At 41.4% G+C, this 55,187-nt stretch overlaps 5 protein-coding genes and 1 long non-coding RNA gene across 7 annotated transcripts; 4 read left to right on the top strand and 2 right to left on the bottom strand.

Annotated features, from left to right (window-relative positions):
* The first annotated feature begins 18,147 nt into the window (after positions 1-18,147).
* Positions 18,148-31,454, top strand: LOC115748184 (clathrin heavy chain 1). The gene is made up of 31 exons (XM_030684633.2): positions 18,148-18,519; positions 18,890-19,094; positions 19,961-20,049; positions 20,169-20,247; positions 20,387-20,514; positions 21,075-21,173; positions 21,268-21,376; positions 22,141-22,220; positions 22,305-22,532; positions 22,649-22,714; positions 23,761-23,877; positions 24,281-24,478; positions 24,637-24,753; positions 24,882-24,941; positions 25,081-25,167; positions 25,652-25,735; positions 25,822-25,956; positions 26,051-26,113; positions 26,201-26,305; positions 26,375-26,487; positions 26,621-26,873; positions 26,967-27,103; positions 27,186-27,464; positions 27,557-28,559; positions 28,804-29,289; positions 29,385-29,555; positions 29,634-29,819; positions 30,233-30,355; positions 30,604-30,714; positions 30,885-31,233; positions 31,281-31,454. The coding sequence occupies exons 1-30, from the start codon at positions 18,475-18,477 to the stop codon at positions 31,041-31,043; spliced, it is 5,115 nt and encodes a 1,704-aa protein (XP_030540493.1). The 5' UTR covers positions 18,148-18,474; the 3' UTR covers positions 31,044-31,233; positions 31,281-31,454.
* A 2,429-nt stretch (positions 31,455-33,883) lies between these two features.
* LOC115748187 lies at positions 33,884-36,319 on the top strand. Of its 2 annotated transcripts, none has more exons than XM_030684637.2 (2): positions 33,884-34,107; positions 35,490-36,319. In XM_030684637.2, exons 1-2 carry the CDS (start codon positions 34,066-34,068, stop codon positions 36,138-36,140), a joined length of 693 nt encoding a protein of 230 aa, XP_030540497.1. In that variant the 5' UTR covers positions 33,884-34,065; the 3' UTR covers positions 36,141-36,319. The 2 variants fall into 2 exon arrangements, with proteins under 2 accessions (XP_030540497.1, XP_030540498.1); XM_030684638.2 differs by having other exon boundaries at positions 33,886-34,107; positions 35,496-36,319.
* A 7,763-nt stretch (positions 36,320-44,082) lies between these two features.
* LOC115748185 (transcription factor bHLH51) lies at positions 44,083-46,020 on the top strand. The gene is made up of 2 exons (XM_030684634.2): positions 44,083-44,693; positions 45,248-46,020. The coding sequence occupies exons 1-2, from the start codon at positions 44,379-44,381 to the stop codon at positions 45,731-45,733; spliced, it is 801 nt and encodes a 266-aa protein (XP_030540494.1). The 5' UTR covers positions 44,083-44,378; the 3' UTR covers positions 45,734-46,020.
* Positions 46,021-47,762: 1,742 nt separating this feature from the next.
* LOC115748186 (transcription factor MYB44-like) lies at positions 47,763-49,035 on the top strand. Its single transcript, XM_030684635.2, has one exon. It carries the CDS (start codon positions 47,979-47,981, stop codon positions 48,771-48,773), a length of 795 nt encoding a protein of 264 aa, XP_030540495.1. The 5' UTR covers positions 47,763-47,978; the 3' UTR covers positions 48,774-49,035.
* A 1,481-nt stretch (positions 49,036-50,516) lies between these two features.
* LOC115748188 lies at positions 50,517-51,161 on the bottom strand. The gene is made up of 2 exons (XR_004016200.2): positions 50,859-51,161; positions 50,517-50,756 (listed from the first exon to the last, which is right to left on the bottom strand). It is a non-coding gene; the product is annotated as an uncharacterized LOC115748188 (long non-coding RNA).
* Positions 51,162-51,969: 808 nt separating this feature from the next.
* On the bottom strand, positions 51,970-52,742 carry LOC115748181 (RING-H2 finger protein ATL66). The gene has a single exon (XM_030684630.2). It carries the CDS (start codon positions 52,502-52,504, stop codon positions 52,043-52,045), a length of 462 nt encoding a protein of 153 aa, XP_030540490.1. The 5' UTR covers positions 52,505-52,742; the 3' UTR covers positions 51,970-52,042.
* Between the last annotated feature and the right edge of the window lie 2,445 nt (positions 52,743-55,187).

The following is a 55,187-nucleotide window of genomic DNA, read 5'->3' as shown; positions in this document are numbered from 1 at the left end:
TGTTCTCGATAAAAACATTTCCAATTTACCCACAAGAAAGAGATCGAGAGCAATGCTCTTTTTGTTCCTTTTGATTATAGTCGAGAAAAATCTGCAACGATATGTAGTTGCCGATTTCTCGATCACTTTGAACGTTGTCGAGAGTTCACGAGATATCAAACGACACGTATCGAAGCTCTTTTCGACGAAACAAAGGCATGTGCTAACTCCTGCATCTTCCCGTTCGATCATCCGCACCACGAACGCCCCCATCCGTCCATCGTCCGTGACCGTGTCTCACCACAACTTTGCAGCATCGATGATTGGAAATAGTTTCGGTACTCTTCTGAATTTTATCTTCTCAAAGATGGCCATGGCAATGGTTAACAAATGGAGGGGGCAAAATGGAGAAATCGGAGAGAATCGAGTATCTCAATCTCTTTGTCAAGGCGAAAAATGGCACAAGTAGTCCATGAATTTTGATCCGATGTGCAATGTTGTCCCTGTATTTTTAATTTGTTCAATGTGCTTCCCGAACTATTGATAAATGTTCAAGTTAGCTTCCGTCTTGTATGAACATAATCAATGTTACCCTTCTCTTAATTCTAGTTATCGAAATATGTTGATATGGCTTCCAATTCATCAAGTTTTAACGGTGGACCAAAAAAAAAATAAAAAAAGAAGTTACACGTGGTAACACCGTGATATTATTAATTTTTTCTTTTCTATTTGCTCAAGTAACATCCAATCTTTTCTTAGAAGATATATTCTATTACCTTCATAGTTTATTTATCTTATTATTAATCAAGGATTTCGTATATAGTTAGAGCGACCCTCACAAATTGTAGATAATAATTTGTTAAGAATCGATCGAATTGAAGCTATAGCATCGTCATATGCTTGAATCGAAATATCAGCAAGATCCTAGTCATATGAACAACTTACGCCATGAAATAATATTTAACTTGTCATTTGAGCATAAGGAAGGACTATATTTTCATGGGAACACAAAAAAAAAATTAAAAAATTCTGGGACAACATGACATGTCGAGTCTAACTTTTTTGTCATTTTTCCCTAAATTAAGTGATGGTAGGTGGGCCGAATGAAAATACGGAATACAACATGTTCCGACTGCTGTGGAGGCTTCCACGGATCTCAGTTTATTCCGACTCTCTCTTGAGTTTTTTCGCGAAAGATCACCAAATTCGAGTAGACCGCCCGGTGACGATGCTGTTTCCGTATTGCATTCCCATGTCATCACCAAGACCGACCGACTAAGAAGTCACGAGTTATCTGGCCGCCACTTATCGCCCACACGAAGACTGACTAGAAATTTCTCACGCGTTCCCCCGATCGTTTCCACTATAAAAGGAGAGCACCATTGTTATCCCTTGAAAGAGCAGCATTGTTGCTGTCGTTCTTCTTCTGTTTTCCTTTCGATTCCCGCCGGGTTCTGGTTTCGCGATCCGTTGAGCCGAGTTCTGTAAGTGGGTTTCCTCTGTAGTTGCTTCTTCTTCTTCTTCTTCTTCTTTCTCAAGAAGAAGAGCCCTTGAAAGTAAAGAGGGAAGGAAAAATGGGGGAGGACGTCAGATACCTCGAGCTGAACACCGGAGCGAAAATCCCTTCAGTGGGACTGGGGACATGGAAGGCTTATCCTGGGCTCGTGGGCAATGCCGTAGAGATCGCTGTCAAGGTTCTCTGTTTGAAGTCTTGTTTTGCTGTCATGTTTCTGTGTGTTTTCTAAGTCGTATTGCTTGGAAGAGTGCAACTAGATTGCAATATGGTTTCTTTTTGGGTGGCAATGCAGCATGGATGTATCCAGCATATTGATTGTGCGCAGGTTTATGGAAACGAAGCAGAGGTATTTCAAATTCTCTGAATCTCCATGTCTTTGTTTGACTTGGATCATCGCTCTCTTTCTTTTCATGAGCAGATTTCAGTTCTTCCCTGGTCATGTAAATTGCAGTGTTCTTTGCTCTCATTAAGCTTAAAGTGATAGTAGATTTTCTTCTCGTTTAGTTGGTTTTGTAGCTGGATTGATCTTCATTCCCTTTCTGTGCTGTTTGTTCTGCTGTTTCACAATTGTTTCTTCATGGTTCTTTGAACATGATATGGGGATGACTTTCTCAATCCAGATGTGACGTCCTGGAAATTCCACATCTATAGGGCAACTGAATTAGATTTAGGAAATGAATGTGAATTCTAGTTTGTTGCTCGAAATTGGGTCTCAAGGAATTAGATGTTGGAAATTGGATATTTCCCGAATCGCTGATCGAATTAGTTTAGGTTTCAATTGTTAGTCGTCGCGCCTTAAGATTTAAGTTCTCGTGCCTGAGCTTAATCTTGACCTAGCTAGACTTGAAAAAAAAAAAAGGTTAAAACACTCTTTGTCGGATAACCCAATGTCCAATTTACCTTCAGTTGCGAAATGACCGCGCCACCCCCCGCGCCAAACTTGAAATGACCAAAATGCCCATGGGATTTTATGAGAAACAAGATAAGGAAATCAGTGAAGTGGGGCCCACCCCATCTCTTAAGCCCCTTGGTCAAATTTTTCAGCCATTCTCTCTCTCTTCTTTTGCCCTTTTCTCTCTCCTTCCCCCCAACCGACTCTCTCTCTTTGTCGTTCTTTTCCCCCTTCTTCTTCTTCGTTCTTTTTTTATTTCTTCTTTTCCTGCGGTTAGTGCGACCCTCACCACCGAGCACCATCTCGATCACTACTACCACCTCACGCCATTACCATTGGCCTACCCTCACCACCGCGACGGCTTGAGGAAGCTAAAGCAGACGCCGAAGCTTCCTGCTCTATTTCTATTTGCTCGCCGTTGTTGCTTTTGTTCTGTCTACTGTTGCTGCTTCTATTCTGGTGGTTCCGACACCATCTTTACCGTCTATCCTCTTCCTTCGACGCCACTCCTCCACTAGCAGCTACGGCGAACCAGTCTGAGGAAGCCGAGAACCTGACGACCCATGTTCTGCCTCAGTTGTTCTGTTTGCTGTTGTCGCTTCTGTTTCGCCGCTGCTCTGACGTTTCCTCCGCCCAGCTCCGCCACTACTGACCACCTCTAGCCGCCTCGAGACTTCCCCAAGTCTCTTGCCACACGATGTCAACCAGTAGCCCGCCGGAAGAGCCGCCACAACCTCGAACAGCCCTACTCTGCCCTGAAGTGCCCTGTTTTTCCTCTGCCCAGTGCCCCCTGCTCCGCCTGTTTCGCGGCTGCTCTAGCCATTGCGAGCCACTGGCCACCTTCTTCGACTTCCCTCAAACCTCCACCAGCCGTCCCCATCGTCGTTTCAGCCGTTCGCTCTCGGAACAGTGGAGAACAGCCACCACAGCCCTTGCTCGCCCTGCCCTGTTTCCGCCCTGGTGCCCTATTTGTGGGCCAATTTCGTGGGCCGTGGTCTATTTTGGCCCGAGCCATGTCCTGGATTGTGAGCCCGTGTGTCCGAGCCCGTGTGCCAGTTGCCTGGGCATTGTGCCCAGTTCGTGGTCCAAGTAGGCTGAGATTTTGGGCCGAGTGGCCAAGTTTGTGGGCCAAGTTTCTAAGCCCAAATCCAAAGTTCGTGCCGAGAAATTCTTAAGGATCGTCATCGCACTCGCCTCGTCTAATTAATTGTGAGTCGACCTCTAATTCTTGGTTAGGTCGCTAATGACGTTCGGATTAGTTTATTTAGATTATTAGGTGTTTAGATAGTTCGATTAGGGCCGGTTTAGGTTAGAAACTTGGTTCGGGTTCAACGGTTATAATTGGTTAAGTTAGTCCGGTTAGCTAGGATTGTATGGCTAATTGGATTTAATTGATTGATTGTTATCGCTTGATTGCAAACAAGCAATAGTTAGAGACGAGTATACGTTCGGTTGACGAATCGTATTGGTTAATAATGAATTGATTTACTAATCAAGTCGAAATAAGCGAGATTGGATTGAATTCTCCTATTGATATGCTTGGCATTGCTTGAATTGATCGTTATATCGATTGTTTGATTGAATGGATTGATTATCTATCAATTGATTGAATGTTCGATTTGGAGGCTAATCGCCTCGCTATACGTGCAGAGTTGAGTGGATAATTACGTGCATTCGTATGACCACATTTTGCATCAATTGCACATATTGGCATGAAAAAGGTCTTGGGCCGAGTCACGAACATATCGTGTAAACATATGGCTAAAAATGAAATTATGAACTAATGGATTGCTAAGCGTGTTTGAATGGTCATATAACGGATCTTCCCCGACAATGTCATGCCGTGTCGATCGGAATTCACGACTTGTTAGATGCACGCCTTTTCGTGTCGTCAGATTGAGTGGATGCCTGTCGCAGCTTATGACGGACCGAAGCCCTTATGGCGATTCCTAGTAGTTCCGTGCCGTGTTGATCGGAATCACACGGATTATCGGATGCGATCGCCGGAAGTAAGCGACGATGCCCGATCCTACCAATAGAGCACCAATTGTATAGTGTGTTATGCACCAACTGTCTAGTGTGCAAGGCCAAACGGCCGTTAATAATTAAACTATATGCAATTGTGACTTGTTCATGGGCAAGTGTCCGTGCATCTTGACTATGAACTGCGGTATGAGACGGATTGTGTAGAACGACGAAGGCATATATTAGCACATGTTCGAGTTATCATTGCATTTTGTGTGGTAATTTGGTGGATGAGTTGCATGTGGTTGAGATATCCGCATTGAGGTATGCGACTACTTGATAAGACGTTTTGGACCAGTTGATGTGATGCCCGGCCCGTAAGTTAATTGATATGATTGTTACGTCATGTTTTGCATTATATTATATGTGGCTTTTGGCGGGTAAGCTCGCGTGGGGCTAAAAAATTTATACTATGATTTTGTTACTACTTGGTAGGGGTTCTAAGCGAATCAACGCCCTAGCCGGGCTTAGGCGTTGACTCATTGAGATTTATAGCTCACCCCGTCGTGGTTACCACTTTCGGGTTCTAACAAATGAAGCTAGTAGTTTTTTGAGAAGTCGATGAGAACAAGGATTACGTAGCTTTATTTGGAGTAGATACAAAATTATACAAAATTATTTTGAGAAGCTAGTAGTTTTTTTATGTGATGCCTGGCCCGTTAGTTGATTGATATGACTCTTACGTCATGTTTTGCATTATATGATATGTAGCTTTTGGTAGGTAAGCTCGCATGTGACTGAAAAATTTATACTATGATTTTGTTACTACTTGGTAGGGGTTACGAGCGAATCAACGCCCTAGCCGGGCTTAGGCGTTGACTCACCGAGATTTATATCTCACCCCGTCGTGGTTACCACTTTCGGGTTCTAACTAATGAAGCTAGTAGTTTTTTGAGAAGCCGATGAGAATAAGGGTGACGTAGCCTTATTTGGAGTAGATACAAAATTGATCCTACCCCGCCCTAAAGTATGGGGCCAATTAGCGTGTTATCTCGGTTGACCTACGACGTGACAGTAAATAAAATCATGTTTTTTAATTAATGTGTTTTCCTACTTGTTTATCCCTATCTTATATTATTGTCTAGGAGTATTATACATTTCCCCATGCATAGTTAATCTTAAGGGTTGGTAGCGTGCCTGGGATGCTATCGTTTTAACCCGAGGGACGAAAATGCGGGGATGCTGTGTGCTCGAGGATCGGGGCATGACACTGGATATTTGAAGTTTCTTTCGATGATTATTTACTAGGCATGCCGGGGCTTAAGAGCTCTCCGTTGGGATCACTAGGTATGCTGGGGCTTAAGAGTGACGTCCTAAAGCACCCGGTGCCGACCATGGTCACGGAAAAGTTGGAAAAGACGCCCGCGAAGGTTGCTCCGAGGTGGGGTCTTCGGATGGCTCATAGAGTGCCGCCGAAAAGCACTAACGAGAAACGAATCAAAGAGAAGTTCGACGTCTTCGACCGGTCTATCCCGGATGACTTGTTCGCTAAGTTTTCCGAGATTCCGCAGGTAAAATACTTTTATTAGCAGCTATTGGTCGTTGTGCCCTCGTCATTCGGTCTTCCCTCAACAAACTACCGATTACTCCGAGCTTTCTCTAGTGTGTAGCTCTCCGATTCTGGAATTCGTTAAGCTTTGCGTTTGCGATGGTTGTGCGGGTGAAACTAATCGGAGGAACCAATTTCGTCCACGAGACTAAGAGTCCATACAAGACTCCCGAGAACCTTTGGGATGGCGAGATCTAAGCATTGGCAAAACAGAGGAGGGACAAGTTGATCATAGTTGAAATTATTCAAATAAATTAGTGTCTGTATGCTTTTGAGTTTTGTATGGTTTATAACAATTGGTGTGATGATGGTGGTGGTGGAAGACGTGTGTTGATTTGCAATAAAATGCTTCTATTTCATTAAAAAACATCTTTCTAAATTGAAGCTTAGGAATCACTCCGTAAAAACGTACTAGTGAACAACCGATGCGGGGTTTTCATTATTTCCCGACGACTCCAAGAAGAACAAGTATATAAATCACTCCCTACCCTCACCATCTCTCGGGATGATGAGCTTCACTTATTTATCTTAATACGAATAACATAAAGTTGACAAAAGACACATTCCACCTGAACTTTTAGATCGTGATTAGTTTGGTAATTCGGCATGCTCTGTCAAGTTGTACCATTTGCGCCATAGCGCCGAGATGCGCCATGAGAAGCCAAACGTGGCCGAGAAGCTCTCCTCCTCTGCTCGGGCTCTCGCAGTGCTCATGGCCTTTGCTTTGAAGAGCCGAGCACATTAGCATCCTCGCCCAAACCTTGCCGATCATGATCCATTTCCGTCGTCTTGCTTAAACCTGGGACCCGAGATGGCACGCATGGAACAAGACCGATGTGCTTGTGTCTCCGCGCATCTTCTCCACGGGAAGGTTAGTTTGTACTTCAAGGAGAAGACGGTAGACCCTACACAGCTCTTGCGACTTTCTCGACTTGTGCTTCTTGTTGGAAACACCATCACGGACATGCGTCTCCCTCTTGTCCTCAAAGAACTTCTAAGCGTCGACCAAAGTGTCTTCGATTGGAGCTCCCCTATCGCCGTTGGCAACATGGAATGATGGAATATTAACAGATAGAGCATGTATTGAGAGACCAACTTACTCATCTTGAAGTTCGTCTTGTAGTTCGGGCTTTCGCCACGCATGATGCCGTGGTCTTCGCAAGATGTGAGCTCCGAGGCGATGTGCCGGATGAGGATGCTCTGGTCCAACTCCATCTCTTCCACACTCCATTTCGGATAATCGCAGTTCGACTCGTACAATACTTTGGTCACCTCCTTCTTAATACTCGTCATCCCTCCCCGTCCCGGATCGGCGACCTCTTCCTTCAACCGATTGAAGATCCACTCTTTGATGTTACGCTTGAACTCCTTGTAGCCGACGTAGAAGTTCTTCTCCACATTCTTTTCTAACTTGGCGAGCTTCAAGCACTTGTGGAAGATCCTATTTCCCATCCCAATAGACAATCTCAAGAGTCAAAACAGTGCCACGGAATTCCCCCATCTTTGGTTTGGACGACACGGGAGGAAGTCAATCATGGGCAAAATTATGGATCTCTTGGGTCTTTGAAGCCGCCGGTGGTCGACCCAATCGGATGAAACCGCTTCAAGAAGCGAGTAAACCTCTACAAGTATGGTTAAACTTACAAGCAAGAAGGTTATGTAGGTGTCAACTTTGGGGTAATCCTTCTTATCCCGTATGGAGAATAATACCAACACGGCGCCCGACACGCAGATATTGATGACCCAACGAACGATGCCTTAAGCCCGGTTCGAGAACGGCACGTTGGTGTAGAGCAGATCAAACACGAAGCCAAGCTCGATCTCCACGATCCTAAAAGCTTTGTATGAATCCATGTCCGGGTCCATGAACATCCGGTGGCCGGCCGCCAGGTTGCCGGACCCGAGGATTAGGCCCACGAAGAGAAGCTTGAATTTCTTGAACAACTTATAGGCTTTCACCAGAATCGTGGCTCTATCTTCCTTGTAGGCTTGACCGCTATTCACCGAGAGATCCCCTAGAGCCGAAATCTATGTGACCTTGTCGGTTTTGACCCGGTAACCCTCCTTTTTCTTCGGATCGTCTTGCTTCATTTTCCCGGGGTATATGGAACCTAAATTGGGAAGCGATTGCATCGAATCTCAAAGCCGACGATTGCTCGCCAAGTACATACACAATGCCCTTTCTGCATATTTGATGAACCCTACCAAGATCATACTTACCACCGATATCGACGGTGTAGACCCCGACAAGGCTATGATGTATATGTAACACACTACTCGTACTTGGATGAAAAGCCGCGCCAATTACCTCGGCCGGGGCACACGCCGTGATTGTGTCGGGCCCATCCAAGTGGAGGAGAAGAAAGGAAGCCCAGAACGCCGTAATCCGGCTCTCCGAATCAAATGTCCCCTTCGTTTCCTTGATGTTGGCCGGGCGATTTGATAGGACACCAAGCGTGAGGATGGCGACAGAATCGGCCAATTGGTATGTCGTCCGGACCACGAATTGGATCTAGTTTGTGGAGCTGATTTTCCTCCGATCGCCTCGAGTCGCAAGGGCCAACCGGAGGAACAAGGCGAGGAGGATGAGAAGCCACGGTTCCCACTGCTTCCACATTTCATGAAAGTTTTGGGGGAGCAACGTATATCCCATGGTTGAACTCGAATTGTTGGTGGTGGGAGACGCAACAATCGGGCGACGTCTCAAATAGCAATCTAACTTAGGATTATATATGGAGAAAAGGAAGCGAGGCAAAACACCATTAGCCTCAAAATTGCCCCAACATTATCCTCGGAATCGCCACTATTATATGAGCATTGGCTTGGGATAGGAATCAAATTTAAAATCACGTATTTAACCCGCATAATGTTACAACAAACAAAAAAGCGTTATGTTTCTCAAAACATCTATGACACAATACTCGGGACACCACTTTTGGATGCATTGTTGTCAAGCAATTCTCGGCATTTGTCCCGATGGCAAAGTAAAGAGACAAAATCGGGTTCCGACATTCATACTAGCATAAGTATAATTGGAATTCGGGCCAAAAGTTAAAGGTTTGGTTTCTCCATCACTACTTGAAATTTAAATCCAATGAACTTCACTCTAATCACTGTGATTTTCACACTCTAACCGGCACGCATCATCTACATCAAGTGATTCATATGGAATATCAAAATAACCTATTTAGCTTGCTATAACAAGTAAAGGCAAAAGAGGGTGATAAATGCTTTCTCCAAGTTGAAGCAATCCCGATGCTTCGATGCCAAGTTACTCCTTTCATTGGTGAAACTTTCTAGAAAACGTGATTCCTAAGTTGAAACTCTAAACATCATAGCCGCTTATACGCACACGATTTCAATCTTTGTGCAGTCCAAAGTCTCTAACACCTCGTGTAACGTTAGACGATATCCGAATTATGCGCAAGATTGTAATAGCTATTATTATCGGGTAACTCAACCATATGTGTGACGTCCCGAAAATTAGATCCTATATAAGAGACCGAATTCAATAAAATGATTATTATTGGATTTCGGTTGGTATAAAATTTCGGATCGCAAGGACGTAAGTGACAATTTTTTTGGACGATTCCCAATTTATCGTTCGGTTTAGATTAGGTTTAATTCTAGCACTCATTGCAAGACATGTTTTAGCAACCCCTTGTTCAATCGTTGTGGTTAAACAAGCATTTAGTGCTGGAGGCAACATTTTGGACGATCGACATTTAAGATTAGCTCCGGATTTGGTGGAGGCTCAAGCTTGTATCGATGATTGGACAAAAGCTCAATATCGACAACAAGATATGGATCGCAGCAATGAAGCTAAATTCTTCAATGATGGAGATACCATCATCACGGGTATTAGTACCGGAATGGGTAGCGACGATTGACGATAAGGTAAGTATGGAGTTATCAAAGGTAAAAGAACTACAAGGATTTTAATTCTTCTATCACTAAGAAGATATGTAGGCGCTTAATGATAATTTATTAAGTTCAAGCCCCTTTTCCCTCCCTTTTTTTCCCCTAAATTTGATTACAATTTACAATTTGAGTACAATTTGTATTTGATAATTTATTATTTCATAATTTCATAATATATTATTTTTTTAATTTCATAATTCATTATTCAAAAATTAAATTTAAAAATCGTAATCGGAACCGGAATCGGCGGTTTCATTTTCAATTTTGAATCGAAACCGGGCCTTGAACCAGCCCAAAACCGCCGGTTCAAAATCAGAACCGAAACCGCCCTTTAAGGTTCTGGTTCCAGTTCACCCATTGCCACAAATCGAAATCGCTGGTTCTAGCCCATGGCCATATCTAGCATCAATCGCCTCGGCCATAGCTCACCGTCTGCTAGGGCAAACACAATGATTATGTCGAGCCCGCCCAAGGGGAGGAGAAGTAATAGTGCCTGCAATGCTGTGATCCGACTCTTTAGATTGAAAGTGTAATATTTGATCATTTGATTGGTCAAAAAGTCAAATAGTGAAATGGAAAAGTAAAAAATTTAACCGAAAAAAATGCCATTACCTCGGTGACCGTGAGTATAAAAGAGTGGGAGAGAGCTTTGTGCTTAAATGAAGAAAAGGAAAGAAAGAACGAATGAAGGAAAGAAAGGGAAAAAGATACGGAAATTCTCATTTCGGATATCCGACAAGCCAGATTAACTACTTTTTTCGGACTTGGGTATATGTTCGGGCCACTTGCTCGTTTAATAGGAGTAATTTTTGGAGTTAGGCCGTATATTCAAAGTTATGTGAATTCAACTATGAGGTTCAATTGACGAGTTGTCGAGCTGTGTATATATATGTAACCGATAGCTTCGGGCATTGTGAAGCAGTAGGACTTGACAGAAATTCATTCCGGATTTCAGTACTTTTGAAGCTTCGCACTCAAGCTTTGCGTTGATGATAACTTGGAATATCCACTTCGGATAAGAGTTTGTTAGCCTGTAGAAGTCATTTTGTTAGCAAAGAAAATTGGTTTAGTCGATTCTTAGTCGAGGTAGTGTTTTACTCGATTTGGACAATGTTTATTTGATAGGATTGCGAATTCGACGTTTTGAGTAACATTCATAGTTTGGTTTTAGGCATTTCTAGATGAATGGTGCTATCTGTTCTTTGAGTTTGTAAATTCATATTTCAAAAACGTTTGGATTGAATAAATTATGAGTTATGAAATGACATTTTTATTGCATAAAAATCTAAATCGAGCATTTACTATTCCTTGGTTATTTGTAAATAGTTTTAGAAATGTGTTATGAAATGTATCATGAAAGTTTATATTTATCTATTGATTTGTGAATTGATTTATGAATGAGTTCTAAAATGATATGAGAAATGTTTTACAAAAAGTACTTTTGGCGGATGAGCTGTCTTGTGAAAGGTTATTTGTTTGGTTTAGGAGATCGATTGTGGACTGAGTTTACGCTATTGGAGGATGATTGTTTGATGCTCAATATAAATGTGAACTCGGTTAGTGATTTTTGGGTATGTATACTGATATAAGCATATCATTCCGGGCCAAGCCACTAGCCGATAATAGGTGGAGACCTTTGCAAAGGGGAATCTTGGTCACCTTGTCAATGGGCGTTGTGTCGTAACCATGATTTGATATTAAACAATATCGTAGTCAATGGAATGGATCATTGATGTTTGACTTGATACGAGATTGATTAATGGATTAGACCATTGATGCTTGCTATGATATTATAGATTTAAGGAATGTTTTGATATGTACATGATTATGTTAAAGCGATATAACTCCTTTTGATCTTGTATGTGCATTATATGTTGCATTTGAGATAAGTGAATTCTGATATTGTTATGTACAAGTGCATAGTGGATGATTGATTTGCTTAGAAGAGATGTGCTACCTACTACGTTGTGGTTACCCATCCCATTCATCTTAAATACTTTATCGGGTCCCTCGGTTAGTGGCTAATAGAACGAGAGCATTCCCGTTATCACCAAGGCTTGTTGATAGAGAGATTGTTTTGAGTATGAGCTTAGCTAGTTGTATATTTTTGAGTTGTATATGACTAAGGTGAGTTTGCTAGGTTTAGTTGTTAGTTGGAGATAGTACATATTATTTTTAATGAATTATAGAAACTCTAATGTTTTAATCAATATTCTTTTAGTCTTGGGTTTAGTTATAACTTTATTGAAGAAAATTTTCAAAATTTCTGATTGATTTTCCGAATTAAGTCTTCCTTATTCAATTTTTGGAAATGGAAATAAATGAAAATTTTTTTTTATTGATAATCAATATCTATCAAATGCATCTATTTGTCCTTCAAAATTTTCCTTATCAATAGCAAAAAGTATGCCATGAATCTTATTTATCCAAGGTATCTCGATGTTATTTTTTATGGAAATTTTATATAGGTTTAAGGTTAGGGGTGAAAAAAAATCGACCTTTCCAAAACTGGGCCCATTAAAAAAAGATCATATTTATGGATAGATACATATACACACACATATATATATGTGTGTATATTGATAATAAGTTGTCGATTGTGTTTGATGTTGCATCTTTCCGGTGGAAGGACAACCGTGGCAATTTGAGAGGACATTGAGCCTTAGGATTGTAACGGACTCGGCCAATAGGTATGTCGTCTAGACCAGGAGTTAAATTCGGTTCCTAGATATGGATTTCCTCCGCTTGGCTCGAGGCACAAGGGTTAACACGAGGAACAAGCCGAGGAGGATAAGCAACTGTAGCTCCCACTCCTTCCACAGTTCACAAGTGTTTCGGAGGAGCAACGAAAATCCCATGGTTGAACTTGAAATGTCGACACCGAAAAGCCCAATGATCAGAGGTTGTCTCAAAGAGCTTACAAACTTAGGAAAATATATGGATAGATGGATAGGACAAAGCAAGGCAAAACAACGTTGGCCTCGAATTTACCTCGCTATCATGGATACAACCGCCACCATTTTATAAGCATTAACTTCGGGATAGGAATCAAATTCAGATGCGCCTCTTTACCCTCCTATTACATTACAAAGAACAGAAAATCAATGCCCTTCTCAAAGCATCCGCAACATTGCACTTACGATACCGATTTTGGATGCATGATTTTCATGCAATTCTCTACATTTGCCCGAAAGGGAAGTAAAGTGACAAAATCAGGTTCCAACATTCGTACTAGCATTGGTATAATCTACTTTAATTGATAACATTATAATATAGGCCAAGTGTTAAAGTTTGGTTTCTCAATCACCACTCAGAATTAGAATATTGTGAACTTCACTCTAATAACCGTGATTTTACACTCTGTCCAACACGCATCACCGACCTAACGTGATTCATGTGGAATATATAGATTGCCCGATATCAAGTGCCTATTGCCGCGCGGGCCCCGAATTGGTTAAATAAAAAAAAATTACCCTAATTTCATAAAAAAAAAATTTGGGACCCATTTTCGAAAAAAAAGCCCATTAGATTTTTGGGATGTATTCTCAAAAATTGCATTAGAAACCTTTTCTTTCTGATTCTTCGATTTTTGAATTTCCATTTTTCATTTGTCTTTTCAAGAAACACACTTTGCACGGGGAAGCCCTACGAGGGACAACATCATTGTACAATTGCTCTTTAACTTGAACTATGGCACCCTTGTGCAATAATGCCCAAAATTTCACAAATTGCAAATTACCCACATTAATTTTCCCGTCTGCATAGCCATTAAGTATTACCTAAAAAGAACTAGCTCATTTTTCTTTACCAGAATAACTACTACAAGATTTTCTCGGCTTCATGAACCATGTAATAAACGTTATTGATGTCGAGAAAAAAAAATGACTAAAACCATTGTTAAGTGTTACCTAACGCTTAACCTCACTTCAGATGGGGTAATCTACGTAACTTATTAATTTCGGGAGCAAGTGTGTACGTGTTTACGTAGTTACTAATCAAATCATATGATTTGAATAACCCATATTGTTGGAAAAAAAATGGTATTCTCATCCGAGCACACTCGACATTGAAGTTCGAACACCTTCGAGTCGAGTGTTCGTTGGTGTGCCCTTCTTTGCCGGGAGTACGTCCTTCAGCAGAGCATTAAAGGTGATTTCCGAAAATGAGCACTTCACTCCTTGTTGATGTTCAAAATCGGAGAGAAAATAACAACAAAGTGTTTATGATGGTTCAACCCCAACTAAGGTTGTATAATGTGTATTTATAGGAGTTACTAATTGCAATAAGGATACATATAAAATATAATTGCAGAAATACCTCACTCTACATAAAAATTACACGTTAATACTCATCCTTAATAGTGCATGACGTAGATTAGGTAGCCTCTTAGTGAATATATCTGCTAACCGATCCGCGGTAGGCACATAACGAACACGTAAACCACCGGATGCAAACCGATCTCAAACAAACTGAAAATACAATTCAATGCGTTTGGTGCGAACATGAAATACAAGGCCAGAGCAAGATATGTGATGGACATATTGTCACAACAAACAGTGAGAGGATTAAAAAGTGGGACTTTGAGCTCATTAAGTAAATGACAAATCCAAATAGTCTCAAGAACACGGTGAGCTGAGAATTTGGGTAAATTCTTAATTCATAGAGTACCCTATTATTTTTATGAGTTAGGCAAGAAGCTAGTTGTATGAAAAATTGGAATTACATAGGCACACAATTCATTGACATGTGTCAATTATTTTAATAAATGGCTGGTTAGTCTCGGTTATGGGTAGCAAGTGGTTGGACATGGAAAATGGAACCGTGCATATCTAATGGAGGTCGTGAGCGAGATACCACGTGAGTTGAGTCACGGAAATCCCGTGGGTGAGTTAGTGGTATGTGCAACGTCGGGCGGAAGGGTGATATCAAGACCGTGAGTAGGTGCTACCGATTGTTGGAGCTACTGCGCTAAGGTTTGTAGTTGACAACTGCGGTTTATACTTAGTCACGTGAACTGTGGGGGAAATGAAGAGGAATTGGGGCTGTACCGGCTTTGGGGCTCAAAGGAACTGCGCCCTCTTCGCTCTGTGTTCATAGATGTAAGTCGGGGTGGAGGAGGCATGGCGGCTGTTAGTCGAGGAAGTGGGTAGGCCGCTTGGTCGGTGAGGAAAAATGAGGTCGGGGGGAAAAAAGGCGAAGGAGGGGCTCGCATGGACGTGGGGCGATGAGTTTAATATGGTACAAAATCGTAGGGTTGAGAGGGGGGGTGAGAAAGTGGGAACGAGAGGAAAAACCTTCAAGTACTAAGGCCCCGACTAGTATTGGTGACGCATAGGTAAGGCGAGACTTGACCACTCCCGATATACGTGTATGTAACACTTATCGAAGCTAGATCTACCTATCTTAGCATAACTATTCGGTAGTATGGAAAGCTAGCCTCGTGGTGGTCAGAGGGTCTCCATGTGAATACTATAAACAAGTCATTTATATGAGGACATAGTACGTCATGGCATACTTCACGCATCGATAATGAAAATAAATGTGATATGATTTTATGAAAAGTGTGATTGGGCCGACTATGGCTCGTGGGAATGGGCCTTGAGCCTAACTAGATACCCCATGAAGTGTATGGAAAGACCCCGTTATATGACCGGGTGGCCCCGCTGTGTGACTAGGCCGGTCTCCGAAGTGGTACGATACATTGTTTACGTATTCCAATTGTAATGATTCAACGAAATCGATAATGTTGAGTATAATTCATTTGTATGTGAGATCACGCTTGCATTCATCGACAAATGGATCCGTATGTTGCTGTGAATGTTTTGATTGGGTCGAATACCGAGAATAGTTTAGTGTAAAACTTGTTATGTACCAACTGTACTATTACCTTATTCTTGTATTGGTTGAATTAGTCGGTGTGTTAGGGATTTCGACTCACCGAGTTTACCTCACTCCGTTGTTGTTAACATTTCTTTTAGGTAAGTGATAGCTAGTCTTCTGACAATTTCATATGGAGTATCCTCACACCCGCACTAGTGTATGGCGCCTTTGATGATCTCGAGGCTGCTCGGGCTAGAGTTCGTGCTAGTTCTTGTCGCCTTGTAGGTCAATGGGGGCGTGGATGTGGGGGAAGTCCCCCACCATTTTGTCGCTATATACGGCCGCCTAGAGGACGGCCCGGGGTTCATGGGCCCCTTGTCGTTCGACTATGTAGCACCCTAGGAGGCCCCGGTAGATACGGTAGTATAGTTGGATGATGTTGTGCGGCATAAGTCGATTGTTGAGATAGATAGGGAGTTGGATTTGTTTGTGGGAGTTTTTGGGAAAACAATTGCTCTAGCTATTGTTTCTTTTTGTACCGGGTAAGGCGACATGCTACTTTTTGATGCCTCCCAATATGTCTCCCGGGTTCTATGTAAAACGAACCCGACATTTGTCGGCCCTAGATGAATAAGTGATGTGTTTTGGTAATCTATCTGCGCATTTATTTAAATTAATTTTTATTAATTGCTAGTGTACGTGACGAGCCTAGGACGTCACGGCTCTGACATCCCGATCCATCTTCCTTGTCTTCTCCTTTTTCTCCTTCAAATAGTCATAATGGGAATGTTCGACAACTTCATCTCCACCAAACGGCTCTTCATGTGACAACATCGTTCTCCATATAGAATATGAGACCGAATTACGACTAAGCTTAGGTTGATGAGGCGAGAGTACTAAGATATGTAACGAGAGAACCGGCTCTTTCCAAGCAAATCACCAATCAACAATGAAATGATGACTTCAAAAGCATGGCCATGGGAGCAATCCCATACACCAAATACGTACTTCAACCGAAAACCGGCACACACGAGTTTGGTATGGATGTTATCTTGATTCAAATAATTTGAAGAATAATGAATTTAGTGTAGTCCGCCCACGTTGAAAATTGACAACACGGGTCTCTGCAAGAACATGAATATCGGTACACTTTCTAAAATCTTCAAGATGAACCACCATGGAGTTGAAAAGCGAGGTTTTGACTCTTTTGCTACTTTCGTAGACTTTTGACGTGAAGCAGAGAGCTATAAAAGAGAGGGAGTTTCAACTCTCTTGTCGCTTTAGTGGAGTGAATAGAAAATTACAGAGGAGTTCTGAAATTCTAACATGAACCAATGATAAAGACAATAAGGAGATGGGGTGACTAAGAAAATTTCATTTCGAGCTTGAATTTGTTCATCTAAACTCATTTAGTATCGGGGTTCTTCTTATTCAATTCAATTTGCTCATTTAGTGTCGGACTTTTAATGAATATTCATTAAATACTACACTATATTAATACACTTCAAATGTGCAATAGAAAAGATTATATATATATATATATATATACACTAAATTTGCATTATAAAATAAAAAGAAATTTGAACATACAAATAAAAATGGGAATAAATAAATTATTATTTTGAACTTTCCTTTTTGTATTAGACTCCAAATATGATTTTTTATTTGCTTATTTTTTAATTTTTTAATTTAAGAAGTTTGTTATTAACTTTTATGCCATAGGTATAATAAATCATCTCCACCTTTATCCCACCTCGCATTTTATATTTTTATTCGGGTTATATCTCTCTTATCCAACTTTATCTTATTTTGTGCAAGAACAAACACGGAATATGATATACTTTATCATATCTTGATTTTTATCCTAACTACCAAACATAATCTTTTTTTTTTTTTGTCCAGTTCTATCCTATCTTACACTATTATACAAGCCACACTATGTGCGTTTTGTGCCATGTATAGGTTGCGAAACCCCACTCCCTCACTCATTCGTCCCCGTCCCCAACTCTTTGAGAAGGTGGGGAATCGAACTCTCTACCTCCCTCTTCTCAAGTGAGAAGGGTGACCAGTGGGACGGAGCCCCATTTGTTAGCGACATAATGAATAATTTGGAAAACTTTACTAAAAATGATTGTTTGTATTTCCTATAAAAGTGAATGAACAAAAAATGTTTTCACCGTTCATTAAGATGTTTAAAAATAAAGTATTCTCAATAATGAAAATAATTTTTATGGATTAATTATTTCAAATAATACGGATGATTATTTTTAGAAAAATATTCTTTAAATTATTCATTTTTTTAATGAAATCTTAGTGTCCATGACGAATGGATACTTTAAAATGGGCCGGATCGGGTATTTACCAAACCCGGAGTCTCCCTCGGAGCCAAGCGCACAGGTCTTTATTAGCTTTGTTTTTTTTTCTCTAATTGTGCCATTTTCTCTCATTTCTCACAGCGAGGCTTTGCATTCGATGGGATCTGTGAGCTTCGGCAGCACCATCACCATCCCTCCTCCATTCCGCCATTAAAATAATCCCTCTCCTTCTCCATTTTTACTGTCGAACCATCACTCTTCTTCTTCTTCACATCCTCCTTCATAACCTCCTCTCTTCTCTGTATCGACGCCACCTCAGATCTCTCTCTCTCTCTCTACCTCAGGGTTTCATCGCTGCATCAGATCTGCGCAGCGACTTGAACAACCAGTCGGGGGCCCTCCCTCCCAGATCTCGCTGCCTTTGGAGCTTTCTCGACCCTCTCCAATCTGAGCCACCATGGCTGCGGCCAACGCTCCGGTCGCCATGAAGGAGGCTCTCACGGTCAGTTCGGAGTTCCTCCTCGCTCTCCTCAGCTTCCCATCGTTTACGTTCGTTTCGGATTTTTGGGGTCGGAGATTGAGCTAGCCCGATCGTGTTTCTGGTGCTGAGTTGGTTTTGAGTTGGATGTCCGTCGATGCGCATGGATAATTGAGAACTCCCGTTCTAGCTCATCTCCGTTAACTTGTCTCGTCCCGTTTTGGACTCTGTTAGATCTGTTAGGGGTCGTCTTGGTTGAGATCTGTATGAAGTGGTTTTGTAATCCTGCTTCCCTGTAATTGGTCTTGAATTTGCTGCAATCCTGTTCAAATGTGTGAACTTCAATTTCGCTGTGGATTGGTTATTAAACTGTGTCATCTGCTCTTGTTTACAGCTTCCGAGCATTGGCATCAATCCACAATTCATCACGTTCACCCATGTCACCATGGAGTCGGACAAGTATATATGTGTTCGGGAGACGTCGCCCCAGAATAGTGTGGTTATTATTGATATGAGCATGCCCAATCAACCTCTGAGGAGGCCCATCACTGCAGACTCTGCTCTTATGAACCCTAATTCTAGAATCCTTGCTCTTAAAGGTATGATCTGCCTACTTGAATGGATTGTTATCTTTGCATAGTTTGTTTTCATGCTACATCTTGTATATATTATTGGAATTTGTCAATCTAGAAATTTGTTCCATTATTTTTGGTTTTTTACCAGTCTAACCCGTGGGATCAGATGCATAATATACGGATTCTATGATAAGACAAAGTTTGCTATCCATCTTGTCCAGCCCAAACCAACCAATACACTTATCAAAATATTTAGTCTTGTTAGTGCAGTTCTTTATTTTTCTACCGCAAAGTCTTTGCTGTTAACTATTAATACTCAGGAGGAAAATGTAGTGCATAAGCGCAATTATAGAATGAGTATTACCTTCTTTTAAAAAGAAAGCACCGGAGAGAGAATTAGTTAGATGGATCTAAGCCATTCAAGATATATCTTATTTGGAAGCTGAAGCATTTTAGAAAAGTTCTAATATTCTCATGAAAAATATCACTCTTCAAAAAGCTGGAAGACAGCTGCTCCCCCCTTCCTCTTATTAGTGGGAATACCAGGGTTGTGTGGGCTATGAATTTGAAATAACAGATGGAAGCTTGTTTCTTTGATAGGTAAAAAGTGACAGGTTGAAATTATTGAGTCAATTTCTTTCTTGACTCTGTTAATCAAGTGTCGAGCTTCATCAAAAGGCTTATTTCCCTAATGAAAAAATTTTGTGGCAGTAAATTTGTGATGTAACGTTTGACATCGTCCTTTTTTTTTGGTTCTGTCACAGTTTTGATATAGCTTTTAGCATGATAAAATGATTGAACTTGGGAAGCTTTCACAGGCTTTTGATGCCTATTTGTATTTCTTCCGTTTCTAAACGATCCTATTAATAAATTGTGATTGTTTCTTGAAGCTCAACTTCCGGGAACCACACAAGATCACTTGCAAATATTTAACATTGAGATGAAAGCAAAAATGAAGTCCCATCAAATGCCAGAGCAGGTGAATGCCAAATTTCTGCCTGACCTCTCATCCAAGTTTCACTTTACTGTCTGTTTATTTGGTATTCTGGAGACTAAAATCTTTTCTGGTTACACTAATTTTGCTTGCTTATGGTATAGGTTGTCTTTTGGAAATGGATCACTCCTAAAATGTTGGGTTTAGTTACACAAACCACGGTATATCACTGGTCAATTGAAGGTGAAGTCAGCATACTTACCTTACCTTGCTCTGCAGATTTTTGGGATTGTCAATGGTTGATTATTGTCAAGGCTAGTAGCTGATTTGTTATTTTTAGAATTTTCTTTTCATTTGGTTCTCAAGCACAGTCCATCTGCAGGTGACTCTGAGCCTGTGAAAATGTTTGAGAGAACAGCTAATCTGGTGAACAATCAGATTATTAACTACCGATGTGATACTTCTGAGAAGTGGCTGGTTTTGATTGGCATCGCCCCAGGCTCCCCAGAGGTACATGAAAATTTTCTAGTCCATGATGTCATACATTTGTTTGAGAGGAACGGATGGCTTAGTCTCTGATGAAAATAGCTTAATGTGAGAGATAAAAAGCATTTTATTTTTCAGTATATAGAATTGGCACTGGTCATGTTTTAGTGTTGAAGCACTCAAATACCTGATTTATTGATCCTGTCCCACCTTATATGCCCTGAAAAGTGTGTCCCTTCCCTTTTGGGGTTATCAGAAATCACCATCGTTGCTTGAGGCTCTTCTTTCGAGCAACTTGTTAGAACCTCATCTTTTTTGTGCTTGGTTGACCTTGGCAGTGTGGCCTCGTCTTAATATGGCTAGTTTAGGCTCTTTGAAATGTGACAAATGAAGTCTTTATATGTTCTTAATTCTTAAGTTCATTTCATTCTCTCTGTTATACAACACTAAAAATCCAAGCCTATCCTACTAAGTGGGGATGTGATTCATAAATTTGCTCTAGCCCTTGTATACTTGTTCTGAATAAGATGTTTTAATCTATCTCAATGATCTCTCATTTGGATATTTGCTGTCTTTGCTTGTAGAGGCCACAATTGGTCAAGGGGAACATGCAACTTTTCTCTGTGGATCAGCAGCGTAGTCAAGCTCTTGAAGCTCATGCTGCAGCATTCGCCTCATTCAAAGTGAGACATTTCTTCTCCATACATGATTTTCATTACTTGGCATGGAAATTTAATTGTACTGTGCATAATATATCCTCATATTTGGTTTGAACAGGTCCCAGGAAATGAGAATCCTTCTACACTCATAAGCTTTGCAACGAAAACCATTAATGCTGGACAGGTTACATCAAAGTTACATGTCATTGAACTGGGCGCCCAGCCAGGTGACCACCTGCACCCTTTTAGCCCCTTAATTAAAGAAACTAGGCATGAAACGGCTTCTTTCATCAGCATCACGACTTTCCCTTAGCTCATTGTGCTAGAATATTGAGGCTATTGCAGATTATTGTCGATGGTGCCGTCATCATATGAACCAAGCACAAGCAAATGGAAAAATATTGAAGCTTCCTTAAACATGGTCCCCAGTAATTGGGCTTTATCGTGACTAGGAAGGGCATATATTTGAATCACTATGACTTGATGGTGTCACAGTTAAATCTTAAATAAATGAGGATAAAAGTGACATAAATGGATGGATGGTATACATGTGGATCTGATGGTTACTGGGTGGATAATGAAATGGATAGATTAATGCGAATTACAATGGTTTACTAAGCCGAAAAAAAAAGCTTGATTTGAATTATTAGATGAGAATGAACATAAACCTGGATTCACAGTGAGCATTGTCATGGAGAGAGTGCGTTAATGTGTATTTATGTTTTCCCTGCTTTTTTTGTTGGGTAGATTCCCTGCCAGATTTGATTGCCTGAATGATGTGATATTCGACATGTTGACTTCAGGTTTATGGCAGTAGGAGTTATTATTATGGTCTACTTATTGTGGTTCTAAAATGCTTATTGATTCCCACTTATAGATGTTCTTTTCTGCGCTGGCTCTATTGCCAGTCATGTCAGCTTAATTTAGTGTTCAATCTTTGGATCGTGTTATGTCGCACTTTGCTCTTATGTTACAATTTCTTTTATATCAGGAAAGCCATCCTTTACAAAAAAGCAGGCAGATCTTTTCTTTCCTCCAGATTTTGCTGATGACTTCCCAGTTGCAATGCAGGTAGAAAGATACTAAAACTTGCATCTCATGCTAGACTAACTTGAAATTTTCTTTATCTTAAGTCCTTGTCTGTATGATTGGCAGATATCTCACCAATATGGTTTGATATATGTGATTACCAAGCTTGGGCTGTTGTTTGTGTATGACTTGGAGACTGCAACTGCAGTATACAGAAACAGAATAAGTCCAGATCCAATATTTTTGACAGCTGAAGCTTCGTCTATTGGAGGATTTTATGCCATCAATAGACGGGGACAGGTTCTACTTGCTACTATAAATGAGGCTACTATTGTACCCTTTGTCAGTGGCCAGGTACGAGCATCGACTAGATTACTTTTTCCATTGTCTTTATTTTTCTTGTCAGTCTGGGGTTGAAAATTTATTGTAGGTTTTGTCACATCTGGATGTTACCTGGTTATTTTTTGCAGTTAAACAACTTGGAGCTTGCTGTCAATCTTGCCAAAAGAGGAAATCTTCCTGGTGCTGAGCAGCTGGTAAGGCCATAGTGTTTTTCCCTTCTTCTCTGGTAATTTATTGTGGATTTTGTACCATAAATTTAGTGGTGGATTTTATGAATGTTTGATCACCAATCTTTTCAAAATAACCTCTCTTTATATGCTTCTTCCATGAAAGGTCTACATGCAGCTCGTATGTGTACATAGTCCATAAATTTTTTAGGATGTGGCTACACTTCAATTGGGTGAAATGACATCTCTTTACATGATGAAAGGTCGACACGCAGCTTGTATGTGCATGCCATCCATAAATTTGAGCATGTTGCTGCACTTCAATTGCATGAAGTGATTTGATCGTGCAAGGATGAATTTGTTGATTTTTGGTAGCTTGAGCCTAATTATGGTTAAAATTAGTTACAACCTTTTTCTCTCTCAACAAACATAGTCGAAGTGCAGTTTTGCCTTGTTGTGGTGACTTGTTATTGCTCAGAATTAATCTTTGTCATGCACATTGTTGTCAAGGTCACGTGCCATTGCATGAAATATGTGACAATCATTTTTTTGAATCTTAAAGGTGCTCGTCTCAGATATTTAAGAGATTTTATAATAGATTGCCTTTGAAGCTGCTGGTCTACCTTTCTGCCCTAAAAATTTTGGCGTTACTGCAATATGGAAACAACTTGCGCACTGATCGATGAATCCATATATCTGAAACGAAGAAAAGACCAAGCCTCAAGATGGTGGTTTTTTTTTTTTTTGTACTTTTTGCTTGAACACTTTAAGATTGTGGCTAGCAGTTAGAAGCATCCTTTCCACTGGTTCCCTATGCAGTGTTGATCTCTTACTTGGTTCCCTTCCCTTCACCAGGTGGTGATATGCTTATGTTGCTAATTAGCTGATATAGTAATTGTAAATGTAGTGTTATATGGGTAATTTTTGCTGATTTATTTTCATGTAATGTTATGGATTGTTGCATTTTGAAGATTGGCCTTATGCTTAATCCTGAGGCCTGCTCAGATCTTAGACTAGCAATTGACAACCTTACTCGTTGTTAATGAATCAATCTTACACTTTTGATAACGCAGGTTGTCCAAAGATTCCAAGAACTGTTTGCCCAGACAAAGTACAAAGAAGCTGCTGAACTTGCAGCTGAGTCTCCACAAGGAATTTTACGCACCCCTGATACAGTCGCCAAGTTTCAGGTATTAATTTTTTCAGTTGTCATCAGGTTCTCTCTTCCTCATGGGCTTTAACTGTGATTATTGGTTATTCGTATTTGGCTAGTGCAACTTGTTATATGCTTGGCCACAAGGATTAATTTTGTCGTTTTCTGCTATTGCCACCTTTATTTGGGACTTTGCTGTAAACAAAACTTTGCTGCGTGAGTACTTTTTATTGGTAGTAGCTATTTGGATCAGTAACAAAAAGAGTTTCTTATGCTCGCTTGGAGTAAAACAATTATGTATTAAGGAAAAAAGTCCAAGATCTGATATAATTATTACTTTAATGTGGAAGCGTTTGCGTTTATTAGTTGAAGGAAGGGAGCAAATGAATTGATTCTATACTTATTGTGGTTTTGCTTTAAACTGTCTCCTCCATATGTAGACCGTCCCTGTGCAAGCTGGGCAGACACCACCTCTGTTGCAGTACTTTGGCACACTTCTTACTAGAGGAAAACTTAATGCATTTGAATCATTGGAACTATCTCGGCTTGTTGTGAACCAAAACAAGAAGAACCTATTGGAGAATTGGCTTGCGGAGGACAAGCTAGAATGCAGCGAGGAACTTGGAGACCTTGTGAAGGTTTGATTTCTAGATTAGTTGATATTGTCCCTCATTTTGGTTTTAATCGGTGGTTCTTACGGTTTTAAATTGGATGAAACACTTTTTTTTTTGTCACTTTCAGAGTAAAATCGATAAACTCTGCATGAATGTTTGATGGTTCTTTTTCTCTACTGCAGACTGTGGATAATGATCTAGCGTTGAAAATATTCATCAAAGCCAGAGTAACTCCTAAAGTTGTTGCAGCTTTTGCTGAGCGGAGAGAGTTTGATAAGATACTGATATATTCAAAGCAGGTAAAGACAGATCGAACAAAAAATAGCATATTCTCTCTATTCCTTATTGCCGCACCTGAAGCTGCTACAAGTAGTACTGCTGCTGATGCTACTATTGCTATTGACATAATTTCCCTTTCTTTCTGCAGGTTGGGTATAACCCTGATTATTTGTTTCTTTTGCAAACAATCCTCCGACAAGATGCACAGGTGTGTAAAGAACTTAAGGGCATTTCCCAGAGTTCGTTTTCCTCTTTTTCTTGCAATGACTAGTGTTTTGACAATTTATGCATATTCCTGATGGTTTCCTAGAAATCTTTACCGCTGATTTGCTGTGTTTTCATTCTAGGGCGCCTTGAATTTTGCTTTGATGATGTCTCAAATGGAGGGAGGATGTCCAGTTGACTACAATACAATTACAGATCTCTTTCTTCAGGTTTGTTTGTTCAACAATCTAATAACCCTCTGTGTTCTGAATAAATGTCAGTGCCATGTGGTAGCTATTATCTTTTAGCTGCTCAAATCATTCTTGTTTTTCATTTTATAGTTTGCCATCATATATCATATTTACTACCCCTTTTAACATTTTCAGTTGTAATAGTACGCTGAAATCAGTTAAATCATGGCAAAGAATGAATGCCTTCTGCTAATTGAACGGTAGATATGATATTTTTCTCTAGAATGAAGGCAAGTTTGTGGACTATAATGAAACTCATTGCTATAAATCTTCGAGTTCTGGAACTGTATGCGGTTGATCATGTTGTTGCAGAATACAGTTGTCATTGGTTGCTATGGGCTATTATTTTATCAGCATCTGTGAATTTACATCAACAGTGTGTCTTGATAATGCAACTTTTTGTGGGTAAGCCAAGATTGGATTCCTTATTTGGTTGAAAGTTTGTGGTTCTTCGGTTATGCAGAGAAATTTGATCCGTGAGGCAACAGCCTTTCTGTTGGATGTTTTGAAACCAAATCTTCCAGAACATGGTTTTCTTCAAACAAAGGTACTTCGTGAGGGTCCTCTTATGATGAGCTTCCATTTATGTTCTTACATTGTGGCAGTTTGTGAACATTATCTTCATCTATATAGGTTCTTGAAATCAATTTGGTCACTTTCCCTAATGTTGCTGATGCAATCTTGGCCAATGGAATGTTTAGCCACTATGACCGTCCTCGGATTGCCCAGCTTTGTGAAAAGGCTGGTCTTTATGTTAGGGCATTGCAAGTAATGTCTCTTTCTAACTCTACGTTGTAACTTTTCAACCTACATCATATGGCTCATTTGATCTAGAGCATAAACATGCCAATTTATCCTGCAGCACTATTCAGAACTGCCAGATATCAAACGTGTAATCGTGAATACCCATGCTATTGAGCCACAGGTAATCATGAATAGTCATGCCTCTGCTGCTATCTTATGAGATGTTATGTATCTGTAACTGCTGCTGATTTTTATGAGTATTTTGCAGTCGCTGGTAGAGTTTTTTGGCACCCTCTCACGGGAATGGGCTTTAGAGTGCATGAAGGACCTTTTGCTGGTTAATCTCCGTGGCAACCTTCAGATAATAGTACAGGTGAGTTGTTGTAGTTTCCTCTTTTGCATTTTTCTTGATACGACTATGTGCTAAAATGCAGCTTTATAGGTTGCCAAAGAATACTGTGAGCAGCTGGGCGTTGAGCCCTGCATAAAGATTTTTGAGCAATTCAAGTCTTATGAAGGACTCTACTTTTTCCTGGGTTCGTACTTGAGCTCCAGGTAATATGCTTGACTATGACAATTTTCTGTTTGTTTGTTTGTTTGTGATATGCTTGAAAGATCTTTCTTTTACTTTGTCAGATTGTGTTAGTTTGGGAAGAACGATTTGGTAATTAATCCTTTGCATTTGCAGTGAGGACCCTGACATTCATTTCAAGTATATTGAAGCCGCTGCTAAAACCGGTCAAATTAAAGAGGTTGAACGAGTGACCAGAGAATCAAACTTCTATGACGCAGAAAAGACAAAGAACTTTTTAATGGAGGCCAAGCTTCCAGATGCACGGCCCCTTATCAATGTCTGTGATCGATTTGGGTTTGTGCCTGATCTCACTCACTACCTTTATACCAACAACATGCTCCGCTATATTGAAGGTTATGTCCAGAAGGTATGATATTATGAGCATTGGAAGTAGAAACTGTTTTATCTAGTAGGTGCTTTTTTGTCAAATTAACTAATGGAAGAAGTTCATCTCTTTCAGGTGAACCCTGGGAACACTCCCTTAGTTGTGGGACAGTTGCTAGATGACGAGTGTCCAGAAGACTTTATCAAAGGCTTGATTCTGTCTGTTCGTTCTCTGCTTCCAGTGGAGCCCCTTGTGGAGGAATGTGAAAAAAGGTTATAGTCAATTTTTTCCTTTGTTCTTGTTCTCTGTGTCTTCTTTTAGCTTTGTAATATCCTCACCGTGTTGTGTCTTCAGGAATCGTCTGCGGTTACTTACTCAGTTCCTGGAGCATCTTGTGAGTGAGGGAAGCCAAGATGTACACGTCCATAATGCCCTGGGTAAAATAATTATAGACAGCAACAACAATCCAGAACACTTCCTCACCACCAACCCATACTATGATTCCCGTGTAGTGGGTAAATACTGTGAAAAGCGTGATCCCACTCTAGCAGTTGTAGCTTACCGAAGAGGCCAATGTGATGAGGAGCTTATCAATGTAACTAACAAGAACTCTTTGTTCAAGTTACAAGCCAGGTCTGTGGTTTCTTCAATTAGTGGAACTTTGGCTTGAAATGAATTCTCTAGATCGTCGAAGTTTGTTTACGCATTGTAATGTTGAATGACAGGTACGTTGTTGAGAGAATGGATGGTGATCTCTGGGAGAAGGTTCTAAACCCTGAGAATGAATATAGGAGACAGCTGATTGATCAGGTTGTATCTACAGCATTGCCTGAAAGCAAAAGTCCAGAGCAAGTGTCTGCAGCTGTTAAAGCCTTCATGACAGCTGATCTTCCACATGAACTGATTGAGCTCTTGGAGAAAATTGTTCTGCAGAACTCTGCATTCAGTGGGAACTTTAACCTACAAAACCTGCTTATCCTTACCGCTATTAAGGCAGACCCATCAAGAGTTATGGATTATGTCAATAGACTTGATAACTTTGATGGACCTGCTGTTGGAGAAGTTGCTGTGGAAGCTCAACTATACGAGGAAGCCTTTGCAATTTTCAAAAAGTTCAACATGAATGTTCAGGCTGTTAATGTCTTATTGGACAATATTAGAAGCATTGAGCGAGCTGTGGAGTTTGCATTCAGGGTTGAAGAAGATGCTGTCTGGAGCCAGGTAGCTAAGGCTCAGTTGAGGGAGGGTCTAGTGAGTGATGCAATTGAGTCGTTTATTCGGGCAGATGATGCGACTCAATTCTTGGATGTTATTCAAGCTGCAGAGAACGCAAATGTCTACCATGACTTGGTGAAATACCTTTTAATGGTTAGGCAGAAGGCAAAAGAGCCAAAAGTGGACAGTGAACTTATTTATGCGTATGCAAAGATTGATAGATTGGGTGAAATTGAAGAATTTATTCTCATGCCTAATGTGGCCAATCTGCAAAATGTTGGTGATCGCCTGTTTGATGAAGCCTTATATGAGGCTGCTAAGATCATATTTGCCTTTATCTCTAACTGGGCCAAGTTGGCGTGCACACTGGTGAAGCTGCAACAATTCCAAGGTGCTGTTGATGCAGCACGAAAAGCCAACAGTGCAAAGACATGGAAAGAAGTTTGTTTTGCTTGTGTTGATGCTGAGGAGTTCCGCTTAGCTCAAATATGTGGTTTGAACATCATTGTCCAGGTGAGGTGTGGGTGTTTATGTGACTTTGTTTTGAAGATTTCTGGTGGACAAACTTCTGTTTTAACATTTAAATATAGCTATAGCCAATTGACCTTTTGAGAGAATTATATTTGGGCTCGGTAATTTCGGAGTAGTAGATTTTCTTTTTTTCCCTATGCGTACGTGTTATTAGTAGATTTCCTAGGTACTGAGCAACAAGACCTTTCTTTAGCAACTCTTGATCTCACTCTTCTGAAAATTGTAGGTGGATGACCTGGAAGAAGTCAGTGAATTCTATCAGAACAGAGGATGCTTTAATGAGCTCATCTCACTTATGGAGAGTGGTTTGGGGCTAGAACGTGCACATATGGGCATTTTCACTGAATTGGGAGTTCTTTATGCTAGATACCGTCCTGAGAAGCTGATGGAGCACATCAAGCTCTTCTCAACGCGTCTCAACATTCCAAAGCTTATCAGAGCTTGTGATGAGCAACAACATTGGAAGGAGCTTACCTATTTGTACATTCTATATGATGAGTTTGATAATGCTGCAACTACCATAATGAACCACTCCCCAGAAGCATGGGAACACATGCAATTTAAAGATGTTATCGTCAAAGTTGCTAATGTTGAACTCTACTATAAGGCTGTGCACTTCTACTTGCAAGAACATCCAGAGCAGATCAATGATGTTCTAAATGTGCTTGCACTGCGAGTGGACCATACACGTGTTGTTGACATCATGCGAAAGGTTTAACCTTATTCTTCAATATTGCTATATGGCATTTCAAATCGTCTTTCTTCTAATATTGACTTTGTGATGATCTGCAAAATTGTCTATTTCAGGCTGGTCACCTGCGTCTTGTGAAGCCATACATGGTTGCAGTTCAAAGCAATAATGTGTCTGCTGTGAATGAGGCTTTGAATGAGATATATGTGGAAGAGGAAGACTACGATCGACTACGTGAATCTATTGATTTGCATGATAACTTTGATATGATAGGCTTGGCTCAAAAGGTGAGATGCAGTTGGTTCGCTTTGTTCTTTTATTTCTTGATGCGATCTTAATCTCATTATGCTGTTGCATGTGAGCAGATTGAGAAGCATGAGCTTCTTGAAATGAGAAGAGTTGCTGCTTATATTTACAAGAAGGCTGGCCGATGGAAGCAGTCAATTGCACTGTCAAAGAAAGACAATCTTTACAAAGATGCAATGGAGACAGCTTCTCAGTCTGGTGAACGTGAACTTGCTGAAGAGTTGCTTGTTTATTTCATTGAAAAGGTACGCTATGAGTGATTGGTGATGTTCTAGCCAAACTATGTTTCAGATAAGAACATCACAGTTCTGCCGATACACGAAAGTTTTACACTTGGTTGCCTGTGACACAATGCTTTTGGTGGAGTTGACTGAATCTCTTGTTAATGTATGAGATGAGGTTACTGGGAATTCTCCTCCATTGCTTTTGGTATCTGCAAATTGTGGTTTAAGGGGTCTGCATAGTGAACCAGTTCAGCTGGTTTTGTTAAAATGACTAGAGTTTAGATTTTGATAAATTGAATGAAACTTTTTTGCTTTTGACAGTAGTTCTTAGAGTCCTGCTGTTGCCTTTTAATCCCACTTGTATTGGCATTCATGGACTCTTGATACTTTTGTTGATTGGAGTTCTAATCCTTTGCCGTTACGTGCTTTTGCAGGGGAAGAAAGAATGCTTTGCATCTTGCCTATTTGTTTGCTATGATTTGGTTCGAGCAGATATCGCTCTTGAGCTAGCTTGGATGAACAACATGATTGACTTTGCCTTCCCATATCTCCTCCAGGTAATTACTGCCGCTCCATAACTACTAATGCTTATTGAATAATTTGCTATCTCCTGCTCACAAGAATATTGCTGGAGTGTAATTTAAATCGCTATTCTGAAATTAAATGTACTTTTCAAACCATTTGTAGATGTATTGATGTTGTGCTTTTCTTTTAATTGATTGCTCATTAGGTGCAAATCAAGAATGATTGACCATTTTTGTCTTTGATTGTTTGTAACCTTGGTTCATATTTTTTTTTTTTCCAGTTTATCCGTGAATACACAGGCAAAGTTGATGAGCTAATAAAAGACAAGATTGAAGCTCAAAAAGAGGTTAAGGCAAAAGAAAAGGAAGAGAAGGACGTGATTGCACAGCAGGTAATGTGTGCTGAAGTTCTTACAGTTTGTTGAATTGCTGAATTTTTCTCTCTGAAACTTTTTCACGACTCTTTGCCGATATCACCATGATAATAAAGCCGTACTCACCTTCTTTCTCAAACAATGTCATACTTCTGTTAACTATTCATATATTCTTGTGTTATCTGCAGAATATGTATGCTCAATTGCTGCCTCTCGCTCTGCCTGCACCGCCAATGCCCGGTATGGGAGGACCAGGAATGGGGGGAGGCTTTGCTCCACCTCCCATGGGCGGAATGGGAATGCCTCCGATGCCACCTTTTGGCATGCCACCCATGGGCAGTTATTGAGTTATTGAGAAACATTGCAAAATTTCCAGGAATTAAGAGCAGGATAGCAGTTTGAGTTCTTCATTGACGTGTGTGGCTGAGGGTAAATTTTCTTTCATTTTTTGCAGAAAGGGTTGAGGTTTCTTTGAAATAATTGCTCTTGTTTTCAAAAGGTGTGTCTATTATTAGCTGTTGATAATTTTTTTGGGGGGTGGGTTGGGGTTTTGTTTTGTGGGGGAGGAGGAGGAGGAGGAGGAGGAATAGAACTAGAAGACAGCATTCTTTGGGCTATTGTAGAGGCCCAGCCAAGCGGTTTCTTGTATTATAATACTAATTTCGTTTCATTGTGTATCCACGACCAAGAGTATCACATGAATTTTATGTGCTCGGACGAACTTTTTGATGAAATTCTTTGACTGGTTTACTTGAAAAATGTCTGTGACCGCAAGTGATCGGGAATGTCTTCTGGCTTTACGGAAGCGAGGGATTGCATGCATTTGTGTGCATCTTTTTCCACTTTTGAGTATGAATCTAGAATGAGTTGCGCTTTGCAGTCTTTGTCGATCTACCTTTTTGGTGATTGGCGTAGAGGAGAAAATATTCGGTGCTTGTCAAGCGCCACATCATTAGCTGATGTAGTGTGCGTAAGCCAATTAAAAATTACATGTAATTGATTTAAAAATAAAAATAAAAATCTCTGTCCATCTCTCTTCCTTCACCATCTGTCATTGCAGCCACCGTGAATCCACACCGCCATCGCTACTGCCGCCTCCCTCTGCCGTTGCTACCACCATGGTCATGAACTTCGTTGTCTGTCATCCTTGCTCGTCCATGGTCGGTGCTCTAAGATCTGACTCGGACGAGGTTCCAGATCTGGACGCGGCCATGGCTCCAAGGCCTATGGCAGCCATGGATGAGCATGGAAGGACGACAGAAGGGTGGTTGAGGTTTGTCGCGGCCATGACGTGGAAGGACGCAGGAGGGGTGGTCGGTGTGGATGGCTCTGAGGTTTATCGCAGCCATGGATTTCTAGATCTGCATGAGACCATGGCTCCAAGGCCTGTCGCGGCCATGGACAAGCAAGCAAGTAGCGATGGACGAGGAAGGACGACGGATGGGTGGTCAGCTTCGGTGGCTATGAGGTCTGTCGTGGCCTTGCTCCGCGGTTCCAGATCTGGATGTGAAGGCCTGTAAGGACCATGGACGAGCAAGCAGAGGCCATGGACGAGGAAGGACGATGGAGGGGTGGTCAGCGTGGAAGAGCAATAGTGTAGGCAGACCGATCGAGGAGTGGATTTGGCGATCATGGGCGAGGGAGCGGTGTTCGCAGTCATCACTCGCCTTCATTGCAGTGTCTTTGCCGTCTGTGATGGAGGAGGAGGCCGCAAGGAGCGTAGTTGGTGACCGGAGGGTGGTTGCAATAAGATGGAGAAAGAAGAAGAAAAAAAATCAAAATTTTATTTATTTTCCAACTCAACTAACACATGTCGTTATATTATTAGATATGAGTAAAAATTGTGCATCACGTCAACAATTGACGTGGCGCTTGACAGAAGATTTTCTTGGCATAGAGACAACAATTTTCTGCATTTTACTTCAATCTTTTAATTCCATCTCCCATATCCAAGATGTGATCATGTCATGTGTTATGTTACCAACGTGGTTATCTGGGATTTCACCAAAATTACTTTGGCAATTCAGCATTCTAACATTCTCATTGAATATTGGGCTAAAATTATCTGCACTGGCTTACTCTTGAATGGTATGAACCTTGACAATTTCCTCTTTGCTTCCTCACCCCTTCTCTCTCTCTCTCTCTCTCTCTCTCTGATATTGATCAATCTATTGTCGCCTTTTTTGCAGCCTTCATCATCACTAGCACACGAACATTATACGGAATAGTCAAGTTGAGTCGATAATCTGTTAATCTTTATCCGCCTCCTATATTAGATGTTCACAGCTCAAGACTCGAGTACGATGTAGTATTAATTTTTCTACTTTAGCTCAAGACTAAAATTGATTGCAGTTATCTTACTTTGTAAAAGAACAATGAAAACTCGATTACCATAGTGAGCTTATCGAGGTGAGCGTCTGACAAGCTCAACTCGACTTGACAATATACTCAACCTTGGTTCGAAATAAGTGGTACCGTCTTGAGTACCCATCGAGCCAAGTTGGAGTTACAAGTAATTTGGAGAGAAATTGAGATTTAAGGCTTCCTCTATTGTGTGGCTATAATTACCTTAGAAGTGTTATTTTGAATAGGATATTTTCTAATGATAGAAATGGCATTGGCGAAAGGTAATGCTCAATATTGTATACCGAAGTTTTTGTTTGACTTATTTTCATTCATATCTTCCGTTTCAAAGCTTTCGTTCGAATTATTTTCTTTCATATCTTTCATTCCATTTTTTGAATATTGTATACCAAAGTTTTCGTTCAACTTGTTTTCATTCATATGTTTCATTCCATTTTCTTTCATCAATGTTGCCATCTCATTGTTCAAATTATAAAAACTTCTATTGAATTAATTTTTTTTCCATAAATAATGATGTTATAATAGTTACTATCTTTGAAAACTATAATTTCTACAAGAAACCTCGATCACTGCACGTGAGCATTATATTTGTAATTTATCAACTAATATAAACACCGCGTGATCCGAATATTGCTCGTAAGAATTTCGAAATGGAACCGGCTTATAGCATCGTATTAGGTTGCAACCCTTCGCATAAGGAATTATCTCTTAGTGAAAAAAGGAAAAAGAAAAGTAAACTCTTTTGATTGAAATTCAGAAAAAGAATTGTGATCCTAATTTGTGTTTATCAAAACTCGTCTCGGGGGAAAAAGAAAAGTAGAAAAAGAAAAGGAGGCCGAGGTGTCGACAACGCCCAGTATCTGGGGCCATATATAAAGCTGTCATCTCCTTCAATCCCTGTGGATCATCCAGTCCTCGGAGACTAAACTCCACTGCGGCCACACACCCACCTCAAGCGCAGCTTCCCTCTGCGTCTCATGGTTGGACCGTAGAACAACCACAACTATGGCTGTTTCCTCGAACTCCGTCTTGGGTTTCGGCTACAAGGTGAGGCATAGTGAAGGCTCGTTTGCTTCTGCTCAGATGAGCTTGTCTTCATTGTATGGGAACACCCATTTAGCTGCTTCTTGATTCTTTGCTTCAGCGAGTTAAAAGGCTGGACTTTTATCTCTCTTTCTTCTGTTTATCATCTTCTGCGCTGTAGATTGTCTTGATGATGAGTTTGCAATATACATACAAGGTGGGAACCAAAGGATGAAAGTTTTCGTTGATGAACTAATTCTCCTCATGATATATAAATCTTCTCAATAGCCATAGTTATCATAACGAGATGGAACTATGTATCCTTATGTTAGGCAGCAATTTTTCCGTTATTTATTTCTGATAGTTATGTGTAGCAGCTTAAGAAGGCGAAGTGTTGCTTAGAAATTCTTTGAACTTGAGGCGTCGAGTGTTTGATGTTTAAGGACTTCAATCCAATAGCATCCGCAGATACGCAGACATGCTTAACTGTAGTTAATTTAGCACATTTGCATCACTTCAATTATTTTGCCGCATGAAAGAATGACTGCGCTCATTGATTGTATCAACTTAGTTTGCTGCCAATGAATCAAGATGATCTTTGCGCTTGAGTTCCAAAAAAACTAAGTTGAAGGTTGAAGTGTTGGGAATTGTTTAAGTCGCTTGTCTGGGAGTTGAACCGCAGCATTTCAAACATTACGCTGGTCAAGATCCAAATAAATAATAAGAAATATGCTTGGAACAATGCAATTCTGTCCTTATAAGAAATAGCTGGCACATTAGAGAGTAATGATCTAGAAACAGAGTTATCATGTGACAAGATAGTGCTCAACTTGGTGGAGTCAATGGTCTGTCCTGCCAGTGCTTTAAAGGAAAAGATGCTTATAACTGTAACTAGACAAAATGATTGATGTAATTTGAATATGTACTTTGGATCCATGCAAAGATATTAATTCTCCTTTTGTAAATCCTTGGAACCATTATAAAATTGTTCAAATGAAACTTGGTCATCAGACAAATATCGAATTACTTCCTGTAGATGTCTATCTTGCCACATTTACGTAAGATTATATGTTTCACGTGGAAGCTTAGAGGAGTCATTCTTTTGTTTCAGAAGTTTATGCTCTTTAATAAACTTCTACCCCTTCCCCGCAACCTACTTTACAACTAAATCGTTAAGTTGCTGCCGTTACACTTTCTTGTTCTGGAAGAGCTTTAATGATAGGCATTTCATAGCTTGAGCAGGCTATAGTGAACTTCCATGTGGGGCTTCCTGAAGTAGTGGCATGAAACAGATGCAGTTGCACTGAAACTTTTAAGCTACTTACATGTATAGATTATGTGATTTGGAAAATTCCGCTTTCTGTCTTTCCCTTGAGTTCTTGAATATGATGGAAGTTTCTCAAAAGGTGCAGGTAAGGATCCGGCAGGTGTCTACATCTTATCTGAAACGTACTGAATTCAAGCAAAGCAGCTTTCTCTCCCCTTTGAGTATGCCTCGCTTAGGCAGAGCGCGTCGGGAATTGCATCTTTCAGTTGCGGAGAGTGACCAATTTTCCATGGACTCTGCAGTTAGGAATGCTGGCGATGCTAAAAAATCAGCTTCTGAAATTGGTGTTGAGAGCTCCAGGGATTTTACATCCGAAACTTCCGTTGGATCAGTCCCTAATTCAAATCCTGACCAGGATCAGTCATTGAATGCCAAGTCACAATCTACACCAAGAAGATCACCCTTAACAGCACGAGAGAGAGTAAGGGCAGCCCGAGTTCTGAGCCGATACTCAGAAGCAAAGACATCTAAATCAGAAATGGGTAGCAAAGTGTTGGATGCTCTAAAGGAGAGTGATCGTGGAAAGAGGAGATCTAGGCTTCCAGAAGCCCCTACTAACTTGTTGGATGACAGCAAGCGTGGAATGCCAAAGGAGGGCTTCACATTCCAGTTTCCCGGTGGTGTTGATTTGTTTTTCATCGCCTTGTCGTTTGTGTTAATCAGCACAGTGATGTTCGCAACGACTTACCTTGTGTGGAAAGTCGGTGCCATCCATTTTAATGAGTATTAGGGTGGCGGAAAATATGATTATGGATTTGTAGGCACTTGAAATGCTCTTCCGAGGATCAAGCATTCCTACTTATGGATTAGAAAATATTGTTTGGTTCAACCTCATGCAGCTTATGCTATGAAGATTAATGCATTTAAATTACCCACTTCAATGTAGATGAAAGAGAGAAAACTTAGCTATGTCCTTCAAAGAGTTTGAATGTGCTCCTAGTGTATTCTTTTTCTGGTTCTCTGTTGTGATAGATCAACGATGATCTCCTGTTATGAGCTCGGATAAAATTATTGCATTGACAATACCTTCAGCTGCTCTTTCTTTGCGGAACTCGAGATGCGACAGGCTATGTTGTCCTTCTTAGTGGTGATTTGTTAGATAGATGCTTATGGATGCTGAATTGAAGTGGGTTTTTAGCACATATATATTTAAATTGGAGCAGGCATTACAATCTGAAGTAGCTCAAGTAGACAGTGGGGCATGTGCTAGGGAGGCTCGGATAAGATGATGATGCTGCACCTCCTGATCTGGTCTGATTCAGATTTTTGCCTTAGTTGAACCAGATAACATGAATAACAATGCCACTTGGTTCTTTGGAAGAACATTCTATGTAGTTGCTTTTCTATGAATACTTGGATGCTTAGAATACACTCGACTAAATCGAATGTTCTCTTCAAGTCTATGAGCTGTTGCTCTGGTTGTGAAGAGTGTATTGTCTGCTGATACGAGATTAAAGAGTCAAGTTATGCTACATTTAAGCAAAACTAATTTGGAAGATTTGGGGGATCAAGTTCGATTGATTTTGTCGACTGTCTGGATGTCTGCCTTCAGCTTACTTCAGGTGTAGCTACCCCCCACTGACTTTTCATATTAACGAATAAACAATTGTTTCCCCCTCAAAATATACATCTTGCTTGGTGCAACTCATGTTTCTTGCTATTTGTTTATGTGGGGTTTGCAACATTTCCGGGTGTTGACATCTCACTGGTTATCGTACAAATTCCAGTAATTCTAGCCACAAAACGCTGTAACGTACCATGAACCATTTAAATGCTCATGAAGAACATGTTCCTCTTAAAATCACGAAGAAATAAATGATTCTTGAACAGACCCCGATCCATGGGACTGTATCAAGGTGACCCAGCAAAAATGGCTCCTTCATAAACCCAGTTTATCTTATGATGGATGAGCCAGAGCCAACCATCCCTTTAATCAATTTGGGACCCAAAGGGAAGCTGCACCGAGGGACTCTGGTACAGGTGGGGTTCACAAGAATGAGAAAAAGGCAAGAAAAGAGTGAAAATGCGGTCACCACAAATCATGAAAGAGATGGGGAAAATTTCAGGGTTGAGTGGGGGTTTTGATTTGAGGTCATATCAGTCGTTAAAGGTCACTCTTTATGGTGTTCTACAACGTATTTGAGTGTACTGTCATTGGCCCTACCCAATGACTGACTTGGTGGTATTATTGAGGCTCTGTTTTGTTTTGTTGTGAAGGGACTCTCTTGACCCCTGCATCACAAGATAGTGGACAATGAGCTCAAAAAAGGAACTCAAAGATCACATTGGGTGGGTCGCGAAGGGGCATGCTTTTTCCTACGCGACCCGATGAATCACGTAAGATCATGTCGATCTTACGTGATTCTCTATCACTACATATCCTCGTGACCCATGAAGAGCAATATGAAGTCCGAGCTGAAGATGTCTTCGCAAGAAAAAGGAAAAGGTAAAAAGAAGGGTGTGTTGCTGAACATCTTGAGACAATCTGATGCGGAATGTATTAGTAGTGCGTTTCTGAATCAATTGGACATGCAGAAATTCAATCGGAAGGTAAAACAATGATGTGCAAAGAATCGGAGGACCAGGTCAACGATATCGAATTGGGCTCAAATTCGATCGGCTGAAGCGAAATGGCGTCCCGATCAATATTCACCGCCTTCGGCCGTGACTAACGATGGACTTTGGCAATTCAGGATCGTCTAGATGGGTTTTCCTATTTTTTTTTAATATTTTCGGGATTTATTTTACTATTAATGGCAATTTTGTAATTGTGGATTTTGATGTTTAGAATCCTACTAGGGTTAGGATTAGGGTTAACACCCTATAAAAAGGTGTGTTTATGATATTTTTAGGGATGATCATTATTTTTTTTTTATTAGACTTTTCAAGATTTCTTTCTTAAGCAAGGATTTGCTTGTTATCTTCCCCGAACGCTGCGTCGTGTGGTATTTGAGCCTATGGCGACCGGCGGTGGTCTTCGTGACGGTGCTCGGGAGACTGGAGCCTCAATCCTTAGGAACGATGCGTTGCAACGTTTGGAGCAGCGTTTAATGGAACGCATGGATCAACGATTTGATCAAAGTCTTTGTCATTTCGAAGAGCGATTTGACGAGATAACGGATCGATTCGAAGGTCTCGGCGTTGATTGAACTAGAATCGGCGGCATGGCAGAAGGCCAGGTGCAAATTTTGCTCGCGGTGACCCTATCGATAGGCATGTTCCCGTCCGCAAGCGGGATAACCCTCTATATTCAGAGAGTTCGGAAGAAGAAGAGAACGAATTTTCGGATGAAGAACATGCTGATTATGCAAACAGAAATCACTATAGAGGAATTCGAAGGGGACCTTACGATGATCGTGATAGAAGAGATGGCAAACGACGCTATAACGATCGTGAAGGTAACGATTTTAAACTAAAAGTCGATATACCTTATTTTAATGGAAGTTTAGGAATATAAGATTTTCTGGATTGGATTGCGGATATTGATAAATTCTTCGATTATTTGGAAACCCCTAGTGAGAAATGGGTGCGATTAGTAGCATATAGATTGAAGGAGGTGCGTCCGCATGGTAGGAGAGATTGCAGAATAGGAGAGGGCGAGAAGGAAGAGAGAGGGTTCGAACTTGGCATCGAATGAGGAGGCTACCGAAGTAGGAGTTCCTTCCACCCGACTATGAACAGATTATGTTCCAGCAGTATCAACATTGCCAACAAGGCAATCGGAGATTGGCGGAGCGGAACAACTTGTCAGAAACGGAGGGAGAACAGGTGGCTAGACATCTCGATAGGTTGAAGCCCTTCATTTGAGATAAAATTGGAGTGCAGTTTTTGCGAAATCTGTCTAAAGCAAAGAGCATGGAGATGAAGGCGGAATTAATGCAACAAGAACGAGGTAAAAGGGGCTACGAGAATTATAGAGATAGCCATTCGAACAGTTTCATAGAAAAGAGCGGCTTCAATAATTGTTATAACGCAGGGTGAAGTCAGAATGATAAAACAGTAGAAAAGCCCCCTATGAAAGAGGCGAGGGACAAGGGAACGCAAGCACGTAAAACTGCGAACCCAAATCCTTACACTAAACTAGCGGCGATAAAGTGCTACATGTGTAATCAGCCGGGGCACCGGTCTAATGAATGCCCTCAGAGGAAGTCGGTGAACGTGGCAGCGAGAGAAGAGGAGGAAGATGGATATTGCTGTGAACTAGATGGTGATGAAGAAGGTTTTGAAGATGAGGAAGAAGAGGAAATAAACCGTGTGGTGCGCAAGATAATGTTAGCCCCAAAATAGGAAGATGATTTGCAGCGCTATTAGTTATTCCGAACCCGATGCACCATTTTGGGTAAGATCTTTGCTGTGATCATTGATAGTGGAAGCATGGAGAATATCATCGAGAAGGAGGCAGTAAAGAAGCTGGAATTACCCGTGGAGAAACATCATAACCCCTATACGTTAGAATGGATTAAATTTGGAGCGGAGAGCATTTAAGTGATCGAGCATTGCAAAATCTCATTTTCCATCGTTAAGTATCATGATGAATTGTATTGTGATGTGGTGGACATGGATGTATGTCACGTGTTGTTTGGAAGGCCGCGGCAATATGATGTAGATGTACAACATTCTAGAAGGAGCAATCAATATAATTTGATAAAAGATGCAGTGAAATATACGTTGTTGCCCCTGAAGAACAAAAGAAAACATGTTACCGGAAGAAATTTCCCTACCTTTACAAGGAAATTTGAGTTTGAAATTAAAGAGACCGGACAAATTCATGTTTTGATAGTGAAGCAGGCAATTGAGATAGAGGCTGAATTACAAGTGGAGGAGCAACCTGAAATAATTAGGCCTTTATTGAAGGAATTTAGCGAGCTAATGCCTTAAGAGATTCCAGACGGGTTGCCTCCTATGCTCGATATTCAGCACCACATAGACTTAATTCTTGGTGCTAGTCTGTCTAATCTACCATACTATAGGATGAGTCCTAAGGAGAGCGAGATTCTAAAGGAGAAGGTGGAGGAGTTATTGCGAAAGGGACATATTCAGAATAATATGAGCCCATGTGATGTTCTTGCTTTGCTAACTCCTAAGAAAGATGGGAGCTGGAGGATGTGGGTAGATAGCAGAGCCATCAACAAGATAATTGTGGGTTACAAGTTTCCAATTCCGAGATTGGATGACATGTTGGATAGGTTACATGGAGCTAAGTGGCTTTCGAGGCTGGATTTGAAGAACGGATATCATTAGATTTGTATTTGACCTGGAGGTGAGTGAAAGACATCTTTCAAGACAAAAGAAGGGCTGTACGAGTGGTTGATGATACCATTCGAACTTTCTAATGCTCCAAGCACTTTCATGGGGCTTATGAATCAAGTTATAAAATCTTTTATTGGTAAATTTGTCGTAGTTTATTTTGATAATATCCCGATTTATAGCAAGACCGAGGAGGATTACTTGATGTACTTGAGAGAGGTTTTGACTGTTTTGCAGATTAACAAGCTATATATAAATCTTAAGAAGTGCGGTTTTCTGACTAATAAACTATTATTCTTGGGATTTATTATTACCGATGAGGGAATAGAGGTGAATGAGGCGAAAGTAAGAGCAATAAAAGAGTGGCCAACTCCTAAAACGTTTTTTGAAATTAGGAGTTTCCATGGGTTGGCTACCTTTTATAGGCGATTTGTTAAGAATTTCAATACTATTGCGGTCTCAATTACAGAGTGTATGCAGAAAGGTAAATTTGTATTAGGGGAAGAAGCAGAGAACAGTTTTGCTATACTAAAAGAAAAATTATGTGCTGCACCTGTTCTTACTTTACCCGATTTTGATAAACTGTTTGAAGTGGACTGTGATGCTAGTGAAGTGGGCATAGGAGCTGTCTTATTTCGGGAGCGCAAACCGGTTTGCTATTTTAGTGAGAAGCTTAGCGACGCGAGGCAGAAGTGGAGTACTTACAACAAAGAATTTTATTCTATCGTAAGGGCTTTAAAGACTTGGGAGCATTATCTGATTAGGGAAGAATTCGTGTTATATTCTAATCATAAATTTTTGAAGTATCCGAATAGTCATAAGAGGATTAGCAAAGATATGCATGCGCGATGGTGTCAATTTTTACAAAAGTTTCCTTTTAGATTACAGCACAAGTCAAGTGTGCGTAATATAATGGCAGATGCACTAAGCATGAGAGCTAGCTTGTTGGTTACATTAAGCCAAGATATTTTGGGATTCGAGTAACTGAAAGACCATTATACGGGCAATGATGACTTTGGGCAGATTTGAGAGTTATGTACTACTAGTCAACCCGTGCAAGAATTTTATATGCAGGCTGGGTATTTGATGTGTGGCAATCAACTTTGCCTTCCTTGGACATCGTTACAAGAGACGGTAATTCGTGACTTACATGATGGTAGTTTAGCTGCATATTTGGGACTCGACAAAACTATTACTGCAGTTAGAGAGCAATTTTACTGGCCCCAATTGTGTAGAGACGTCGGTAGGTATGTGCAAAAATGTTATGTTTGTCAAACCGTTAAGGGGCAATCTAAGAATACAAGTTTGTACATGCCTTTACCTGTTCTTGGCAATATATGAGAAGATCTGTCTATGGATTTTGTGCTTGGTTTGCCACGAACCCAAAGAGGCGTGGATTTTGTTGTTGTTGTGGTAGACAGATTTTTCAAGATGGCACACTTCATTCCTTGTAGAAAAACGTCTAATGCAGTAAGTGTGGCCGGATTATTTTTTAAGGAAGTGGTTCGCTTGCATGGAGTGCCTAAATCTATTACTTTAGATAGAGATAGCAAATTTCTAGGGCATTTTTGGAGGACTTTGTGGAAGCTATTTGACTCTTCTTTGAATTTTAGTAGCACAAGACACCCGTAGACCGATGGACGCACAGAGGTGGTCAATAGAACACTGGGCAACTTGATTCGAAGTATCCGTAGAGACAAACCGAAGTAGTGGGATATTGCTTTATCTCAACGGAGTTTGCTTATAATAATGCAGTCCATCATTCTACTTGGCAGTCGCCTTTTTCTATTATCCATACAAATGCGCCTCAAGATACTCCGGATTTGGTTCAATTGCCTAAGTAAGCAAACAAGAGTGTCGTAGCGGATCATATGGCTAAATAGGTTGTAGAGATGCATCATGAAGTCGACAAAAGGCTGGACGAAGCTAATAAGAAGTATAAGGCAACCGCAGATAAACACAGATAAAAGAAGGTGTTTGGAGTAGGTGATTAGGTCATGGTATTTCTTCGTAATGAGCGGTTACCGGCTGAATCTGCAACAGAAAAAGTACGGGCCTTACAACGTCAACAGGAAAATCAACGATAATGCTTATGTTATAGACATTTCACATAGCATAGGCATATCCAACACTTTCAATGTTGCTGATTTGTCGCCGTTTCATAAGTCTACCGAACCGATGTATCCGGATTCCGATTCCAACTCAAGGTCAAGTTTTTCTCAAGTGGAGGAGAATGATGCGGAATGTATTAGTAGTGCGTTTACGGATCGATTGGACAAGCGAAAATCCAATCGGAAGACGAAATGGTGATTGCCAAGAACCGGGGGACCGGGTCGATGATATCGGATCAGACTCAAATTCGGTCGGCTGAAACGAAACGACGTCCCGATCAATATTCATCGCCTTTGGCCGCGACTAATGATGGACTTTGGCGATTCGGGATCGTCTAGATGGGCTTTCCTATTTTTTTTTTAGAATTTTCGGGATTTATTTTACTATTAATGTTAGTTTTGTAATTTTGGATTTTGATGTTTAGAATCCTACTAGGGCTAGGATTAGGGTTAACACCCTATAAAAGGTGTGTTTATAACGTTTTTGGAGATGATCATTATTTTTTTATTATCAGACTTTTCGAGATTTCTCTCTTAAGTAAGAATTTGCTTGTTATCTTCTCTGAATGAATGCTGCGTCACAATCCTATATGAGGTTTCACAATTATTAAGGAGAGAAAGGAATGAGGCACATGGAAAATGAGCTCTCTCTTTGATTGCTGCGCTTTTGCAGATTGCTGTGGCCGAACTACTACTGTCCACAACTGCACCAAGTTGTATAATTTAGACCGGAAAAGAATTGCGGCAAAAGCTGAAGGGTCCACCAGGCCGACCAATAGTGCTGGTCAACAGTAAAAAGAGAAGGTTTAAGATAAAAAAAATTATCATTTTGAAGTAATTTTCAGAAACTCGTTCTGTTTTGGTTATGACAGCAAGATGTAATAGAGAGCACACAAAAGTGATGAAAGGGCATCTCAGTTTTGTTCTTCTGTTTTCACCTCTTGAAGCCCATTGATTCGAACAGTTGAGCAGAGCCTAGAGTTACATGACCTGCAGGTAATTCACCCAAAAGGGAGCTAAAGCACATGCTTTTTTTCATCTTAATGGTTGCAAGAAGCTGTCGGTGATTGTTATGATTCAGCAAATCTGTTTGATTGGTCCTTCAAATTGTTTGTTAACGTTTTCATGGTCAGTTGCTGTTGGGGAAATCTCTGTGATTCTCTCTTTTTGGGGGTTGGTTTAGGTAAAACCTACGATTCCCAGATGCATCAAATCGCGTGTGCTTTTCCCAAATGGGCCATATCGGTCTCTCCTACAGTTTCTTGATTTTGTCCATTTTCGAGTGTGAACATGGCCATTTATGATACTCCTCCTGGACAATATCTCCTCTTGCTCTTCAAGATTTCCTGAGAGCCCTCCTTGCTGTTTGCCAAAGTCTACCAGAAAATTTCATGCTGAAGTGACAGGCAGATAGGGCTGATTTGCCATCTTCTTGACCATATCCATAAAGTTTCTCTTCACCACCACATCGCACCAATCACCGTCCAGTACATGTTGCAGTGGCACAGCAATATAAGTGCAAGCAAGAACAGGGGTTCTTCATATGGATGAAGGAGATACAAAGCTAGGAATTTTGAGCAAATTTGTCAGGGTAAGATTGTAGCTTTGTTATGGAGAACTTTAGTTGGATCTCTGATTGCTCAGGAGAAGCAGATTGGGTTCATTCTGATGAACAACTGAACACGGGTGTGTACCCGACACCATCTCAAGCGGCCGTGTTGGATCCAATTCAAGTATGCAATGAGAATTTTCCATGGTTGATCCCCATCGGAGGAAGAGTTGAAGTAGATGACAGAGCGACGAGCGCAAGTGCGAGCGCAAGCGCAAGCGTTTCCAAAAGTCACAGCCAAGCCGAGAAAAGGCGCAGAGACAGAATCAATGCACAGCTTGCCACTTTGAGGAAGCTCATTCCCAAGTCTGAGAAGGTTTGATCTTTCTCTCTCTCTCTCTCTCTCTCACACACACACAGAGACACTCAGTGAATTGATGCAGGAGATCAGAAAGCAAGATGCATTGTCCGAGTAATTTTTGTCTGGTTCTTCGTTGTTGTTTGATTCCTCTAGTTCATAATACATAGTGCACACCAATGATCGATGTTCATCTCTAAACAAAGTTAATCACCACTTATTGCAGTTGGGTCTGTGTTGTACTGTTATGAGAAAGACATAACAAAGCAGGCTTGTTCATATGAGTCAACTACTCAAGCCACTAACTTTTAGGCGCCTAACTCCAGCCTGTTTAGACCCATCTTCGTTACAATTAGATTGAGTGAAATCTTGAATGAACTTTTCGTCCTTAATTTAGGGCCGTTTTACTGGTTCGATCCATGACATATCAACTGATTATCAAAGTAGGGAACTTTGCAAGGAAACACTTCCTCGAGGACTTTCTCATTACTCATTAGTTGGTGCGAAATCGAAGCGGAAGGGGCTATGTTTGAATCATTTATTTGCATTACATTGTTTGATCATGGGCGCAGATGGACAAAGCAGCTCTCCTAGCAAGTGTGATCGACCACGTCAAAGACCTGAAGCGAAAGGCCTCCGACATCAGCAAGTCCCTCACCATCCTCCCATCCGAGGTCGACGAAGTGACCATCGACTGCGACGACCCCAAACCCAAAAAGGGTGACCACGGCGTCGTCGCCCCCATCCGGGTCTCCATCTGCTGCGACGACCGGCCCGAGCTGCTGTCGGAACTGACCCGGGTCATCAAGGGCCTGAAGCTGACCACGGTCAAGGCCGAGGTGGCCTCCGTGGGCGGCCGAATCAAGAGCGTCCTTGTCCTGTGCGGCGGCGACTACGGCAATGGAAGCGGCGGGGATCAAGGAGCGTGCTTGAGCTCGCTCAAACAGTCGCTAAAAGTGGTGGTGAGCAGGATTGCCTGTTCTTCGTTGGCCTCAAACTGTCGCATCAGAAGCAAGAGGCAGAGATTTTTCTTGCCTCGTCAGAGTCCATTGCCATGATCACATGCTACGGTAATCTGATCTATGACAGACTTCCATGGTATTGATGTTCTGTTGTGTATATATTTGCATGTGAATTTGGGATGTCATCTACTTAATAATTTGCGGGAAGATAATTTTTTTCTTCATCAAACAAACAACCAAACAAACAAACAGAGAAAACAGATCTTCAACAGATCTATTTTACTGGGACATGACCGGCCGAAATGCAATTAAAGGTGAAGATAAGATTGGCCACATTGGCATATATTCAACGTCCCATCAATCAAGAAAAGTTTCGAAATCGTAAATTGGTCGTCCTTTTAGCTAATATCGAGGAATCAATCTGGACATGTTCTTTGTGCTATGTCTGCCTTAGTTCTTTCCGTTTGGATTGTGGCGTATCTTGCTATGTACGTGCCGAGAATTCTCTCCTTTTTGTTTGATGTGTCCGAGTTCCCGACACTCTATTGATATGAAAAAAGAAAGAATGTGTTCACCAAAAATCTTAAAACTTATTACGAAAATGCAATTGAATCATAAAACTTTACAAAATGTAATCAAATCATAAAATTTAATTATCAAATTAGTACAATCGAGGTCCTCCTTCTCTCCTACGTTGCGCTGATGTCGCTAAAACAAAAAAGATGAGTCCAAAACTATGTCGTTTTGGTCCAAATTTGAATTTTCAATATTAATTAAATCATTTTTTGAAGAACTAAATTGAAAAAGAAAAAAAAAAAGTAGCCGTCACCTCCACTACCATCGAAAGGGCTAGCAATAGTGGGGCAAAGGTCGACCGGCGACTTTGGCCAATCGCAGGCAAGGGTTAGCGACCCTCTCGCAGATTGGGCCGAAGGTCACCATTGGTGAGGTCGCCGCCTAGCCCCACCCAAGCTAGCGGTTGCCCTCGGCCTCATATGGGCCTACAGGCCCTCGCCTGTGGTCCGTCAGGGTTGCCAACCAACCCTCAACTCCTTAAATTTTGGATTAAAACGACGTTGTTTTGGACTTATCTTAGAGACAATATTTTAAAAAAAAAAAATATCGTGTCAATATTTTTCATTAGCTGAATTGGATGGAATTAACGGAAGGACTTCATTGCATCATTTAATAAGTTTTAGAACTTGATTGCACTATCTTAAAATTTCAACACTTAATTGCACTTTCGTAAAAAAATGGTAGGACTTTTAGTGCTCATGTCCTTAAAAAGAAAATGAAACACTTTCAGAACAGCGAAAGTCGAGCCGAAGCCTAAAATGTGAAAGCCCGCTTTGGCCCGAAAAGGGTAACGGGGGATGTTGTCCGAGCCAATGATGCTATATAGATGTAGGGGCAAAGCTATCGATACTAAACTCAATTAACTTAATTTGATGGGATACTCCATGAATTTGTTGAAACAAGGTCTCTAAACTAAATAGCTACACTTCATTAACTTATTTACTAGTACTTGGGCACACGATACGCGCACATATGGTATTTGGTGATTAGCGAGCAATGTAAAAAAACACACATTTAGGAGAAAATACGTGGTTGTCCGATAGAATAGATAAAGTGATAATATTTGTGCCGAGTTATCAAACTTACTAGATAACCATCTGTCAGATTTTGTGGTATGCTTAACTATAAAAACAAAAAAACAAAAAAAGGGTTCGTATCCAATAGAAGATTAGGATGATAATGATAGACCAAAACCCAACTTAAGACTTAAGAGACATGGGACATGCGATGTGCAATTGCCTTAGCATTAAGCAAATCCTAGGAGAAGCCGTTACTAAATGGGAAATCAGTTGAAATTTGGAGGAAGTTTAATTAACTCCTCCCCCCATAATCTCTCACCAAATCCCAACTCCCAACTCTCTCTCTCTCTCTCTCTCTCTCTCTCTCTCTCTCTCTCTCTCTCTCTCTCTCTCTCTCTTCATGCAAAGAACAGGGCCAGATTGATGATGATGATGCAATCAATTGTGGGGGGAGAGGGAAGGAACAGGAACAGGAACATGAACAGAAACAGAAACAGAAACAAACGCTTTTCTTGTTGCGACTCATGAAGTGGTTATGTCAAAGGTTTGGCGGTTTCATGGTTCTTTCCTCCTCACAACAACCCCTCCTTTCCCTCGACGGTTAACAACCTTCCTTAAATCCATCATCCATCCCCATCCTCCCTCGCCACCCTAACCCAACACAATCCCACCCCCACCTCAGAGACCCACCACTCTCCCCCACACTTCACCTTTGATTCCTCTCCCCTCCCCACCACCCCGTAGAAATGAAAGTCACCGGCGTCGACGGCGCCGACCGAGTGAAGGGCTCATGGAGCCCGCTGGAGGACGAGACGCTGAGGCAGCTCGTCGAGCAGCACGGCCCCCGCAACTGGTCCCTGATCAGCACCGGCATCCCCGGCCGCTCGGGGAAGTCCTGCCGCCTTCGCTGGTGCAACCAGCTCAGCCCCGCGGTGCAGCACCGGCCCTTCACCCCGCTTGAGGACGCCACCATCCTCGAGGCGCACAAGGTCCACGGCAACAAGTGGGCCACCATCGCCCGCCTCCTGCCCGGCCGGACCGACAACGCAATAAAGAACCACTGGAACTCGACGCTGCGCAGGAGACGCTCGGGCGAGCGGTCGTCCATGTCTTCCGAGTCCAACTCCGGGAAGCACCACCTGAGCCACGACACCGCAGCTGAGTCCGAGACTGACTTGGAGATCAAGAGGCAATGCTTGCGGGTTCTGCCGGACGAGACTAGTCGTGACGGAGATGTGAGGCCAAAGGGGCCGAGGACTTCGCTCACGCTCTCTCCACCGGGAGAGAGCCTCATAGCTGCACTGGAAGGTGAGAAGGCAGCACCGAATCACGACGACGGAGATCAAAAACCAGCATTGAAGCGGAATGGGGACGTGAAGGGCACAGCGGCGGCAGCAATGGATGATAGTTGCTTGGTGATGATCATGAAGCGCATGATCGCAGAGGAGGTTAGGAAGTATATTGATACAATGTGCACACAACAAGGTCTTTCACAGGGAGCCCACCAGCCGGAATCTTCATCGACCGCAAAAGACCCGTGAAGTCGTCATTTTGGTTTTTCTTAGCCACCGGCTCTAGCGTTTTGGGTCGTTTCCTTTAGGTTCGCTTTGGTTAGGAATAACATAGACAAAATAACATGTTTCGAGAGTTCACCAGGGTTTCTGATGTGTCTCTCCATTTGCAAAGAACAGATGAGGCAGGCTCATGGTGAACTTATGAACTTCATCCAGTGAAGGTTGGAGGCAGCAATTCTGCACATACATGCTACATTTTCCACACTGAATCTTCTTCGATCCTCACAGAACAGAGGAGTCTGTGTTCAACCATCGTGAAGGGCCACAAAACCGATCGGAGTGATGTAAAAAGAAGGATAATGCTCACAATTTCTAGAGAAACGGACAATGCTGCGACCGCTAGTAAATAGCCTTTTTGATGTTTGAACAGATTTGTGCAAGATGTGAGGCGTGATGGAACGCAAAAAATTGGGACTCAGATAAGTATAATTTAGATAAAGATTGAAGGTGATCAACCATCTTGAGCCTTCTGAACTATAAATGTCCATGCCTCGCAAGATGGCATTGGCTGCTTTGGTCACTCACGGACAAAGACAGTTTAGAATTCCCCCACAACTCGATGCCTTCCCTCTGATCGAGTAAACCAATACAACCCCTAAGTGTTAGCCCTAATGATGCTTTAAAATGGATGAGCATGGGTCGGTTGGACAGTTTCAAGACTACCACCAGGAAGGCTTGAGTGGAAACCGAGAACAAGAACCAGCTTCTCCCGGAACAAGCTGGTCCCGGAACCAACAGGTTCAAGGCGAATTTCAGTTCACGGATTCCTGCATGTTTTACAATTCAAGGGATCCTCTGCTCTAAGAGAAACTTGTGAAAAACAAATTATCCTGTAAGAGCAAAACCAAAGCCAAAAACGATTCTGAAGAAAAACAGAAGAAAGTAGAAATCTTCTGCAGCATAATAACTGCTGATGACAACACAAGGATAGTTATCAAAGGGAGAATGAGAATCGGCAAGTCCCCATGTGACGAAGATAGTTCGTGCGTTGAAGCTCAATATTAGAAAACTGCCTGGTCTTAGGCTGGCTCAAGTTTCTTAGAAATGAGAACCAGACCAGTTCACCTGAAACCGGCTTGGGACCAAATCGAACAGGCTGATTCCAACTGGTTCTTGGATCGAACTGGCCCAACTACATCAATAACTGAGGATTAAGGTACATGGAATGGAGAGCTGCCTTTTATAGAGCTCATTTACCGAAACAAAACAAGAATAGAAGACAGGGAAGTTGATTTTGACGGACACAGAACAACAGCCTAAGACAAACTTTAATGAAACTCGAGATAACCAAAATTTCAGATTGACCACGGACGGCTTAATTCAAATTACGACCGCAAACCTTTCCAGCTCCCTGTAGTGCTGAAAGAAAATTTCTGACAAATCAAAACCAACTTGAGATCAATTCCAGTTTCTACATCCCCTTGGTTGCATGAGTACATGAACCACATCAACCCCAGAATACAGGTGCAGAAACCCATGTCATTGCTCACAAAATGTAAACCGTATGCAATGAAGAGACATATAGGATGCAACCTTTGTACCGACATCACCAGAAAGACCTCCCTTTCAGATATTACCCAGTAAATTGCAGGACAAAGACCTCGACTTTATGGCAAAAGAGCTCACAAATAGGGACGCATAATTCGAAGGAAAAAAGGAAAATGGAGATTATTTAGTCAGCAAATATAGAGATTCAACTACTAAAGCCGATTCAAAGCGCCAAAAGTTACGAACTGGATTCATCAAGGTGTTCGAATCCAACAAGAAAGACCTGGAGCGGCGAAAAACGAGAAGCCTAATCTTCAAACAAGTACTAGTTCCGGAAAAGTAAGATGCCTCAACGATAGAACACAACTAGAGATGAGACCCGCTTGATGAGGAAGTCTACTTCGATCTCTGCCTCATCTTTCTGCGCTTCCTCTTCAACCTCCTCATGCGCTTCTTCTTCCACTGTCACGCACCATCAACCCCCAAAACAACCGGGGGAAAAAAAATCAACAAATGCTACAATCGACATCCACCAAGTAGTAATTGCCATGTCAATTTCCATACCTTGGCTCTCATGGTGACGAGTTAACGAATCGCTCTGGTTGCTTCCCCCTCAGAACCCTAGCTCCGATCTGACGGCAGGCGCGATTTCGAGGGGTTTTGGAGAGGAACGGAGAGCAAAACGGAGGTGAATTTGCGTTTATATACATACGTGACAAACCCTAATTCTTGGGGGATGGATCCTGCACAAACTCAGGAAAAGCGCAAGAAGTCCAATGTGGGCCTGGCCCAACATGTAATATGCGATTAATATCTTGGAAATCAATGGGCTTCTAGGTGTAATCTGAAGCTTCTTTGGGCCTGGCCCAACAAAATGATTAGTAACCTCCCGTTTATTGCAAAATGTAAAGTGACAACTACTCAGAGAAAGTGATTATAACCTTTTAGGAGAGTATTATAGCTAATTATTCACGTGAAAAGCAAGTTCACAATTAACTGTTTACATAATCGAGCATTTTGTTTTCCCAAATATACAGAATATTCATCGCAGTACGAAAAATTTATGCACAAATATGAGCCATGCAAATTATCAAACGCGTGATAAGCATATGAATAAAAAAGTAGAAATAGAAAAATACTTAGCTAGTCAATAGCAATTCTTCTCCAAAATGGTGCTCACTCCGTTCGCGCAGATAGTTCAGGAGTCGTATCCAAATTAATAAGCTTAAACCTTGTACAAAAGTTGGTATATAATGGATTGAAGTCTCCTTTACAAATAGGGTAATGCTCTTTTACGTTTTGCGTAATCTATCCCATCCAAGTTTCAATCTTCCAAAAGTTTCGATTGCAAAGTGTAATTGAGTGGGTGCATGCTGTATTCTCCACCTCCACAAGAAACTGAGACCCGATTTACAGAAAATCAAGCTCAGCTAGCCATTAGACTCGTTTCAACAGGCTAGAAATTTGACCGTTCCAGTCTTCTCCGACCAAAAAGGGCCCGAACAAATCAAATTTAAGCAGCGAGAGCTGGGTGACCAGCCATTACACCGTTAGGTATTCAGCTAATTTGGTAAGTGCTAAAAAGTAAAAACAGTCAAAAATCAATGCTTTGCAAGAAGTTAAGAGGTACAAAATCCCAATTCTCTACGCAAAACGACATCCACCTTTAAGGAAATAGACGCTAGTGGAGGGAGGTCGAGATGCAAGATATTTTGAGCTTGTCAACTCGTTCCCACTCAGTCTCCGACTCACGGGCCCGCCGAGTCGACTCGGAGAGGCGCCCGACACAGCGGGCAAACCGACCGAGTCACGAGCCACTGGTCAACGCACGCGCTGTGGTAACAGTGCCCACACTTTGGCAACACCTTCACCTTCTCCCCGTCTTCGAACGCCCCGAGGCATATGCTGCATTCGCCGGCTTCCTCCACCCCCGTCGCCGCCCCGCCATGCAGCACGATGGGCAGCTTGTCGATGGCACCGGCGTCAAGGCCCAGCGGGAGCCCAGGCACGGCTGCATCCACCGCGGCGCCGTGGGAAGCCTCCGGAGGCGGACTGCAGACCCGGCGAGCGTAGAGGAAGAAAAGGGCGGCGAGGAGGACGACAGCGAACAGCACGACGACGTAGAAGAGGGTGTGGCCTCGGACTTGGAAGTTGCGGTCGTCGAGCTCCGTGTAGTGCCAGTGGAACATCTGCGAGTCTTGAGACGCCATGGTTGGCAGCAGAGGCAGGCGCTAGCGCGAGGGCTGCAGTGGAGGCGGCGACGACGGCGGCATGCCGGGGAGGGTGGCGGGAGTGAACGAAGACAAAAGAAGAGTGGCGACACGGAGCACCAGTACAAGTAGTTCCAGTTGCAAAGAGTTTTTGTTCTGTTGGACGATCTTTCAAGGGCTCGCCGATATTTTTGGAGGGCCAAGCACTAAGACCACATGTCGCGTGCAATCCAGAAGAAATAAAATTATCAAATATTATGCATCCGAGGCATCTCGTCCCTTGAATTTATCGAGTCTCGTCCGATCGAGTTCACCTCAACTCGAGGCCCCAGAATGAACCCATGCAATTTCGAGTACCGTCGCTATGGAGATTGAGAAAATTATCTAAATTTTTTAAAATTTATTACATTTTTGTCAATTCAATCCTAAAAGATTTTCAAAATTTATCAATTGAATTCATTCCAACAATTTTGACAAAAAATCGCTGACTTAAACAATAACAGGTTCTACGCAACATGGCACGAGAACAATCTATTAATATTCTCAAATTTTCAAAATTTTTAATGTTTTCCTTCTATACTTGTTTTTTTTTGTTTTATTTTTTTTCCCTTTTACCTTTTTCCTCTCTACCAGCCAATGCCAGGCCTTGTTGTTGGCCGACGGAGGTTGCCGCCCTCGGCCCGGGCCTAGGCGTCCCTCGTTTGAGGCCGGCCTGGGCGACAACCTCCGTTGGCCATCGACAAGGCCCGACAGTAGCATGTGGAGGGAAAAATTATAAAAAATTGTTGACATTGACAAATGGCTTCTATGTCAACGATTTGTTTACAAAATTGACATGATGGACTCGATTGCAAAATATGAAAATATCTAGGACTAAAGTGGTAAAAGTGCAACATGTTTAGGACTTTTGGTATAATATTCCTTGCCGAGATTAGTCAATGTCTAATGGTCGGGGAGTAATTTTGTAACAGGAAGACCGCGATGTCTTCCTGAATTGTCGATGACGATAATGCGATATAGTAGGGTTACAGCCATGCATCGTGTCGCGCAATATTTCATACTGATCTGCACATTACAATATGAATTTATCGTATGCCCTGCTCCAATAATAATAGCTGGAGTTGCTCGCGCCGGCCGCACCAAACTTAAAAGTGCAAGAGGGAACTTACACAGTGGCCATAAGAATCGTAAACTGATCAATGACATTATTTTATGTTTATGCACAAGTGATGGTTTGCTTTACCTGTGTGTTTTATAGATGCAAAGCTTGATCTGCAATCTTTAGAACTAAAAGTGAAACAGAGGCTTTTGCGTAGCAAAGATTCATCTTGGTGCGATGCGCCTAAAAAGTAAGAGGGCCACATTGCCTGTCTCCTTTCTCTGCTTGATTCTTAATTTATTTGTTATTTTAGTATTTGTTTATGTTCATTTTGATTCCTTGGAACTAAGCCAGTCCTTAAACTACTTCGTCTTAACTCTAAGATGTAAAAATTTGAGGGTATTCCCTTAGACGAAGAGAAGAAAAATATTCTCTCTCAACTTCGGGATGATGGTGGGAAATATAGACTCCATGTCAATTTCGATTGGCTACCGCTGGATAGGCAGGTGTAGTAGGCTCACGCTGGCCAACCAAGCCCCGACCCACGCTCGAACAGTAAGTTGAGAGAGAGAGAGAGAGAGAGAGAGAGAGAGAGAGAGAGAGATGAAAATGATGAAATAGTTGTCAGCCAAGGTCAGTTCACCATTGATGAGTGCACGTGTTTGGAATATAGCCGCTTTCATGTTGTCAGACAATTAGTAAAAGCTTTTTCTAATGAGTTCTCACCCTAAACGGAGACAATAATAAAAAATAAAAATAAAAAAAAATCATAAATCTATTGTAATTGCCAATTCACTTCTAAATTTTTTTTTTCTAATTTAGTCAGAAAGCTTTTTGTATTTATGTCAATTCGATACATAGAGCTAATTTTGGTTGGTCAATGTTGACGTGGCACTGTTGACGCCGACGTTGACTTTTGGATAATATATCAATATATTTTGAATTGTTTTATAATACTACATAATTATTTTCTGTTTTTCATTTTTACTTTCTTTAGTTTTTTCCCCCTCCACTTAGGGCTGGAGAACCTCGCCTAGTGGCGTCGCGGCGTTGGCCAGATTTGCCTAGGCGAAGGCGTACTCGGCCCTTGCTTGTGGGTCGTGAGGGTCGACCGACTGCCTTCTTGGGCCTAAGTCCCGAAAAAAAAAAAAACCTGCAGAAAAGAACTAATAAAAAGGAAAAAAAATATAGAATACTAAAATATTATTCAAAAAGTTCATGTTAGCGCCGACAATGTCATGTCGCAAGCACCGACCGGCTAAAATTGACCGAATGAGTTGAATTGACACAAATACAAAAGGTTTAGGACTAAATTAGCCAAAAAAAAAAAGTTTGGAACTGAATTGGCATAATTTCAATAGGTTTATGACTTCTTTTTCTTTTTGTAATTCTACTCCAAAGAGTCTATGAAGATTGAATTTGGTTTATTAAAAAGTTTGAACGAACCCTATCTGATTAAAACTCATTTCGATGAACTCAAACTCCATTGTCAGACAAGAAGCAGATAAGTTACATTGCATTGTATTCCCAGGCCACTGGCTGGATTCTTTATTTCAAGATAGGATAGGCATGGGCAGTACTTCA

The sequence above is a fragment of the Rhodamnia argentea genome, chromosome 8, assembly GCF_020921035.1.
Source record: "Rhodamnia argentea isolate NSW1041297 chromosome 8, ASM2092103v1, whole genome shotgun sequence".
Lineage (NCBI taxonomy): Eukaryota > Viridiplantae > Streptophyta > Magnoliopsida > Myrtales > Myrtaceae > Rhodamnia > Rhodamnia argentea.
Note: the sequence above shows the minus strand (reverse complement) of the source record. Positions and strands in the feature narration are given on the sequence as shown.

Bases quoted from the DNA above. Each gene is read 5' to 3' on its own strand.
- LOC115748184 (XM_030684633.2), top strand. From the start codon at position 18,475: ATGGCTGCGGCCAACGCTCCGGTCGCCATGAAGGAGGCTCTCACG. The intron at 20,050-20,168 runs GTGAATGCCAAA...CTTATGGTATAG, and splicing joins CCCATCAAATGCCAGAGCAG to GTTGTCTTTTGGAAATGGAT. The intron at 20,248-20,386 runs GTGAAGTCAGCA...GTCCATCTGCAG, and splicing joins ATATCACTGGTCAATTGAAG to GTGACTCTGAGCCTGTGAAA.
- LOC115748187 (XM_030684637.2), top strand. From the start codon at position 34,066: ATGGCTGTTTCCTCGAACTCCGTCTTGGGTTTCGGCTACAAG. The intron at 34,108-35,489 runs GTGAGGCATAGT...GTTTCTCAAAAG, and splicing joins TCTTGGGTTTCGGCTACAAG to GTGCAGGTAAGGATCCGGCA.
- LOC115748185 (XM_030684634.2), top strand. From the start codon at position 44,379: ATGGAGAACTTTAGTTGGATCTCTGATTGCTCAGGAGAAGCAGATTGG. The intron at 44,694-45,247 runs GTTTGATCTTTC...TCATGGGCGCAG, and splicing joins TCATTCCCAAGTCTGAGAAG to ATGGACAAAGCAGCTCTCCT.
- LOC115748186 (XM_030684635.2), top strand. From the start codon at position 47,979: ATGAAAGTCACCGGCGTCGACGGCGCCGACCGAGTGAAGGGCTCATGG.
- LOC115748181 (XM_030684630.2), bottom strand. From the start codon at position 52,504: ATGGCGTCTCAAGACTCGCAGATGTTCCACTGGCACTACACGGAGCTC.